Here is a 72,089-nt window from a genome sequence, read left to right on the forward strand (position 1 = left end):
ATGTGAGCTTAAGGTTCTTCGCCATGAGGGTGTGGAACTGTCACTGTATCCGAACATCACACAACAGGTGCTTAAATGAAGTTCATACCGGCCAAGCGTAATTTGGAAGAGCTGCAAATGGAGTACAGTATGCTCTGCCCCACACAGCTGTGGGTAATGGTGGACAAAAAAACCCTTATCTTTGTTGATCCACAACAGTTGCAGCAGTTTCTTAAGTGGCAAGGGTCAGCAGGAGCATGAAGTCGCTCCTCAAGATCAGAAGATGGTGATGCTCAAGCATTGCAGGACATGGAGGAGCAGGACTAGCACCTACCAGGCTGTATGTTGTTGCTTCACATATGTGCTGGATACAATATGTCTTTCAGTTTAGGGGGCTTTTACCTTTACTCTGGTACTGTGGGGAGGATGCTAAGTCATGTGTATCAACGGGTTAATGATGCCCCAGAGGTCGCTAATGATACCCACGCAGATTTACAGTGGACTGCCAGGGGTGGTGAACGAACAGGGAATGGCACTGTGACTCCTGCTGCTGGTCTTTCGGACTGTGTTCCCTGCTGGTATCCTGTGGGACTCTGAGTCAGTCTAATAATGTGTGTGGGACGGCAGTGGTGGTGGCTGGGATCTTTGGACATGCATTGTTATCTGTTGTCTTAAGCACATGCCATGTTGGGTGTATGGCCTCCTGCAGTTTTATGTTGAGGGGGTGACTGGCCAGGTAATATCTGTCCCAAGGTGTGTACCACCAATCTATAGGAGCACTAGGGGGAATTTGAGTAAGGCTGCCCCCCACTCAACCAAGTATCAACAAGAAAGGCCTAACCCAACTAAAACCTACGTTAAGGAACCCAATGTTGGGATTTGATAACAAATTTTTCTAAATCCCCTAGATGTATTTATTTAACACTAGTCTTGTGGGTCACACTGTATTTTTTCTTTTAAAAAGATGTCAAACCCGGTCTAGTCTCACTCTTACAAAATAAAGTGAGCACAGAGAGAGTACCTCACGGTACCAGCACCCGAGGGGGATCCTGGCAGGCAATTGCCAGTTCTTCATCGGCCACGCTCTCTTTTGTTGTGTGCAAAGAAAAAAAAAAAGAAACCATGTGCCAATTCTCCCAAATAATAATCGTGTGGTGAAGGAATAGTGAACTGAACGAAAATGTCCACTATTCACGAACTGTGTGTATGCACCCAGAACCCCTGTGAAAACCAAAAAAGTTGGTTCTCACTGTTAAAATGTGGTAAGGCTTGCTGGCTGTTCAACTTTATTCTAATGCTGCAAGACCTCCCAATTAAAAATGGTTACCAATATACCATGATTACTTTCTTGTTGCCAACATGTTTCATTGCTACTTGTTCCAGCAACTTCATCAGGGCAGTGTGGGGTTCTGTATTCTCAATCTTCACTCTTATGAATTTACAAGACCTGTAGTGACATTTAAAAACAAGAACAGTGGTGAATATACATTAGCCCTCTGCAAAGGGTGTAATTGGAACCGTGATATAAAACCACACAGACTAAATGAACAATGTTTTCACTATTACCTGATGGTTGCCAGTTACTGCATACCTACAACCATCAAAACGCTGGACCCTGTGTCACTAGATCATGTGTCCTCAAGTGGCTCATTTAATATCTGGCCCCCTGTAGAACAGATCAAATACACAGCAAAAGGCAGACCCCAACGTGAGGGATACACACTCACCAATGTCCACAGCACCCTTGTGACATGGTTCCCGCCCCCAATACAAATGCACTCTCTGACTGGTGTGAATTCGGCATCTTACATAAATCTTAGTTCTACACACCCATACTTCTTTCAGAATATCAGGCAATTGTTTAAAAACATACCCAGCTCATCAAACAAGCTGGATTTCCCTTCCAGCTGTTCTAAGCCGTCATAGCATGCTCACGACCCCCACCGACCACCTCCGTTCCGGTGCCGAGTCCCTCCGGTGCGAATGGAGCTCCCTTTCCATACTAGCGCAGCCACGGGATTAAACAGAGGCTCAAGCCACCCCCCCCCCTCCCCCATGGCTGACGCGACGCATGTAGCGTCACCACGGCGTGTGGTGGCCATTTTGGATCGGGTAGTTCTTCGTAGGCTATCCGTGTTCAATAAAGTTTGTTTAATCACTATAACCCTGGCATGTCTCTTATATAAAACCAATGCTAGTGCCCGGGAGGACATTTTGCCGTATTCAGTAATAATTATTGGCGGCCCCTTGAAAAACCGAACCAAATCGGGAGCAGCTTGCGCATATTTTATGGCCCGCTCATTCCTAAGCAACTCATTTCTAAGGAGACGTGTTTAATGAAAAAGAGGCCCTATCCAATGCTACAACAGGAATAAACACAACTAATATATATATATATATATATATATATATATAGATATATATATATATATATATATATATATATATATATATATATATATATATATCTATATATATATATATATATATATATATATATATACAATCAGCCAACCTTGTGCCCCCATCACTGCCGATTGTTGAAGTGTGCATCTATTTCCAGTCACTGCTGGCTCAATCGCACACAACTCTCACTCCAGGAACACCATGATTCATTAGAAACAGTCGAATATACATGCCCAGTGTCCAGCACTCTCAACACTTCTAAAGAGCATGCATATGTATAACCAAGAGGACGAGCCTTACCCCAATTGTATGCCAGGCAAAGTTCAAGTAAACAAGGGGGGAAAAAGAACAGGACAAATGACTAACCATCCCTCTCATAAGTGTGGGACCTCACAGAGCAGTTCGCACCCTTAAAGGTATACTGCATACCTCGGTTATTATAATGATGGTGCCCCAACGGCCATGTTGGCTGACAAGGTCAAGAAGGAATTCTTGAATCCAGTCGATCAAACCCAAGGGGTGAATAAGGGACCATCAGTCCCAATATCCCTGTACTGGGTCCCAGTCCTCTTAACGTCTGCTCACTTTATTCCATTCAATGCACTTGTTGAGTCCCTCCTGATCCGCTTTTTCAGAAAAAATCCATTTGGCCTCTTTTTGTGCTAGAATTGATTTAGCATTATGTGTCTCGCCCACCACTTTCTCTAGGACTGTCCATTTCAGGTCTCTGTGATCATGTCCCTTCTCAGCGAAGTATTGCACTAGGCGGGTAGTGAGTTTTTTAACCTTAATTGTACTAAGGTGCTCTTGTATGCAGATTTTAACCTTACAAGAGGTTAGTCCAATGTAGTACAGACCACAACTGCACGTCAACCTATAGATCACGTGTGACGTGTTGCAGTTACTAAAACGATTTAGAAACCACGTTCTTCCATCAAGTAGTACAACACTTTTGGTGGCACTTGTCAAACCACAGACCGAACAACTTCCACACGGAATGTTGTATAGCGTTTTAGGTATCGAGTGTAATTTTCCCTATTCATGCTCTTATATAGGTATAAAAGATTGTATCCTAATATAGGCATAGAAATCACAACCATATTAAGACATAGCTCAAGAAGTCCTAATACGGCTTGGCTACTTCCATTAGTTCAGAAAATCTACAACGATTTCTTGCAAAAACCCGCCTTCAGCAGTCAGGGACTTCCCCTGCATGAATATTAATTTATTCAAGAAATCATGGAGTTTTTAGAGAATCAAGTCTCTAATGACGTTATTATGTCCAATCTTACCTCAAACTAGGCACCTTCAAAGTATCAATATGCCCACACTTGTCAAAAACAAACACACTGTGGTTTGGAGTCGTTTGACTATCTACTTGCCCGTCGCCCTGCTGCAGCAAGTAACGAAGGAAGCCGACCCTCCAGCTGACGCACTGAGAGAGACGCTGTCTTTTCTCTTGCCGAGAAATCCAGCTCCAGTGTTTCCAGACTACCCTTGCGGGTTGCTGGGAAATCGAGTCCTGAGAGAGAGATACAAGACCTCCTGTATTCTAAACCAAGGTACGGAGCTGATTAGACCCTTAGAGAATTCTTGGAATAGATTCTTGGCAAAGAATACTTAAACTAAGCTACACCTCACCTACTTCTTCCCTTGTACTAGACCTAGGTTAGGTACACCGGGGTAGGCGTATTTTAGAAGCACCAGTTGAGTACTTTTAGTCAATATTTGTCACTGTATGTATTTTAGGCATCTTAGGTATTTTATGGCTTGGAAACCATATCATGCTTTAACAATATTATTTTATAATACTCGTTGTACTGTACGCTTTGTACTTTACCACAAGTATTACGATTGCAGCAGTTCATTTCTTATGCTTGAGAAAGAAGACTGTTCAATAAAAACCTTTTTATTGAAAACGCCTTTCTCTCTATTTCTCTGCACATCTGGTGAAATGAAGCATGCATGATTGACTGAGTGAAATAACTATCTATTGTTTCTGTGACTCTAGAGACTGATTTCTTATTCTTGGGAAACAAAGTTGTCATGTTTATGCGGTTATCAGAAACTAATCCCTTCTTGTGTATTCGAGAAAGTTTCTAGTGATCTCTGAGCTAGCTGGCACACACACAATTAAGTCTAGAATATTCGGTAGAGACCTAGTCGACTTCAGTCCTACGTCTAAACTAGTGGATACACTATTCCAATGCGCAGAGCCTATTGGGAATATAGGAACTACACTACATGGCGCCCAATGTTTGGTAAGGCGATAATTTACAGCTAGATACTAGAGTAACTCAGTCGTGCATTTCACACACACCGCTTTTTCCAGTAAAATACTCCAATAGACGTCTGGAGTGGGTTAAAGGATAAAATATCCACTTTAAACTGAGTAGGACGGAAAAATCCTATGTATCAGTTTTAAGTTTATTCAACGTTGAAGGATACAGTGTTCCAAAATATTGTGCACCTAATCTTTGTTTCCTTGAAACTTGTTCTGCAAACTTTCAGTCAACAAAATAATGAATAGTGACGAAGAATTAGCTAGAGCTGCTCAAGCAGTTTTAGATTACACAAATCCCCAACAAAACGACGATGATGCTATAATCATCCCGGCAAATGTAAGAAAAACTATAAATTTCAAATTCATAAATAATGGGGTATCATCGAGAGGTGGTAAAGTAATCTTTGTTATAGAGGCACATGAGTATTGGCAGACAGAGGTATTCTATTCATGGATTCAGTTTCCTGCAGCAAATGCAGTAACACATGAGTTCCACTACTAAAAAGTAGAGGAACCTCCAGCGGAATAAGTTCCTTTCGAGGACGTTGACATTCCACTAACTTACCAAGAGCATCAGCTCTGGTTTAATCACTCCCTACAACATCAAAATCACATTACCAGGCTCGGTCCACTAGGTAGACCAGGAGCAACATGGCCGGTATTAGCCAGCTATACACCATATCCTGACATTGAAACAATGACAGGTCCTGAACTGTTAGCTCAGCTAAAACAACTGATTAAAATACACAGCCAGTTGGTTCAATATGTCATGAGGACTTTAACAGTGCAACCAGCTGTAAGAATTCCACAGCACATCCCTCATCAAGGGAACACACACAAAATTACACCACATACTATACAGTCAGTCATTGGTAAATTGCCCACAAAATGGGAACAAATTCCGTTCTGGTTAGCTCAAAGAATAACTCAAATAGAGGCAGTATTCCATGAGAATAGACCTCATGAGAAACAGAGGATTCAGACAATCTGTTTACCGATGGGGATTGCACCACACGTAGAGGACTGTGACACTTGGGGTACAGTCTTTGCTTCATTCTACACAAAAAAACATGGTGTTCCACCCATGACGGTAATACCAGACGTCCTAAGACAGTTTCAAAATGAATATGGACCAGAACCTGCCTTAAATCTTGGTATGAAGTTACTGAAATATTTCAAACAGGTCTCGGCTATACTATTAGCCAACATTAAAGGTGAAGCAGTATCTGTGGCAATCCGCCAAAAACTAAAGGAAACAGATATTACTGAGCAAACTAGGTAGAGATAGTTTGGGTGGGAAACCAGTAAAACCCCAACTAACTGAAAATCCTGAAAAGGTTTTTATTAAAAATAATCTCACTACTCCTAAGAAGAAGTTGGAAAACACCAAACAGATACTTCCTAGAGAGAAGCGTTCCCAGACCAGAGGAAGGTCGCCTCTCTGAAAAGAGATATAACCTTAGAAATAGGGATCATTTGAGAAAACCTGATAGATATCAAGATATTGATACACGTTCCTCTTGTACCTTTCAGACTTCCTTGCAGAAATCCGACAGAAGAGGACGATCAGAACAAAAAGAAGAATGCGTAAAATCCAAAGACGAACAGCACGTTCCAAAAATAGGAAAACTCAATTCACCAAGAAGAAGGTAGCAAGTCTAAAGATCAAACATGCCGAGGATCTTGAGGACACAACTCAAGAACGGGGAGTGGGCCCAGACAATGATAGACAGCGCAGTAGAGGTCATCATAGCTCGCAAGGTCCTGAAGGATCATCTGGAGACAGTGGACTTGAATGAATGCATTCAAGTTGAAAATGCTGACACCAGGGTTAGTGTGTCCCTTAAGTTATATGAAGTAACACTCCGGATGGAGGGGGACATAACTAGGAAAATAAAGGCACTCTTTTGGGAGAACCTATCTAAGGGTTATGACATTCTTCTAGCTGAACAAGACTGGCCACCTGAATTTGTCAGGGAGTGCCCAAATGGCGGAGAGATAATTATGCCAGCCTTCTCTAATCACATTCCAATTCATAAAAAATACACCTATGCCAGAAAATGGGCTGTAGCCCAGGCTTCAGCATTATACACAAATCACGTAGGATGGGATGAGGACTCGCCTCATCATAAAATCCAGTAAAAAAATCAACCTACTGCACAAAGGCAGTATCCAGTTAACTAAGAAGCTAAAAAACAAGTCAGGGAGATCTTAGATCAATTTGAATACCAAGGGGCGATTGAAACATGCACCTCATCTATGAACAATCCTTTGTTTCCTGTCTCCAAATCAGACAATTCATATCATCTAGTATTGGATTACAGGCATCTAAACTCATGTTGCAAAACTTTTGCAGTCCAAAATGCACATAGTGCAGCACTGATGAATAACATTGTGCGCAAAAATTTTAAAAAAAATTAGATATCTCAAATGGTTTCTTTTGTCAAAACATTGCACCAGAAAGCAGGTATTTGACCACTTTTTCCTTAATGGGGTCACAGAGACGATTTTGCCGTCTCCCCCAGGGATTCAAGAATAGTCCGGGGTTATTTTCAGCCAGAGTAACGGAGTTACTACAAATGTACGACGATGAGGCATTATCGTATGTCCATGACATCTATCTTACAGATGATGATTTGGACGTACACTTGAAAAGAGTGAACACCATAATACTTGGGTTCGCCTCAGAAGGGTACAAATTCAATTTTAAGAAATCAGAAATTGCCCATCTCACCGTCCTATTTTTGGGATATGAATTATCAAGTGAAGGCAAGAGCCTGGCAGCAAACTTCTTAGAGAAATGTGCGCTGCTCCAACCTCCAAAAACGCTGAAAAACTTAGTCAATTCTAGGTTTCTTGAATATTGGAAGAACTTGTGTTCTAAACTACACAGAAAGGGTTAAACCTCTCTACGAACTAATCAAACCTGATTTCAAACCTACTAATTGGACACAAAAACAAACAGAAATTTTGCGTTCAGTGCAAACAGACATGTTAACAAAAACACAGTTACAAACTGGCGACAACAAGCGCAATCTCGTAATACGAATCATCCCAGGAAGATGCGGATTCACATACCTAACCTTTATTGAAGGTGAGACGGTACCTATAGCATACAAATCACACTTGTACACACAAGCTGAAATGAAATTCACTTCAACAGAAATAATACTGACAGCGGTTCAGACTGCTGTAGCAAAAGAAAGAGCACTCTCACAGGGTAGACTCATTAAAATCGTTACAACTGTACCTGCCTTAGAGGTAGTGACAAAAGCACGCATTCCAAATGCAAAAGCTCTACATCTGAGATGGATACAATGGGTTAAATCTCTTGCTCCAACGGATGTTGAATACGTTTTTGACCCGTATTTAAAAACACAAGCATTCCTACAATCCAAATTAGAATATACCTACTGAAATTCTGCCACTTGAACATTACGGCTGTATAATATATACAGACGGATCAGCACAACCCACAATTGGGGGTAAACAAGCTTACAGTGCTGCGTGCGCTATTGTTAAAGGTCGCTGACGCAAAGGTAAATTTAGGCCCTTGGTCACTAAAACTCAATCACTGGGAGACTGTACAGCTAGGTGAGCTGAACTACAGGCTTTCAAGATGGCGCTTGAAAATACCGATCGCGAATTCTCCACACTCATAGTGTGCGATTCGTTTACTGCGTCCAGTCTTACAACGAATACTTGCAGAATTGGGTTCAGAATGGCTTCAAAGATGCAAAAGGTGGCACAATTAAGCATAAACTGCTATGGGAACAAGTAGTTATTTTGCAAAAAGAAATACAAAAGACTCACATGATCCATACACTGAGTCATCAGCGTGATGGCATTCACATTGAAGGGAATTCATTGGCTGATGAGGCCGCGAAGGCAGCTGTGCAAACGCCTTCCGTAGCTGCAATCACTCATTCAAAAACGAAAATAGACAGCAAAATAATGCAAGCTATCACTGCTTCAGTAAAAAGACAGTGGTAAGACACTCCCGAAAGGATTTCCAGTTATACTCATATATAACTGATGCAAACAATGTTCCTTTTGCTCGAATCCCTGGAGTGGGGGGTAGGGCAATCCCAAACATGGAACATAGGTTAGGACTAATCTTAGCAGCACATGAAGGGCTTGCCTCTGCATACGCAGGAGTTTCAGCCACAGTATCGCTGTTAAAACAGAGATACTGGTGGCCGCACATGAGAAAACAAACTAGAAACTATGTTCTAGAATGTGAGATCTGCCAAAAAATTAAAGTTTCTACGGTGACGCCCCTTCTGATTTCAGATAAACCATTAGCATGTGTTTACCTGGACCACTGTGGTCCCTTACAGAGGGATGGTAACTATAAATATATCATGGTCGCAGTGGATTCCTGCACAAGATTCATTTGGATGTGTCCCCTGAGCTTGGCTGACTCCAGAACTGTTATAAAAGATTTGCGAGTCTTTATCGGCACATACGCGATTGGCGCGCTACATTCTGACCAGGTTCCTGAGTTTAGCTCCAAAGCTTACAAAGAGGCGATGGCCAGCTTGGGCGTTCATTGCAGTTTTTGAGTCCCTTCCATCCTGAAATGCGGTAGTGGAAAGAAAAAAACTTGACATAAAGCAATCTATAACAGCTAGGGTATTAGGTTCGGGTGACGGGTGGGGTAGACATCTAAATAATGTCCAACGTAGTCTTAACAATCTGCCAAGATATTCTCTGGGGGGAATCAATCCATATGAACTATTATTTGGTACTAGAATGATAATCGAAGACCTCGATTGTCAAACTTCAGTGGTGGAACAGAAATCGTTTGATATCAAAGACCGGTTGGCTGTTTTACAGGACTTAAACGAAACAAGAAGAAGTCTGAGTAACACAACACAAAGCCCAACGACCACTGAAGAAAAAACAACTTTCCCAGCAAGACCTGTCTGGATTCCAAAGATTGGGGATCTAGTCAGGGAGAAGATTGCGGTAAAGAAAAGCTGTACCTGTCTTAGCAATTCTTGGAACAAGATCAGTGTTACTTCCGCTGCTTGCTGAAATAAGGGAGAACAGAACAGCATCAATTGACCTAGTAAAACCACATCAATCAGGTGCTCGATAATAAGTAGTAGGCCGAGTGGACTCCCAAGAAGTGGCAGACGACCAAATCTAGCTACTTTTCAAGAGGTTCAAACTGAAAGACTTATCACCTTTGATAAACCTGCAGTGAGAAAAGAAGGACTTTGCAACACAGCCGTGGAACTCGTCCCTCTTGATACCCAAATATTAGTTCGTCAAGAAACTCCTGTCTACAATGATGTAGAATCTGACTATACAAACATGTCAAAGGAAGAAGCTACTCCAGTGATCTCAAAAAATCCGGATGCAATACCAACTATTGACAGGACTGCCTCTGGCTATTTTATCAACTTCGATAATTTTTCTGAGGATCCCAGTGAAACTGAAGAAACGCCAGTAAATAAAACTTTCAAAGACAAAATAACAGAACTCTTTCAACAACTTGAAAAAACATATCTGGTTTCACCATGGATTGAATTTTGGATTGTGTTAGGTGTACTTTTTCTGCTAATATGGCTCATTCTTGTTTTGAGTTTTGGACAAATGATAGATGGAAAATACAGTACAATGGACACAGCAAGTAAGAACATCAACTTGCTACTGCAACCTTACAAGTCATCACATTGTGAGCGAAGAGACCTGTCATCAGTGAACATCACAGCCATTCCTATACCTGGTGGTATAGCATGGGACACAACTGATTATGACATTTATGGCCCGGTAGAACTGCTGAAAATTCCACACCAGTTCAATGTCTCTTTAAGTGATTTTGTTTCATCAAATACCTTTTCAGATGATTGGGACTTTGAAACTGTTAATATTATGATGTCAGACTTTGAAATATCAGCAAAATTTCAAAAACATGAACACCTAGAAGGTTCAACAGGTTATGAAGAGCTGTATTGTTATAATCATTTTTGTCATCATTATTTGCACAAATCTGTAAATCCTAGAAATGTTTTTTTCTTACAATCAATGGGAACATTTTCCTCTGCCACCAAAAGGCAGTTCTAAGACATTTTATAACAAATTCCCATACTTTGCAGGTTTTAATGTCACAAACCCAGAAAAATTTTATTTTAAAAATGTGAATAAGACAGGGATGAAAACCATGTTGACCAACACTAAACAAATGTATTCTGCAAACTTTTATGCTCAACTGTCTACATTAAGGTACAGCTTTTGGAAAGACAACATTGAGACAAAAACTGTCTGGGTCACATAAGAATGGCAGGTGCAGGGTTTAGAAGCCTTGTTCAGAGCCTGCATTATACCAGAACAAATTATATTTATGAAACAAACCGTTCAACAAACATCCTGTCTTGGCTTAGCTAAGATAAAAGATTTAAACAAACTGTCCATACCTAAACCCACACCTGACAGTATTAACACTTCAATGAGGAGGCAGACGTAAACCAGATTTTAAAATACAACAGAACAAATCCTGAATGGAATTAATGGTTAATCTGGCCCATAGACACGAATAACTATCAAGATAGATTCATGAACAAAACAGAAGGGTTCAAATTGAATAGGCCAGATCCAAGATTCTACCAGAGACAACATCCAGGGATAGTCACCACATACAGTGTAGGAAAACTATGCCTTCCACACTTCCAGAAATTAAACAACACTTGACTTTACTTAAAGAAGGCATTGACTCACGAGACTTTTTACTTGGGCCTCGCAAACAACGTCAAAAACGTTTCATATACTCCGGTATATACGCTGTGTACAACAAAGCTTGGAAAATAACGCAAATGAAACTGCAGAAAAAGTACGAGAAATTGATCGGATTCATTTAGAGAAAGCACTCTCTGTAGTGGACAATGGGTTAACGACTCTGTCCATCAGAATTTATTCTTTGGACAGCATTGTATCATCTGCCATTGACATAATAGAGCAGGACTTGCTAATGTTACAGCATGGCCAGTCTCAATTACACTCTATAATGCTGCTAGGCTGGATGTTACAAAATCTGCATTCAGGCTACGTGCCATGGCGTCAAATCAATATCGCGTCATTGTTTACTGTCTTTAACCTTACAGATAAACAAATCTCGTTGGCACAAAGGGGAGATGACTATACGGTGCTGACCATTGAAAAACTGGAAAGATTACCATTAACTGTTTCCAAGAAACCTGTTGTTGCATGGATAGTACATGGCACCATAACGATACCAGTGACGATTTTCCAATTTCAGTATTGTCTACAGTATATACCAGCAAGCCTGTATGAAGGATACATTAAGTCAACCTGGTCTTTACCATACACACACAAATGTTGGAGTGGGGGAAAGGTGGTATTTCTTTTTTAAAAAATTTTAAAACTCACTAAGCGGTACACTCTTATGTGAAGGTATTAATTTACATGGAGCCTGCAAAGGTTCTTTAAAGAACCTTTCTTGTCTCTTTGAAACTGTTAATATTATGATGTCAGACTTTGAAATATCAGCAAAATTTCAAAAACATGAACACCTAGAAGGTTCAACAGGTTATGAAGAGCTGTATTGTTATAATCATTTTTGTCATCATTATTTGCACAAATCTGTAAATCCTAGAAATGTTTTTTCTCACAATCAATGGGAACATTTTCCTCTGCCACCAAAAGGCAGTTCTAAGACATTTTATAACAAATTCCCATACTTTGCAGGTTTTAATGTCACAAACCCAGAAAAATTTTATTTTAAAAATGTGAATAAGACAGGGATGAAAACCATGTTGACCAACACTAAACAAATGTATTCTGCAAACTTTTATGCTCAACTGTCTACATTAAGGTACAGCTTTTGGAAAGACAACATTGAGACAAAAACTGTCTGGGTCACATAAGAATGGCAGGTGCAGGGTTTAGAAGCCTTGTTCAGAGCCTGCATTATACCAGAACAAATTATATTTATGAAACAAACCGTTCAACAAACATCCTGTCTTGGCTTAGCTAAGATAAAAGATTTAAACAAACTGTCCATACCTAAACCCACACCTGACAGTATTAACACTTCAATGAGGAGGCAGACGTAAACCAGATTTTAAAATACAACAGAACAAATCCTGAATGGAATTAATGGTTAATCTGGCCCATAGACACGAATAACTATCAAGATAGATTCATGAACAAAACAGAAGGGTTCAAATTGAATAGGCCAGATCCAAGATTCTACCAGAGACAACATCCAGGGATAGTCACCACATACAGTGTAGGAAAACTATGCCTTCCACACTTCCAGAAATTAAACAACACTTGACTTTACTTAAAGAAGGCATTGACTCACGAGACTTTTTACTTGGGCCTCGCAAACAACGTCAAAAACGTTTCATATACTCCGGTATATACGCTGTGTACAACAAAGCTTGGAAAATAACGCAAATGAAACTGCAGAAAAAGTACGAGAAATTGATCGGATTCATTTAGAGAAAGCACTCTCTGTAGTGGACAATGGGTTAACGACTCTGTCCATCAGAATTTATTCTTTGGACAGCATTGTATCATCTGCCATTGACATAATAGAGCAGGACTTGCTAATGTTACAGCATGGCCAGTCTCAATTACACTCTATAGTGCTGCTAGGCTGGATGTTACAAAATCTGCATTCAGGCTACGTGCCATGGCGTCAAATCAATATCGCGTCATTGTTTACTGTCTTTAACCTTACAGATAAACAAATCTCGTTGGCACAAAGGGGAGATGACTATACGGTGCTGACCATTGAAAAACTGGAAAGATTACCATTAACTGTTTCCAAGAAACCTGTTGTTGCATGGATAATACATGGCACCATAACGATACCAGTGACGATTTTCCAATTTCAGTATTGTCTACAGTATATACCAGCAAGCCTGTATGAAGGATACATTAAGTCAACCTGGTCTTTACCATACACACACAAATGTTGGAGTGGGGGAAAGGTGGTATTTCTTTTTTAAAATTTTTTAAAACTCACTAAGCGGTACACTCTTATGTGAAGGTATTAATTTACATGGAGCCTGCAAAGGTTCTTTAAAGAACCTTTCTTGTCACAAGCACAGTACTCCAGCGGCCGTGATAAATTCGATCTTTAGGCAGCTTTCCAATGGGAGCTATGTTATGCTCAATGATCACAGCTGTTGTGGCATGAGATCTATGAAGAGTGGCTTCCCGAAAGACCCAGCACCTATTAAATATCTTAAACAGGTGTCATCTACTATCGTTGGCCCTGCTACAGACTTGATAAACCTGTCTCTCGCCCATGGGGTGGTCCCCCCCAGTTGGAAAGGGGCGGTGGTTAAGGCTCTTTTGAAAAAGCCTAACCTCGATCCCGCCGATCTCGCCAACTTTCGGCCTATCTCTTTGCTGCCGGGTATCAGTAAGGTGGCTGAGAAGTTGGTGAATAGCCGCCTCTCCAACTTCTTGGAAGCCAATTCCCTCCTGGGCGACTCCCAAACGGGTTTTCGGCCCGGTCAGGGGACCGACACCGCCCTGCTGGCGGTCGTGGAGAATGCGAGGAGCATGCTGGATTCGGGGGGATCAGTGGCAGTGATCCTCCTGGACCTCAGCGCTGCTTTTGGCACCGTGGACCATCAGGTGCTTCTCCAACGGCTGTCAGGGGTGGGGGTCACGGGTTTGGCCCTCAAATGATTCGCCTCCTTCCTGGAAGGTCGTACATTTGAGGTGTGGGAAGGCCAGGAAAAATCATCTTCTACCCCTCTCCAGTGTGGTGTGCCACAGGGCTCTTCATTGAGCCCTACCCTATTCAACGTTTACATGGCCCCCCTGGAGAATGTGGTACGGCCGCTGGGTATCAAAATCATCAGTTACGCTGATGATACCCAGCTGGTGGTAGGCCTCTCCCAGTCGGCGTACCATCCCGACCGGCTGCACACGTGTCTTGAAAAGATCTACACGTGGATGTGCAGCTCAGCCCTAAAGTTAAATGGCTCCAAAACGGAACTGATGCTGCTGGGGAACTCCTCTCCATCTTTGCCCCCCAGCAGCTGGCCAGACTGTTTGGGACCGATGCCCCCCCCCCAAGCAGGAGATCAAGAGCTTGGGGGTATGGCTGGAGCAGGACCTATCATTTAAAACCCATGCCAAAAAGACTGCTGGCGTGTGCTTTGGCCTGCTCCGTTCAGCCCAGAAGATTCTGCCCCTGCTCCCAGTGGCCACTCGAAGGCTTCTCATCCAGGGACTTATCATCTCGCGGCTGGATTTCAGCAATGCGCTTTTCCTGGGCGCACCTGAATCTACCCTGAACAGACTGCAGCAAGTGCAGAACGCGGCTGCCAGGCTTTTGACGGGTCTCCCTAGGCGGCAATCTGCCCGCCCGGCGTTGAGGGCACTGCACTGGCTCCCTGTGAAGGACCGGGTGAAATTCAAGTCACTCTGCATCGCCCACAAAGTCCTGCACGGGGTGGGTCCACCTATTCTTGAGGAGATGGTCCAGCCCTATAAGGCCTCTCGTTCCCTCCGCTCTGACCACCAACATCTCCTTCAGGTTGGCAGGGTGAAAAAGGCAAGAACTGGGGGCAGAAGGTTTTCAATAAATGTGGCCTGCTTGTGGAACTCACTGCCCTTACAACTGCGCTCCGAAGCCAGTCTCTTCAGGTTTCGTAAACTTTTAAAAACTTTTTTGTTCTCTGTTTAATCCTTGCATTCTTGTAGCTGTGTTATTTTCTGATAAGCGCGGGGATGCCTATGTAACCAGGCGCTATACAAAACTCGGAATAATAATAATAATAATAATGTTGCCAGGAAAAGCCTATCTGGTTAGTGTGTTGGCCAGGGTCACTTGTTATATGCAAGTATTGTATCCAAAAAGTAATACAGACAGGGAGTCTGTGTTATGGCCTTCACTGAATATCTCTTCTATACAAATTGATACTTTAAGCAGAATGAAAGCCATTCTTTACAAAAAACTGTGCCACTGACCTCGTCTAGAGAAACGTATGATCTGCAAGTTGCAAGGACTTCTGCAGAGATACATGCATTATTAGCAACAAACTGGCCAGTACATTTCGCGGAAATGTTAGGTCAAATCTTAAACATGTCTGATACCAATGGCATTGCACATGTATTTAAGACGATTCTTTCAGCACTGTTAACACCATTTGAAGCAGTCCTCGGCATTTTTCCTAGTTTCGTGCACTCTGTGTTCGGTGGTCTGCCTCTACTTGGCTTGGCTCGTTTAAGAGATCTGAATACCACTTGGTTTCTTTCATTCAGACCAATCTGGCAAGATTGCATCTTACCTGTTCCACGAGGCCTGCTTTGCGGAGAAGAATGCGTGTTGAACATCTGTCTTACACTTCCATCAGTACTGCCATCGGATGTTGACGCATTGCTAGGTCCAGTAACGACTCATTCATTGTGTTGCCCCCAAGGACTGCCAATCCTGATGACGGCATTCATTGAGATCTCACCAGCAAATTCAGCTATTGGTGAGGTACCTGGAACAACGGGCACACAGGTACCATCTACATCGAACATTGCTAATGCGAATGACGCTGACAGCAATGCTTCACATCTATGCACATTTGATCTACTTGAAGAAGTAGTTAAACGTTCACCAACTGTGGTAGACGGCTTCTTTGCCAGCTTAGATGATTTGATGTTTTCTCCCGACACCGAGAATAACTTTTGAAAGTGCACACAGCGTTCCATGAACTCTGAAATTCGGCCTCCGGTTTTTCAAAACAAACCCTCTAACTTGGGAGCTGTATGTTTCGGCAAGCTACATTTGAATTTTTTTTTCTTTTTCTTTCTTCAGAATATAACCTTTTTCCTTGGCACAGAGTAATCTGCTTAAAGTAGAACTATTCTTAGAGAACAAGAAATTCATTTGATACTTCCTATAGACAAATATTTGGAATGATCTCATGAGAGCGATAACAGTTTGTATATCATACTATGGAATGGTTTTGACATTTTTCTTCTGTAAAATTAGAGCCATTTCATAACTGTCATTTTATGTTTTATTTAGATAGCATTTTTAATGACAATTATTGCTTGTAAAATGCGTGCAGAACAAATACTTGTGTATGTGTATAAACCACGTTTAATGCATTTCATGTATTTTGGGTGAGATTATGACACATGCTTTAGTTATGTTTTGTATGCTTATAGATTTAGTAATATTAGACTTAATACGTGGAGTAGGTGTTGTATAGCGTTTTAGGGCCCGAGTGTAATTTTCCCGATTCATGCCCTTATATAGGTATAAAATATCGTATTCTAATATAGGCATAGAAATCACAACCATATTAAGACATAGCTCAAGTAGTCCTAATAAGGCTTGGCTACTTCCACTAGTTCCGAACATCTACAACGATTTCTTGGAAAAACCCGCCTTCAGCAGTCAGGGACTTCCCCCTGCATGAATATTAATTTATCCAAGAAATCATGGAGTTTTCAGAGAATCAAGTCTCTAATGACGTTATTATGTCCAATCTTACGTCAAACTCAGCACCTTTAAGGTATAAATATGCCCACACTTGTCCAAACAAACACACGGTGGTTTGGAGCAGTTCGACTATCTACTTGCCAGACGCCCTGCTGCAGCAAGTGCCGAAGGAAGCCAACCCTCCTGCTGACACACTGAGAGAGACGCTGTCTTTTCTCTTGCCGAGAAATCCAGCTCCAGTGTTTCCAGGCTACCCTTGCGGGTTGCTGGGAAATCGAGTCCTGAGAGAGAGATTCAAGACCTCCTGCATTCTAAACTAAGGTACGGAGCTGATTAGACCCTTAGAGTATTCTTGGAATAGATTCTTGGCAAAGAATACTTAAAGTAAGCTACACCTCACCGACTTCTTCCCTTGTACTAGACCTAGGTTAGGTACACCGGGGTAGGCGTATTTTAGAAGCACCAGTTGAGTACTTTTAGTCATTATTTGTCACTGTATGTATTTTATGCATCTTAGGTACTTTATGGCTTAGAAACCCCATCATACTTTTACAATATTATTTTATAATACTCTTCGTACTCTACGCTTTGTACTTTACCACAAGTATTATGATTGCAGCAGTTAATTTCTTATGCTTGAGAAAGAAGACTATTCAATAAAAACCTTTTTATTGAAAACGCCTGTCTCTCTATTTCCCTGCACCTCTGGTGAAATGAAGCATGCACGATTGACTGAGTGAAATAACTATCTATTGTTTTCGCGACTCTAGAGATTGATTTCTTATTCTTGGGAAACAAAGTTGTCATGTTTATGCGGTTATCAGAAACTAATCCCGTCTTGTGTATTCATGAAAGTTTCTAGTGATCTCTGAGCTAGCTGGCACACACACAATTAAGTGTAGTATATTCTGTAGAGTCCTAGTCGACTTCAGTCCTACGTCTAAACTACTGGATACATAATTCCAATGCGCAGAGCCTATTGGGAATATAGGAACTACACTACAGAATAGTGTCCTGTGGGAAGAGTTCCTGGTTTTTGTCATAGCTGGAGTGCGGTGTGAACCAGTTTATCTCTTAAATTCGGTGCCCTTTTAAAGGCAAAGCGTGGAACTGGCATCTTACTTGTTGCTGTGTCCAAAATGGACCAATGTTTCCTGATGACCTGTCTCATTTTGGTGGATAAGCGGTCAAAGGTAGTGACTATGGGAAGTATAGCCTGTCTCTCCCTAACATTTCTCTCCAATAGGGCTTCCCACAGGGGGTTAAGTGCTCGTTTACAGGCTGGTTTAATGACCTTCATGGGGTAATCTCTTTCTCTGAGTTTTATCACCAGCCCCTCAGACTGTTCCAAATAAAGCATCCGTGGTGGAACAGGTCCGCCTATACCGCAAAACCTGGCCCACCGGGAGGTTATACCTTAGTGCCCTCAGATGGAATGAGCGGTAGTGGAGGAGCTCATTTCTATTGGTATTCTTATGGTGGACATTGGTGGCCAGTTTATGGTCCACAACAGAGATGCCAACATTGAGATATACTGCTGATGTCTTACTGATGGTCCATGTGAACCGCAAGCTGTCATCTGCCTGGTTCAGCCACTGCAAGAATGTCCTCAAAAGATCCTCTGTACCTGTTCAGATGCAAAGGACATCATCTATATACCTCCTCCATAAAGAGATGTTTCTCAGATACGGGTTGGTGGGGTGATAGATCACATTCTCCTCAAACTGGCCTACATAAATGCAGGCCAGACTTGGGGTGAATGTGGCCCCCATTGAAGTCCCCTACGTCTGTAAATATAGTTGGCCTTTGTACTCCAAAAACTTTTTTGTAAGTGCCAACTCAATGCATTGCATCACAAAAGTCTGGGGCCTATCATAAAACCATTCAAGACCCCCCAGGGCGCGCTGCTGCCACCAGCGTGTCATCCTGGAAATACTAGTGTACAATGACTCGATGTCAATAGTCACCAGTAGTTGGTTTTCAGAGTCAAAGTCAATGTCCTTCAAAACATTCAGTATGTCAGTGGTATCCTGTACATATGAGCTTTGAGAAATCACTGCCTCCCTTAAAAAGAAATCTGCGAACTGCGAAAGCGGTTCCAGAACCGATTGGATACCCAAAACAATCGGGGGTCCCGGGGAGGATGCTGTGGCTTATTAATTTTGGGCAAGATGTAAAATGCCGGGACCCATGGTTTCGTATTAATAATGAAATCCGCCTCTTTAGATGTTATAAATTTTTTTGCCACAGCGTCAGCCATCATTCCTTTGATAATGTCAAGGAGTTCTGGTGTGGGGTCTCGCATAAGAGGATGGTAATTAGTGCGGACCTCCAACAATCTCTTTATCTCATTTTCATAATCACAGGTGTTAAGCACGACAACGGCACCGCCTTTGTCGGCTTGTTTTATAGTAATGACAGTGTTCTCTTGTAAATATCTCACAGCAAGCCTTACTCATATTATGTGCAAAACGTTGCTCATAGGTTTGTTCAAGAGTCTCAATCTCATGTAGGACCCGTTGTTTGAACACTGCCACTTCAGGGCCAAGAGAGGATGTGGGGGGACAAAAGCTCGAAGGGCGATGAAGATTAGTGTCAAAGATGGACAGGCACATCTTCTCTTTGTCCGCAAAGAATTTTTGTAGCTTGATCTTCCTCATCATTTGTGCCAACTCAATTCTGCACAGAAAGGAATCGTGTTTCGGGGTGGGAACAAAACTGAGTCCTTTATTGAGAACACTCCGTTCAGTAGATGTTAATTCGTAAGAGGAAAGGTTAACCATGATATCACTGTTATTCGTGGGTTGTAATGTGGTCCCATCACTTAGCTCTGAAAGGTTCTGCCTCTGCTCCCTGTAATGCAGGGAGAATGTGTCTTCCATGTTGTTTCGGCCCTGCCCCTGCCTTGTCCCCTCTGGGCCTGGCCTCCTCCCCCTCGAGCCCCTCTCTGGGTTTGCCCTAAAAAAGCCCTGAGGAGAACCCCCAGGTCTTCGTCAGATCTATTCTCAGGTGCAAAGTTAACCCTGCTCTGATTAGATACTGATGGGCGGTCAGAAACCTCCTCCTCTTCACTGCTTGTATTATCAATTTGCCAGTTGTTGGGTGTCCGCCTGTTTCCTCTTTGACCACCTCTCTGGAAATTCTGCCCCCTTCTCCGAACATTCTGGGCACGTGACTGTTCTACAGGAGCATCATAATATTCATCCTCAGTGTAAGGGAACGCCCAAGCATGTGAGTAACGATCTAAATTTTTCTTTAAACCTTTGATCTTCTGGTTAACCATATACGTCTTATATTGAAAAAGGTCTCCCTGAATCCGTGCTAGTTGTTCCTTAGCATCTCTTAGTGCAGTGTTATTCTTTAGGGTATCTTCTAACTCAAGGATCTCCCTTGATACTTCTTCACTAAATCTTTTGGCGGTATTATTGATTAAGATCAACCAATCTCTGGTGCACTTATTTGCTATCAAGCTCCAATCCACCCGAAATTGTTTGTCTTCTAGAAAAATCTTGGGTTCTAATCTCACTAATAGACTTGGGGGAGAGGCTCCCGCACGTAAATACTCTGTCATGAGCGCCCCATGAAGGGCAACCCGTATCTGTTGTTTTTTTAAGGTTGGTAAATTTTTTCCATTCCTCCCTGGCCGTGCCATCATTCAGTTGTCAAAGGAGCATCTGGCAACAGTGACGGAGCAGAGAGGATTAAAGCTATCTGTTCATCCGAAAATGCAAGGCAGTTCATCACAATTCAGCTGTGGGCCGATCAACCCGTGAACTGCTGTTCACGTTAATCTGTGTGTTTACAATACAACCAGTTTCCAATTGCCAATCACCACTAATTCTGTGGAATAAAAGGTGTGTACCACCAAGTCTTGTTTAGGGTTCTTTTGGAATGCTTTTGGGTGGGTTCTAGGTCGGATATGTATTGCTGTGTATGTTGTTGGAGTGTGCAGCATGAGCAGGCGGTGGGTATTGTTTATTACAACTGTTTGCACTGGCATTGGTTGCAAGCCAAACATGAATTGTTCACTGGGCTGATTGAGCAGGTCGAGTTGCATGACGATGGTGGATGATGCGCAAGGTGAAGCGTTAGGGGCTCAATGCCCTGCACTTTTGAAACCCCTTACTTGAAATGTCAGGGAACTGAATAATTGCAGGAAGACCTGCAAGGTTGTTGCATACTCACTTCAGCATAAAGTAGATGTAGCTATATTAAAGCAAGCATATGTGGCTCCTTGGAGCGGTGTATTGTTACAGTGCCATATGCAGAGACTGTGCTCTGCTGCTGGATTTACATCACATGCCCAGGGTGTACTCATCTGGGCACAGGGGGGCTCGGGTGTTAAGTTGCAAAAGGTGTGCATGGACTCAGGAGGCAGGTATGTGATGGAGCGCTGGACGACTTGGCGGTCTTGCTGGTGGGAGTCGATAGACCTAATTACTATGGCCCACTGTTTTATCATGCGCTGAGTGCCCAGTTGATCCAGTGGGGTGACCGGCCTCAGATATGGGGCATTATGTCCAGGGCTGGATTGCTCCAGGGGACTGCCGCTGTGGGCCTCTGCTGCGTCCTGAGCCCTCAGTTTGCTTCCCAGTGTAGCTTGATAGATATGTGGCAACATAGGTCTCCTGCAGGAGTGGGATACACTCACTACTTTACTGTGCTTGGAATCCACACTTGTATTGATTTTTGGGTATTCTCCTGAAGTTTGGTGGTGTGTGTGTGGCTCTGTGAGCCATTGCCACGCACATACTCTGACATTCCCCGGTGGTGTTGGAGTTAGAACTTTGCAACCTGAGACCACCTGTGTTTACATGGCACTTCCATCCATATTTGCTTTTAGACACTGCGTTTAAAGAGGAGTTTGCGCAAGCATAGACGACTACTATCAAACTAACATCAGCTCTGTTGAAAAGTTTGCCACGGCGTGGGAAGGCTTTGAGGTTTCCATCCGGGGGTCACTCTCTCTTAGCCCGCTGGGGTACTAAGTGTGTTGCGTGGTTGATAGCGCGGCTGGAGGCGTAGATTGCAGACATGAGTGGGGGCATAGGGAGACAGTGGAGCGAAGCCTGCTTGGCGATATATGGGTCAAGCTAGAAGAGTGGCACAACATTGCACAAAGCTGTCACAACTTTCCCATCATGAACACGTAGCAACTGATTATCTTGCACATATCTCCATGAAATGAGTCACGTTAGAACACAGGGAGCACCTTCTGACCCAATTAAGTTCAGTGGAAATATGGGCCAAAAGGGAAAGCACTTGGCTTTGAAGGGATGACAGTAGCCTTTTACAAGGCTTATCAAGATCAGCTTATCCTGCATATGGTCACTTTGTATGAGGAGGTGGTTAAAGAGCGCTGCATGCCACCAACAATGAGTGGGGCCTTACTTGGCACTTTGTTGAAACCTGTCAAACCGGCAGACTGCTGCTCATCTTTTAGACCGTTGTTGCTATTAAATGTCAACACCAAAATTTTCGCAAAGATATTGACTAACCGGCTAGCACCATTTCTTCCAGGATTGGTGGGCCCTGAGCAGTCCGGGTTAGTTCCCAGTGGTCCTTGTCATTTACTCTTAGAATGCTCTTCAGTGCGATCCAGCATCTTGACCCGGCAGTAGGTGTCAAGCAGTTTATTTACCCTACACTCTCAGGGGCTAGGGCTCCGACAAATACCCTTCTCAGTGTCAACTGCTGATCCCTGACTAAACACCACGCTGAGGTGTTCAACCTCCTTCAGGATCGGTCACCTGAGGTCCTCTTTTTAACTGAAACCTGACTTTCAAAGGCCTCTGTGACTATAACGACACCATCCCTCCCCGCAGGTTTTGTAATATGCAGTCTAAATAGAACAGGGGGGAGAGGGGTGGTATTGCAATTATCTATAAAACAGTACAATTGTGTAGCCTTATCCCCCAAGACTTACAGGACTGTGAGAGTCCGCTCTTCAAAACCACACTGAGTGCAAATTTCACTTTCTCTGGCCTACTCATTTATCAAAAGGAGTGAATGGGACTTGCACCGCTCGGTTTAATCTGTTATATTCTGTGGTTTTGTTATCTGTGGCGTACTACAGTGGAATCGCTGTCTGATCCACACAGCGTAAAAATACAACAAGGACTATTACAAAGCTGCCCCAGAACTTTATTAAACTTACAAAAGTCAATAAGACTATCCAGTCTCCAAGAGCAGTGCACAGAGGAGCCTTCCCCCTGGCTGGGGCAGCTTTGTAATAGTCCTACTCATTTATCACCCACCTGGTCCATCTAAAACTTTTAGAGAAGTTCTGGCGAATACTATCACGGTACTAGCACTCCAGACTGCCAAGTTTAATAGTATTGGTGACCTGAACCTCCAACTAGAGATGCTGGAATCCCTGGACATTTTAAGTTTCCTTGGGGATTTGGCAGCTTGCCAATTGACTCAATTGGTCCAGGGCTCTATGCATTTCGCTGGGCATCTCCTCGACCCGATTTTTTCAAACCTCGTGTCACTGGAAGTCCAAGCACCCCTCCCTATGATCTGGACAAATCACTTTCTCATCTTAATGCCGCTAACGCTAGCCTGTCCTAAGTCCCAGTCAAACCAGCACCCTTCACTGAAACTGCCCTGGCACAAACTAACCAAGAGTCTTTCCTCACAGCCTTCATGACACAGCCACTGGATAAAGCCGTAAATATGGAAGAGGCGATGCTCTCTTTCAAAGGTGGGTAACCCAAGCACTGGACACTTGTATCCCACTCAAACTCACCCACTTTAAATGTGCTCGGGCTACACCTGGTTCAATGAGGACCTGACCCTAACCAAGAAGAATTGCAAGGTTCTAGAAAGAGTATGGAGGCATTCATATGATTCCCAGGCTAAATTACAGTAAAATTAGCAATCAAGTCTTACCATAAATTGGTGCTTAAAACTAGGGCAGCTCACTATTGCAGCATGATCACTACAAGTAATAGTCGTAGAAAAACCATATTCTCCCTTTTAAAGGATTTGGTTACCTCTCCCTCGGCATCAGGCAGCACTATATCTTTCAGCCGACAATGTGAAGAGCTGGTGAATTTCTTTCTGGAGAAGGTGGAACGTATCTACCATCATTTTAACCACGGCGTACCCCTCAACGTCACCGGGCGGAACATGTACTTAGGCCCTGAGATTGTCCCTCTCACGTCACTCCCCACTATTCTTCTTAAAGACCTGGAAGCACTGGTGGTCAAAATAAATCAGGATCGCCAGACGACCCCTTAAGACCTGACGCCTTTCGAAAAGAGTGTCTGGAGCTGCTCAATCTATCCCTTGCTTCGGCGGTGGTTCCAAAATCCTGGAAGCATGAAAAAGTGGTCCCCTTACTTAAAAAAACAACACTGGACGCATCTAAGTTGAAAAACTATCGTCCGATCTCGTTGCTTCCATTTTAATCCAAAATCTTGGAAGCTCATGTGAGTTTGACTTTAACTCAATTCCTGGAAGCTAATTGCATATTGGATAGCTCCCAGAATGGTTTCCGATCACAATATAGTATGGAGTCTGCACTGCTGACGGTTGTGGAACAACTGCAGTCTGCCTTGGAGGCCGGCAGAACCTCGGCTATGGTTCTGTTGGATCTGAGTGCAGGATTTCATGTCAAAAGCCGCACTCAGATCCAACAGAACCATAGCTGAGGTTCTCCGTCTGGAGGAGATGGGGGTCAGCAACAAATCCTTATTTTGGTTCTCCTCCTTTTTGGCCGATCGGACTTTCCAAGTAATAGCTCCCCCTTTTGCCTCCCGTGTTCACCCACTCCGTTGCGGGGTTCCTCAGGGATCAGCATTGAGCCCCCCGTTTTTTAATGTCTATATGAGCCCACTGGTGCAGATGGCCAAAGCGCGGGGAATCTCCTTGGAGTCATATGCAGATGACACCCAATTGGTGATCACCCTGTCAAACAAACCAAGCCAATATAGAGCGAAATTTAAAGAAGACATATCGGACATTGCAGAGTGGATGACAGCTAACTTCCTGCAGCTGAACTCAGCTAAATCAGAGATTCTTCTGGTTGTCAAAGACTCCCCCCTCTGGGACAATGAATAGTGGCCTCCAAAATCCTTGGAGCCTCTCCTGCCCCTAAATCCAAGGTGAAAAATCTGGGAATTATGTTTGACAAAGATCTTAACTTGGAGACGCATGCCAAATCAGTGGCTGGGAAATGTTTCTGGCTACTTCGTGGCCTTAAGCCGATACTTGGTCTGTTTGAAGCCCAAACACGTCAGCTGATCATTCAAGCCTCCATACTGGCCCGATTAGACTATTGCAATGTGCTTCTTCTGGGCTCCAATAAGTCAGTAATGAACCGATTGCAGCAGTTCCAAAACGCTGCAGCACGTGCCATCTTTACCCTCTCCAAGTACAGCCATGCCTCCAACCTCCTCCATCGCCTGCATTGGCTGCCCCTCGAACATCGAGTTTGGTCCAAGGCGCTCTGTACTACGCACAAGATTCTGACAGGTATTAGCCCAGAAATCCTGAACGATCTGTGCGCCCAATATTCTGCCTCACGAGCGCTGCGCTCGCCGAATTTGCTTCTTGCAAGAATTCCATGTATACGAAGGTCTAGATCTGGTGGTCGCTCCTTCAGGCGACTGGCCCCCGCCTTATGGAATTCTCTCCCTCTACACATCTGTTGCAATTCTGACCACCAGGTCTTCAGAAGGCTTGTGAAGACTTGGCTCTTCTCTTAATGATAACTCCTCGCCTTCTCCCCACTTCGTCTTGCTTCAGGGCTGGGACGCTTCATTGCTGAGGCAGCCATGCGCTCTACAAGTATTCCAATCTAATCTAATCTTTAGATGCAAAAAAAGCATTTGATTCTGTGTAGTGGGAGTTCATGCTGGCTGTACTGTGGTGCATTTAAGTTGAAGATGTCTTTCTCCAACTGATCTGAGTGCTTTACAAGCAGCACAACATGCATCTAGGTTATTGCCTCTATAACAGATGCCATAGACAGCATGAGGTGTACTAGACAGGGCCCTTTCACCCTATTTATACACCCTGGTGGTCGAGTCGTTGACTTGTGCACTCCGGGAATATCATGCACGTCATGGGCTACGGTTCTTGCACTACAATTTGATTGTTTTGGTATACGAGTGCGATACTCTCCTTTATGTGTGAAATCCCGAACATAATCTGGCTCCGGCCCTGTGGGAGGTGGTGGTGTTTGTGGGGCATTCCGGTTCATTCATCAAATGGGATAAGTCCCTGATATATCCTCCTACCGCTGCTATGGCCCTGGGGCAGCTAGACTTCAACTTGGAATGGACGACAGATTTGGTGCGATATTTGGAAATACAAGTTCACACAGATCTGGCGGTAGTTGTGTCAGATAATTATGGTAGGACAGTGCAGAAATTCTTGGATGCAGTAGACCATAGAATTAGGTTATCTCTGTCGCTCGTTGGGCACATAGGCATAATGAAAATTGGGGTGTTGTCTTGTTTCCTATTTCTGTTCTGGAATATTCCAATTCTTCTTCCTCGCGGAGTGTTTGACAACTTACGGGACCTTATGCTTCTTCTGGCCAGGGTGTGGAAGCAGCTGCGGATTGTTGGGATACGCTTGCTCTACGCTATGACCATGCCATGTTGAACTCCCTGGATGTGGAAACTTAATATAGGGCTTCACAGTTCATGTTTGCCCACCATTGGCTATATGGACCATGGTAGTTACTGCATCTGTGGCTGAAAGGCAATGCTGCTTCGCCACTCATGCTTCCACAGATGCTGTTCGCAAAGCCAGTGCGGTGCCGTAACGTCTTTGATTCCTTGAACACAACGGTTTATTCTTCACGGTGTCTTTTTGGAGTGCTAGGCTGGATCCATGCTTTATGAGCTGCACGTGCCCTTGGATTGGAGTCTGTGGTTTGCTTTGGGATAAGAATGACGGGTGGTGATGGCGCTCCGGGGTTTGGGCTTGCAGACTATGGCTGGCTTTTTTAGTGATGGGTTTATATATGACTCAAATCAGGTCCATGAGCTGAGTGACAAACCCACTGTCTTAGCCAAGTTTAATTATTACAGGGTGTGTCATTTGATGCATGACCTACCAAATTAGGACTTGCTTGAAACCCTGGAGTTACCGCATTGAACTCTCGCTTCAAGTATCTGCGCCTTGCAGCATCGCAGTGAAACTCTATGCATTTGCTCAGGAAGCACGGAGGGCGGAAATTACAAAAGCTTGGTTCTATTGGCAGAGGGATATGGGAATTACCATTGATGACAAGCAATATTCCCGATTTATGCCCTTATGTGGTTATACCAAATCATATCCTTATAAAGGCATAAGAATCATATCCATATTTAGTAATAGCCAATGCAGTCCAAATACGGCAAGGCTACTTCCTTAGACTCCTAGAAAGTACAACGAGTTCTTTAAACAAACCAAACCTCCAGCAACCCGGGAATTCCCCCTGCTTTTGTTTTGATTTGTCCTAGAACTCCTGCGAGTCTTGAAAGAACTTCCAGTTCTTAGTGACAGTTCTTATTGACGTCTTATGTCCAACCTTACGTCAAACATGGCACCTTCCAGGTATAAATATACCAGCATTTGCCTTAAGCAACACACAGTGGTTTGGAGCAGAGCGGCTATCTACTTACCCGAAGCCCAGCTGATGCGAGTGCCGAAGGAAGCCGTCCCTCCCATTTGACGCACTGAGAAAGACACTGTCTTTTCTCCTGCCGAGAAAATCCAGCTCCAGTGTTTCCAGTCACCCATGCGGGTTACTGGGAGATCGAGTCCTGAGAACGAGATACAAGACCTCCTTCATTCTAAAACCAAGGTACGGAGCTGATTAGACCCTTAGAGAATTCTTGATTCAGATTCTTGGCAAACTAACTTAACTTAAACTGCAACTCCCTTACTCCTTCCCACGTACTAGGCTTAGGTTAGGTACACTGGGGTAGGCGTATCTTAGAAGCACCAGTTGAGTACGTTTAGTCAATTTTTATCATTGTATATAATTATATATATTTTATCCGTTTTAAGTATCATATGGCTCAGAAACCATATTAATGCTTTTACAGTATTATTTACTCCTTTTACTGTACGCGCTTTACTTTATGACAAGAATTGCAATTGTGGCAATTCACTTCTCTTGCATGAGAAAGAAGACTGCTCAATAAATAACACCTTTTATTGAAAACGCCCGTCTTTCCATTTCTCTGCACTCTGGTGAAACTAAGCATGCACGATTGACTGAGTGAAATAGCTATCTATTGTTTTCACACGACTCTGGAGATATACTCCTTATTCTGGAGGGAGCAAAGTTGTCATTTTCATGCGGTTGTCAGAAGCTAATCCCTTCTTGTCTAATCAGGGAAGTTAACTCCTCCCTGTTCATTCGAGAAAGTTTCTAGTGGCCTCTGAGCTAGCTGGCATACCTAATTAAGTCTAACATATTCAGTAGAGACCTAGTCGACCTCAGTCCTACATCTAAACTACAGTTTATGTTATTCCAATGCGCAGAGCCTATTGGGAATATAGAAACTACACTACAAAGCAGTGGTCCTATTGCTTCTCGATTGTAAAGTCAATTTCTCTAAATAACATGCATAGGTTACTGCATTTCAAACATGTTAACAGGGCGTATTACACACCAGCCCTTTTGTTCAAATGTGGCGACAGTTCCTGTTGTCCTCGGTGTGGTGAGAAGGAGGTGAGGTCTGCTCATGTTGCCTGGTTTGTCCAAGGGTGCAGAGGTTTTGCCAGGCAGTGCTGTTGGAGGTTGGGGAGATCAATGGTGAATAATGGGGTTGACATCCTTACTGGTGCTGCTGGTGTGCGATAGAGAGATTACAGGATCCATCAAGTTTCTGGTGGCTGTCAATCTGTGTCTCGCGAGGAGTAGGATAGCTGTAGGAAAGTAGAAATCTGCTTTCATGGTTACCCCCACTTATTTCTGGTGTTATACTGGTGTTATACAGTTTTTCTGACTAGTCCGACTGGGATCCTGCTAATCAGGACCCCAGTCACTGAGCTTCTTCCCTAAATTGAATACGGTGCGTAACTTGGTACATTACTAAATGGCTGCTGGTGTACCGTAGTAAGTCCCTAGTACATGGTACTAAGGTACCTTTGGCCTAAGTACACCAGGGGTCCCCCATGGGCTACAGCATGTATTGTGCCACGCGTAGGGGACTCTCCAAACTCTGACTACAGGCCTGTCATTGCAGCCTGTGTTAGGTGGTGCTTGCATCTCCCATGAAAGATGTTAAGTTTCTTATATCTAACATCACTGCACTTAAAACTTCTAAGTCACCCCCCTAATAGGCATTTCAGTCCCAAAGGCAGGGTGCTCTGTTTTAAGTGTGAGGGTGTCCCTGCATGAGCAGGACACCCTTACAAAGTTTGGAGTCCATTCTCCAAGGTTGTAAGTGTAATCAGCCATTACGATACATAGATGGGGCATAAACTGTCTGTAATGAACCCTGTCATGTTTGGTATCAAACATGTTGGAATCATACCCCCACACCGTAGACGGTTTGGGAGGTATGATTTCAAGCAAATCATACCCCCACACTGTAGACGGTGTGGGAGCTATGATTCCATGCACTGTGAATCTCCTTTGGGAGGCCCTCAGTGCTCCCGGTGCCAGTCTGCCAGAACTGGACAGCAAGCTCGGGCTGCTGCCGACCTGAGACACGATTCTGCCCTACTGCTGATGAGCCAAGCTCTAGCACAGGAAGGCAGAACAATAGGCATCCTGTCACAGGGAGATGTGACCGCCTCCAAGACAGGGGGTAGTTTATTGGGACAGGGTGGGGGCGCAGGCCAGCACTACTCAGACTGCTTGAGGGGCACATTTGGTGCCCTCCTTGCATACTCCAGCTCAAACCAGATCGAGGAGCTGTTGACTCCCGCTCTGGTGTGAAACCAGACAAAGGAAAAGGGAGTATCCTTCCCACTGTCCAGCCTCTCCTTTGGGAGGTACCCCTGAATACAATATTTTCTAGCTATCGCAACAAGAATTTTAGATTCTATTAAGGACACGGAGGCGAGGATTATGCTTTCTCATTTCTTTATTGCACAAGCAGCAGCCAATGATAGTAAAACTACAATGGTAAAAAACAACATTTCCCATGAGGCTTTGAACCACGCCTCCAATAACAGTAACCAATCACAGTAGTAACAAGCATATAAAGTATAGAGACACTAATCTGGCCTCCTCTTTCTTTGCACGAACAGTCTTGTCATAGTGAAACAAAGTCTTTAACTCTCAACGGAGAGAACAGTTCCTTAAAAATTCTCAACGGAGAAAAGATCCATAACCACGAAGAATCATCTTCCACCGGGAAGGTACAGCAGCACAATCCACAGGAGGCAATTAACTCTTGTTGGAGTCATTTCCTGAAACAGAAAAAGAAGCTTTGAGAAAAGAAACCCACAAACTACATTTCTCAGAGGGTGGGTACAAAGTTGTTAAACAACATAATTTCAAACAACTTTACAGTTATATAACTGTCCCAACAGGTGGGATAATCCTCGCCTCCGTGTCCTTAATAGAATCTAAAATTCTTGTTGCGATAGCTAGAAAATGTTGTATTCTATGGCAGGACTGGAGGCTTCTGATTATGCTGGTTCAAAGCTCATCAATCAAAGCTCATCAATCACAGCATCAGAAACAGGAGGAATGGGTTTATAATAAAAACACTTTAAACATTGAATCCGAAGACCAATCAGCCGCTTTTAGGATATCCTCCAAGCGGGAACCCAATAAATAGGCTTTAGAAGCCATCGCACCTCTAGCTGAGTGAGCACCATAAGCAGATATATCAATGCCCGCCTCCGACATGATCCATCTAACCCATCTGGCTAAAGTAGCCGCAGCGACCGGTTTGAAGGGTTTTTGAACACTGATCAACAGCTGACCTAAAGGATCAACCCTTCATAACATTTGAGACACTGCAACACACATAGCTTGCTGTTATGTGGAAAGGCGGGATACTCAACTGAGCGTGACATGGTCTTAGTTCGTCATGTGATAACAAAGGAGACACCCTGAGGAGAAAACATCCTACCAGCTAAATCTAAGGCTCTAACATCTGAAACTCTGCGACATGAAATGAGACACAATAGCATAGTGAGCTTGGCAGAGAGCTGTTTTAAAAACATATCACCATAATTGGGCCAGGTTTCCAAAAAATTAAGCACCTTTGTAACATCCCACATTGCGGAATACCTGGGCCGAGGAGGGTTGGCCACACGCACACCTTTAAGCAACTTACAAACCAAGGGGTGCATCCCCACAGGCTTACCCTCGATGTGATCATGACCAGCAGAAATTGCAGACCTGAAATTTTTAAACCGACCTGTAAGCCAGGCCTGAAGCTGCACGTTCAGACAAAAAATTCAGTACCTCAGGCACATTTGATCCCACGGGATCCACCTGTTTTGAAACGCACCAACCCACCCACTTCTTCCAAGATGCAGAGTAATGTTTTCGGGTGGAAGAAGCCCACGCTTGGTGCATAAAGCCGGAAGCTTCTCGTGAAAGACCTGCAAGGCATTCATGTCTCCGGAGAGCGTCCACACCATTAAGGTCAATTGGTTCTGCAGGATTAGTGGATGGAAAGCTCCTACTGGGTCCTGCAGAAGCGTTGGGTAGACTGGGAGCCGGAAGGGAAGATCCACAGACAACTCCAACAGCAACAGAATGGAGTCACCAACACAATTGTCGCCCATCTGTTGGCGCACCAACGAAGCTACTCTCGGGATCAGCGCAAACGGGGGAAAGGCATAATTCCTCCGTTGCCCCCAATGGCGAAGGAACGCGTCCGTTCCCATCGCCATCGGATCCAGTCTCCAACTGTAAAACTGGGGGAGATGGGCATTGAGGCGAGAAGCAAACAGGTCTACTTGACAGGGGCCTCGCATAGTCATGATCTGAGAAAACAGTGATGGGTGAAGTCTCCAATCGCTGAAATCTCGGAGAAATCGGGAATTCCAATCCGCCACCTGATTGAATTTCCCCGGAAGGTATTCCGCCACCACAGAGATCTTGCGATCCAGGCAGAAGTGCCAAAATTCTTTTGCAATGTGGACCAGCATTCTGGACTTCGTCCCTCCCAATCGGTTGATATATCTCACAGCTGAGACATTGTTCATTCGAAGGAGAATACAACAATTGCTCTTCAGTGGTGAGACAGACCTGATGGCAAAGGACCCTGCCAACAACTCTAGACAGTTTATGTGTAGTGTGAGTTCGTCTGATGACCACCGTCCTCCTGTGGTATAATCTCCACAGCGAGCGCCCCAGCCCCATTGACTGGCGTCCGATTCGACTACCACATCCGGGGCTGCGCCGAAGATGGCTCGGCCATTCCAGGCAGACATGTGTTCTAGCCACCACTGGAGCTCCTCCCGGGCCTCGGGGGAAAGAGGAATTAGGTGATCGTAGTGAAATTTCCTCTGCAGATAAAAGATTTTCAGTCTCTGAAGGGCCCTGTAGTGTAAAGGGCCGGGGAAAATGGCTTGGATTGACGAGGCCAGAAGGCCCACAATCCTCGCTAGCACACGCAAGGAAATCTTCTCCCTGGTCAATGTGGAAGTTATTTCCCTTTTAATGGACCTGATCTTGTGAAGGGGAAGGAGCAGTTGAGCTGCAACCGAGTCTATCAGGAAACCTAGGAATTTCATCTGCTGATTGGGTATCATCACCGATTTCTTGGTGTTGATGACGAACCCCAGATCCTGCAACAGGGACGTCGTCCACTCCAAGTGAGTGAGAAAGAGGGACCGATCTTGGGCTAGGATGAGCATGTCGTCCAGGTAGACAATGAGACGCACTCCCATCTCTCGCAGACGAGAGATCACAGGTTTGAGAAGCTTGGTGAATACCCAAGGGGCTGAAGACAGGCCGAAGGGAAGCACCTTGTAACGATACCATCGCCCTTTCCAAGGAAACTGCAAGAAGTTTTGATGAGAGGGGCAGATGGGGACTGTCAGATAGGCATCCTTTAAGTCTAAGCGGATCATCCAGTCATTCTCCAACAGAAGATCTCGCAAAAGATGGATACCCTCCATCTTGAAGTGGCGATAAGTGACATTGGGATTGAAGTCTCTTAAGTTTAAAACCAAGCGTTGGCCGCCACCCTTCTTCTGTACCAGGAAGACGTGACTGCAGAAACCTGCTGGAATGAAGAGTCCGACAGCAATAGCCCTTTTTTGTAACAATTCTTCCAGTTCTGAGTCGATAAAACTCTGTTCTAGGCGGGAAAAAAGGAGAGGTTGAGGGGGAAAGGTTTGAAGGGGACATTCCAACATCTATATGTAGTAGCCCTGGACAGTCTGCAGTAGCCAAGCATCTGAAGTGAGACACGTCCAATTCCTTACAAAATAACGCAATATGCCCCCTAAAGGGACCAAGGGGCACATTTGACTTACCAGAGGACTGATTGTCGAAATTTTTGTAGCCTCTGTTGACCCCTCGATTATAGCGACCTCTGAAGCCGCGGGATCTCGACGGGTAGAAACCAGCCTAGTCCGGTTCCTGTGTATACCCTCTGCCCCGTCTAGAGGCGTAACCTCGTTGAGGACTGATATTCGAGTTGCGGCCGGTCGAGCGTCCTCTGGCACGGCCGGCCCTATTAGAGACCTGGTGCAAGACCCTCTTCAAGGAGGTTTGAGACTTATCCAAAGATGCAAAGGTATTTACAAATTTAGCAATGTCTTTTACAAAGTTGTCTCCAAACAACTGTCCTTCGGCCAAAGGACCCGGCTCCGACAAAGCCAATTCAACCAATTGGGGATCAATCCGGAGTAAGACTGACTTCCGTATCTCAGAAGCTAGAGCACAGTTGGCGTTACCCAACATGCAAATGGCCCGCTGCGCCCAACCCGCAAGGACTTCAGGGTGGATGGCATCACCTGTCTCTTGAGCCCGGAGGGCCAGCTCCAGTATCATGGCCAAAGGTCCCGAAAGGTCAAGGACCTTATCCTGGCACGCTCTGAGCGCGCGATCAATCCCTTTTTTGGGGTCTTTCTTTTGTTTTTTGAGGAAAGTAGTCATGGAATGGTCAATGTCGGGAGTGACGGCCACTTTGTGGGCCAAGTCGGGACGGGGGCACTTGGACTTAAGGCGAGCTCTCACCTCTTTATCAAAACCTTTACAGAGATGAGACTCCAGGTACTCCGCCAGAGCTGGGGGGGGGGAACCCAATCAGGGGACCTAGGATGTACAATGTCCGCTGGGTCAAAGGAGAAGGGTGAAGGAGTGACGGAGGGAGAGGCATGCTTATGCTTTTTAGTGTGCTTGCGTGGGGCTGCATCCGAGGAATCTGTATCGGTGCCAGTGTCAGTAGTAGTATCATTAGGGGGTGGGGGAGGGGAGGGCACGGGCCTTGCCACCAGAGGAAGACTCTTTGACAATATAAAGTTTATCATAGGACTGGGCGTGGGGCCAGGCTGGGTCAGTGGCAACCTTCTTATGGGGGGGTGGCGGGAAGGGTCTTGGCCGGGAAGGGGGAGAGGCTTACCAGGGACTAACAATGCGAGTTTCTTGGCTAACGGAAGCAGGGCCGAATAAAGGGCTTTATCCAACTTAGCGTCTAGCTTTTTGTCAATGAGATCCTCCATGAACTCTTCTTCATAGTAGTCATCATTGCCCTGGTAGCCACACGCAGTACCCTCCTCATCGCAGTGTTCCGTATCTGCCATAATCAATGGGAATTAGTCAATCCCACTCCAAGTCCCCAGAGGGAAGCACAATTACCAACCCAAAAAGGGTGTCGATCAGGGGAAGTGCCAGGCGCAGGAGCCGGAAATATCAAATATCAAATATCAAATATCAAATATCCAATCAAGGTAATGAAGTCCAATGCTAGGACTAATGGAGGGAAAAAACCCTTATCCAGCTCAGGTAAGGGTCTCCAAAAATTACCACACTTCCTCTATCACTGGGAAGTAAGGGATTAATGTATCAGACCTCCGATAATAATTGAGGGGAAAAACGCTGTTATTCTGTGTCCAAAAATGGCCCCTCAGCTCCTGGCCAAACTGCATGATTCCCCACTTCAGCTGGGGGCAGAGCGTCTCAATCGGCACTAGAGACGAGCTGCGCGCGCATGACGGTGCGCGCGAGCTGCCGAAGACGCACGTCGGGCCGTAGCCGGCTCCGCAGAGCGCCTCCTTCCCCGAGGGGGGGGGCGAAGTCCCTCCTAGTCGAGGACCGCGGAGAAAGGCATCCGAGGCCGCAAGCAACAGCAGGACACAGCGGGGCCTACGGGCGCAACACGCGCTCCGAAAAGGGAAAGCTAAAGACGCGAAGCGGGTCAAGGAAGCCCCGCTCCGAAGTCGGGAAAAGCAGAACGCCGTCAGAGGCGTATGGCAAGAGAAGCACAGCGCGAGCTTAAACAGTAAGATAACAAGGCAACAACAATAAGTTGTACAGTACAATCAATAGAAAAACGCCAAAGGCGATATAGGCAATACAAGGCCTACAATGCAAAACTCAAGCATATAAAGTAAGGAGCACTTATCTGGGCTTCGAAGCAGCAAAGAAAGAGGAGGCCAGATTAGTGTCTCTATACATTATATGCTTGTTACTACTGTGATTGGTTACTGTTATTGGAGGCGTGGTTCAAAGCCTCATGGGAAATGTTGTTTTTTACCATTGTAGTTTTACTTTCATTGGCTGCTGTTTGTGCAATAAAGAAATGAGAAAGCATAATCCTCGCCTCCGGTCCTGCCATAGAATCATCCCAACCCTTTCCTTAGGGTACTTAAGGGCTTACTTGAGGGTGGGTCCCTAGATTTGTCGTGGGATTGGTTCAGCACTAACTGTGCGTCCTTGTTACGTGTATTTCTTCTCTAACATGTATTTCTCTCCTTTCTATCCTATTGACACTTATATGATGTAATTACATTATGGTATGTTCCTCCTTCCCACCCCTGTTCCCAGTTGGTACATCCCTTTATCCCTGGAGGCTTCCTTAGAATGTTGAGTGATGAGCTCTTCCTACGGGAGCGACTAACTACTTGTGGAGAGAGGAGTGGTGAATAAAGAAGAGTCTTTACCTTATGAAGTTTCCTTCTTTTTACCACCAGATCCTCCTGAAGATGGCAGTACTCCGAGTTGATGTCCTGTTGTGTTGGTGAAGTTCGGGCTATTCTTCTCTTCGTGTTAAGCTCCTGGTGAGGTGTATTTTCCACCGTTTGGGGAACTGTTCCACTTTCTTTGGTGCGACTTTGGTCTTCGGTGCCTTTGTCTCCTGGGATTGCGGCATTTCATTTGGCCGTTTTTATTGCCTTTTCCGTTCTACCATTTTCTCGGAATTGTTGTGTACTATAGCAGCCATCTATTCCTACTGCGGGGGCAACACAGCAGTGTAGTCTGCAGCAGCATAGTTATTTGCTTCTTGCCCTACTTCTGCCCTGCTCTGAACTGCCTCAAGACTTCTCCCAGGGTGAACTGGAATCGGGGTGCTTGGTTTCCATCCACCCAGGTCCCTTGTTTCCAACCGATGGATCCTGCCTCCATTCACAGGTTCCGTCATTGCATCACTGTACCTGCTATGCTTCCACCCCTGAGGCACTGCTGGTGAGCCTGTCAGCGTGGCTGTGGAGAGAATTTGACTTTCCTTGTTCTTGTCTGAGGGAAGTTGCGAGGCAGTGTATTGGTGAACTGTACTCCTGACCTGCATGCCCTCACCCTGTCGGGTCTGTCAGAGGGGCCTGTCTTCGCATTCAGGTATCGGTAGCCTACGATCCGGAACTGAACGCTCCACCCCGTCATTGCGGCTGCAGTGTCTATCTCCATACTTCCGAGAGGCGGACTTTGGTGCTTTTCTGCCTGGGAATGCGCTTGGAAATCCAGCCTCCTCACGACAAGACCTGACAGCGGAAACCTGCAACTGCGGACTTCGGTCCACGCAGAGAATGCCTCCGGCGCCCCAGCCTCCTCATAGCCGGTTGTTCGTCAGTTTCTTTTCTCGATCCCGGGCCGGAATTTCTAGCGCTTGTCATTGGAGAGCATTTTGTTCATCTTACACCATGGGTGACACGCACTCCTCAGCGTGTCGGTATATTTAGTTGGCTTTACGGTGACACGCACATCAAATGGAATTTAGCACACCAGATTCATACCAATAAGGGCATTTGTAGGTCAGTTCCATCTTAGAAGGTTTTTCTTCAGGCAAAGCCCTGTGGAGACACGCACTCCTCAGCGTGTCAATGTAATCATTATTAGCTTTACGGTGATACGCACACCGATTTATTTCAGCACAGTAGGCAGTAACTTTCGGAGACACGCACTCCTCGGCGTGTCAATAATTATTATTAACTTAACGGTGACACACACCGGTTTGGTTTGTTTACTGATATATTGTGTGTCATCGTTTCAATACAGTTGCATTCATGTACTGGTATATTGTGTATCATCATTTTATGAATATTTACACCAAGACATGCATTTCTTGTTCATCTAAACACACCTCTACGGATTCAATTTGCATGCAATGTTCAGATAATTTACTCAATTTGGAACATTCTTGTTAACTATTCTTCTTCTACTTAGTGTGTCATTCCACTCACGGTGACAAACGCACCTTGGAACTTCTTTATCTTACGCACTTATATATTATATGATATTTAGTACTTAATTATATGCATTCTATTGATATTGTATACATATTTTTAGATGTTCCTTGGGTGCACAATTCTCTGCCAGTGTACCCCTGATCCAACCATCGTACACAGTGATAGAAACACCTGTTTTTTCATATTCAGATTTCTTATTTGCTTTCGGCTTGTGCTATATAGCATCATGGCGGCTGCAGGCATGTCACAACCAGCACCATTTTTAAATGAGTTCAGTGAACCCAGCATTCCATGGGAAGATTTGGAGAAAATCTTCTAATCATATCTTGTAGCCATCGGAGGACAAAAATTCAGTGCCTTCAGGAAACAGCATATACTGCTACACAACTTAGGCCCTAATGGAAGAAAGATATTTGAATCACTCCCAGAATCGGAAGTTGAGGAGGATGATGAGGATATTTACAATACCACACTAATAAAACTCCGTATCCATTTTGGGGACAAAGTAAATATAGTGTTAGAAAGACACAAATTCTTCAGCCGTGCCCAAGACAAACAAGAAAGTGTCTCTGCTTACATTGCTATTCTTAGGGGTCTCCACAAACTGTGTGATTTTCAAGATCTTGATGACTCATTAATCAGAGACCAATTGGTACGTTGTACGAATAGCAAAGAAATTCAAAGAAAATTATTGGGAAAAAAACAACCTGATCTCCAAGAAGCAGTCAAAATTGCCAAATACATCGAGCACACAGCGATTTGCATAAAATAAATAAATTCTTCAGACTCTAATAATAAAGTGGCAGAAATAACCAATTTAGAAGAAGAATCAGAAGTCTGCAAAATCAAGAACGAGCCACCCAAACATAAGAATGGGAATGGGCGCAATTATACAGGAGATTTGGAGAATTCCAAATTAAAATGCTTTCGGCGTGGAAGCAATAATCAATTGGCCAACAATCCAAATTGTCAAGCCAAATCATCTTGGTGCAGGAAGTGTAACAAAAAAGGACACCTAGCAAGAGTTTGTGGATGCTTCCCAAGGAAAACTGGGGGCAGTAAGTTCAGTGAGGATAAAGCTCAAGTCAAGAAGATTATTCTACAAATGAATGAAATTGGAGTTAATGACCAGCAAAAGTATCCTGAATGTGATGTTCGCATTGATGGAAAGAATGTTAAAATGTTTGCAGACTCTTGTTCTCCCTTCACCCTTGTGAATTTTGCAGATTTCAAATCCATTTTAGGGAAAGGACATGATAAACTGTATAAGGCAGCCATAACTTCCAGTGATTACAATAGAGATCCCATACCTATGAAAGGAATGTTCAAATCTATTATTTCTTTCAAAGACTGTTATACTGTAGGAAAAGTATATGTAGTGGAGAACAGTTACAACTAATTGGGTTGGCAACATGAAAGGGAACTGGGGATTAAGCAGGACCCCAATAATCTAGAACAGGTTTTGGCTGTAAATCTTTCAAACAATAGTGAGCATATTACCAGATGTATTCTCAGAAAATTTAGGATTACTTAAAAACTATCAACACAAAATCCAGTTAAAACATACTGCAAATCCAGTAATTCACAAAGCCAGACCTATTCCCCACCTTATGTGGGAGCCCTTAAGAAAAGAACTGTCCAGATTGGAAAAGTTAGACATCATACAACCCATAGATTTCTCTGAATGGGTGGCCCCCATTGTCATCGCTAAAAAAAACATAGCCAAGACATCAGGATGTGCATCCACTTACGGGACTTAAATAACAGCATATTAGTGGAAAGGCACCCTCTACCCCGCATCCATGAAATGCTGAGCACTATGGGGGAGGCCACTCATTTCAGTGTTCTGGATCCCTCCATGGCGTACCATCAGGTAGAGCTACACCCTGAATCTAGAAGACTCACTACATTCACTACGCCTATGGGAACTTTCATTCCTATGGGAACATTGAGGCCCATAGGAATGAATGTGAATTACCGAATCGGTAAATACCGATTCGGTAAAATAGGGAAACATTCAAGGGTGGCAGGGTGTCACATTGACACCCTGCTGCACCCCTGAATAGTGCTTGTGTGCACATGTGACACACATGCATGCCCTAAGGGCATGTATGTTTTGCCACATGGCACTGTTGAAAATGCACAGATTTCCATTTTCAAAGGTATTCAGTATTTACCACCAACTAATAGTTAGTGGTAAATAACGAATCCTTACAGCACATAAGCACTCTTAAAAGTGCTTCCTACATGCCATTTACCGATTCGTTAAATACAGAATCGGTAAATAATGATTCGGTAAATACCGAATCGGTAAACACCGATTCGGTATTTACCGAATCATCCCCTACATCAGAAATGGCTCAATACCGGTCCGTAAGCCTGAAAGTTACCGAATTTTGGGTTTACCGACCGGTTGTGGGCCACCTTCATCGGGCCCTTATGTACATCACCTGTTTTTCACGGACAGTCTCTGCCCTTGTTGGCAGTGTATAAAGTTGCTAAAATACACGATTTGCAACTTCAAGTGTTTCCAGTCTTTAACCAGATTCACAAAGCTGAGTGACTTGGTGGACAATTATTTCCTGTAGCCTCAAGTCCCGCTGACAGAACGAGGCTACATCGATAGGACTTGTGGTGTGCTATAAATCATGACGGTAGATAGAAACTGGTAGATAGAAGCTGGTAAGAAAAAAGTGGAGAAAGAAAGTAGGAAGAAATAGTGGACGGAAACATGGAAGAGAGGAAGGGTGGAAGAAAGTGAGGTTTAAAAGAACAAACTAAAGATTGGGATCATGGATGAAGGAAGAAAGGATGGATGGACAGCAAGCTCCATGGATGCTTGAAAGGATGAATGGCTGGGTGAAAAGAAGAATGGATAAAAGAGTGAAAGGAAGGATATGGTTGGATGAATGGATTGATGTGAGAACAGAATGAACATTGGATGGATGGATGGAATTGCAAAAGAATTAATGGACAGAATAATGAGTCAAGGACGGATGGAAATGAAATAGTGGCTGGTGGGTGAAAGGATGAATGTATGAACAGATGGAGGAATGGAATGTAAAAGGATAGACTGAAGGATGGAAATATGGATGAATGGATGGGTGGAGGGAATGGGTGGGAGGATGAATGGATAGAAAAATGGATGCAAGGATGAACAAAACTATTCTAGTAAGGGTCGGACTTTCTTGTTTCTCCCACATTGTATAATTAGAGGTGCGGTTTAAACTGGGGGGCAATTTAATTTTCTGGCTTCTCCTTTAGGGATCGCCATAAGGACGGAGGTACTAAGATTCATGCAATGAAGCTGTCATATCTACCATGCGTTGTGCACCAATAACGAGAGAAACAAAAGCAAATAATGCCTCACTCGTGTGCACCATTGTGCAAGGATATTGAGCGGTTTCTTGTGTGACTTTTATGCCAGAGGCATAACTTTAAGAAAAATTATTTTCGCACCGACAAAGGGCCAAGGATGTATTTTATAATATGTTTACCTTTCTTGACTTATGCTATTTGTTTCACACCAATTACAATAAATGAAAAGAGGGACAAACGATGGGCAGGAGTTTCCTGCCCATTGTTTGTCCCTCTTTTCATTTATTGTTAGTATTCCTTAGAATGTTAGATCTCACTGCTTAGCGTAATTATAGTAGGCTTGAGTTTGTGTTGGCTCCTGTGGGCGTTCAAAAGCCAATTTTTACAGACATTGTCAATGGTTTATGCTTTGTGACACAATGCCTATTCGAGCTGCACTTGCTAAGACTTCCTGTGCAAGAAAACTTCTGCATGGGGAAGTTTATTAGCGCTCCAGTTCTAGCTGCATTGCATCACACAAACATTAGTACAACTAGGCCATACTGTCATTGTTAGAACCGGCTGTCTCTAGTTGGCAGAGGTATACACTCCTGACAAATAGGGACACTCCTTTTCTAGTCAGGGCAAGGGGATCACACCCTTCGATAACCCCTGCTCACCCCCTTGGTAGCTTGGCAGAGCAGAACAGGCTTATCTCAGAGGCTGTGTGTTAAGCAATTATGACCACGTACAGTAATAACGTGAATACACTACAAATGGACACGACACCGTAGTATTATAAAAATAAGTATTTTTATATAAGACTTAGCACAAGACCAAATAACGGCAAAACTGTACACAATCGGAATAAATACGTTCGGGAAGGAAAAAGAATAGTTCAAAGGTAGTTTCTTCTTTAGCACAAAAGTCTTTTAGTATCAAGCAAATCTTCTTCTTGGAAACACAGTTCTTAGCAACAGGGTAACTCACACGGGAGCTACACAACGCTGGGGCAAAGATAATCCACAGGTTCGGCGTCGACCGCGAGGAGCGCTGCGCCGGGCCTGGAGTCACACGGACCCCCAACAACACAGTACCTTAGGAAAATGAAGCACACGATGATCAACGGCGTCGAGCAATCCGGCGTCGCGTCTCGGTGTCGATCAGGCCTCAGCAGGCGTTGTCGATGATGCAGTTGCACAGAGTGAGCAGCGCTCACGGCGTCGAAGGGCACACGGTTGATGCGATCAGCAGCGGGGCAGACACGAGGTCCTCTGGAGTTAGAGCCGTACTCCTACTCACTGGCGTTGCTGCTGGCGTCGGTCGGGCCCAGCGTCCGATCGTCGTGGTTGCTGGTTCTTTCAGAGGTGCTGGATTCACACTTCCAGCGGATAGCACTTTTTAGCAGGTGAAGTCCTTTAGCCCTGTGACTTCAGCAGGAGACTGGCACTCTTCCAGTCCTTGGAGATTTTCTTAGCAAGCGTGAGAGTACACACACAGTTCCTCTCTCCTGGTTCCTTGGCAAAAATAAAGAAGCACTGCAGGATTCCCCCAACAACAGCACACTGGCAGAAGGGGTAGGCAGTCCTTTAGATCAGCAGGCTTCTTGTCCTTGGTTACAGGGTTCCTTGTCAGAAGTGATCTGATTTCCTAGTTCAGGGGTCCTCCTCTTATACCCCTTTTCGTCTTTGATCCCTTTGTCTATGCCGGGGATTTCCCAACATCCTGGGTCTGTGGTGGGTGGAGCTAGGCAGTAGCACCTGGCCTATTCATTGAGCCGGGCCGGGTCCTCAGACGCCCCGCAGGAGGTGGAGCCAGCATTGATACTGGCAGGAGCAGAGCTATCGCCCTCCTGGCAGGAGGTGGGGCTAGGATCGTCCATGGCAGGTACAGAGCCATCAGTCGCTTGGCAGGAGGTGGAGCCAGCATTGTATCAGGCAAGGCAGGCTATCAACAGCTACTCTCCCCCTACTCTCAACGTAAATGTCCCACTCATCCCACACTGACTCATCCAGACCTCTTGGAGCCACCCAGCTCCTGTCACACACACGCAAGACCAGCAGAGACCAGATATGGTTAGACAAGAAAATAGACACTTTCTAAAAGTACTATTTTCGAACCCAGAGTCCAAAAACCATCCACACCAACGTATGCGTAATTAAACCCCGAATTCAGGGATACCAAACTCGACATTGCACCGTACTCTCCGAGCCAGCTAGGATCATAGCATTAATAATCCCGGCGGCCCATTCTAAGCAATGGAGAGCAGGCTACCTTGCAATAGTGAAGCACGAAGATGGCGGTACTTCACTATCAGGACATGCCAACTTGGTCAGGCGTGTCCTTCCTTATCCTTACAATGCACCCTGCCCACCATTCTTCATCCCAAAGGGCATCACCCGGAACTGGTATAGCCCATCTGGTGTGGAGAATGCTGACCTCTCCTTTGCCCCATCAGTCAAGGCGATCTGCCAGTACCCAGACGTTAAGTCAAACGTACTAAGGTACCGGGCAGCCCCTAACCGATCGATGAGCTCATCAGCTCTGGGGATGGGGTGCGCGTCAGTCTTCGTGACTGAATTGAGCCCTCGGTAGTCCACGCAGAACCGGAGTTCTGGTGAAGCACCAGGCGCTGCAGCCTTCGGGACCAAGACCACTGGGCTGGCCCAAGGACTGCTAGAGGACTCAATCACCCCTAACACGAACATTTTGGAGACCTCCTCCTTAATGTACGCTCGGACCTTGTCAGTCACCCTGTAAGCCTTGTGCTTCACAGGAGGGCTGTCTCAGGTGTCAACGTCATGGACACACCAATGCGTGACACCCGGAACCAAGGAAAACAGATCCGGGAATTGTCCCAACAGGTGGCGACAATCCTGTTTCTGCTCAAGGGTCAGTGTGTCAGAGAGGACCACACCATCCACTGACCCATCTTGCTCTTTAGCATACAGGAGGTCAGGAAGAGGCTCACTCTCCTCCTCCGTTCCATCATCTGTAGCTAGGAGCATGCCCACTTCGGACCTTTCTAAGTGGGGCTTCAAACGGTTGACATGCAGGACCCGCAAGGGGTTCCTGGGAGATTTCAAGTCCACCAGGTAGGTGACATCGCTCTTCTTCTCCACAACCTTAAACGGTCCAGTCCACCTGTCCTTGAGCGCACAAGGTTCCACAGGGGACATGACCCACACTTCCTGACCAGGTTGAAGCTCTACCAGAGTGGCATTCCGGTCGTACCATCGCTTCATCTCCTCCTGGCTGGCCTCCAGATTTGCCTGAGCAAGTTCTCTGAAGCGCCGAGTCTGGTTCCGAAAGGCCAGCATGTAGCTGTATACATCCTGGGGAGGTTTCCTGGGAGATTGCTCCCAGCCTTCCTTGACCAGACTCAAAGGTCCTCTTACCGGGTGACCGTATAAGAGCTCAAAGGGGCTGAACCCTAGAGCCTTCTGCGGCACCTCACGGTAAGCAAACAACAGGCATGGCAAGAGGACGTCCCATTTCCGCCTCATTGGTTCTTCAAGACCCATAATCATGCCTTTTAGGGTCCGATTGAATCTCTCAACCAGCCCGTTTCCTTGCGGGTGGTAAGGAGTGGTGAACTTGTAGGTTACCCCACACTCCTTCCACAGAGACTTCATGTAGTTCGAAATGAAGTTGGTGCCTCGGTCGGACACCACCTCTCTGGGGAACCCCATCCGGGAGAAAACACCCATCAGTGCCCGTCCCACCACGGGGGCCGTCACTGTCCTGAGAGGGATGGCTTCCGGGTACCTTGTGGCATGGTCCACCAAGACCAGGATGAACCTGTTGCCTAGGGCTGTCTTGGGGTCCAGGGGCCCAACGATGTCAATACCCACCCGGTCAAAGGGGGTGCTGACCACTGGAAAAGGTTGGAGGGGAGCCTTCTGCTTCCTTCCGCTTTTCCCACTTGCCTGGCAAGTGCGACAAGTCTTGCAATGGCTGTCTACATCCCTACGCATCTGAGGCCAATAAAAATGGGTGACAAGCCTGTCATAGGTCTTGTCCTGTCCCAGATGTCCAGCTAACGGTACGTCATGAGCCAAACCCAGTAGGAAGGCTCTGAAGCGCTGGGGTACCACCAGCACACGGGCTGACCCAGGCTCAGCAGCCTTAGGCTCGCTATACAGGAGGTCATTCTCCCAGTACACAAAATGTGACCCTGACTGATCACCTGAGGATTGGGCTGAGGCCTGCTGCCTCATGCCCACAAGAGAAGGGCACTCCTTCTGTTCCGCACAGAATTCCTCCCTGGAGGGACCACCATCCTGCTGCCAGTGGGTCAGCTCGGGCAGATCTCCCAGTTCGGCAATTTGTTCCCCTGTGGGCTCCAGGGCATCCCCCTCAGGGTCTACCTCCTCCTGGACCACGGGAACAACGGGGGCCGGTTTCCCGCGCCTCCTGCCTCTTCTCCTCACAGCTGGGTCCTGGGCCGTACTTTCAGGCTCCGGGACCCCATCAACACCCTTACTTGCTGTCATGGATCGAGTGGTTGCACACACCCACTCTGGTACACCCAACATTTTCAAGTGCGCCGCTCGCTCCACCTTAGCCCAAGGGGAGTCTTCCAAATCATTGCCCAGGAGACAGTCGACAGGCATGGCGGGCCTCAAAGCAACCTGAAGAGTACCTGAAACTCCCCCCCATTCAAAGGAAACCTGAGCTACCTCACACTCTTTCTGGGAGTTGTCGGCAGCTATCACGGGGTAGAATGCGTGGGGAACCACCTGCTCTCTGGACACCAAGTGACACTTGACAGCTGTCACACTCGCTCCGGTGTCTCTGAGAGCTTCCACTCTATGGCCATTAATGGTCACCCACTGCCTGTATTTACTAGTGTTACTAGGCAGAGGGGGTGGAGGGACCATTTGCATGTCTCCTAGCGAGACCAGGGACATTTCTGCGGGACCCCTCCCACCATGGACAACCATCTCCTCCCCTCCCAAGGCTACACTTGCCAACTGACGAGGGGGTGCACGCGGCGGTGCATTCGAATCCTTCTTGGGACACTGGGGGTCATAAAACCGGTGTCCCACCTGCCCACAACCGTAGCAGGTTAGGGGGCCCCTATGAACAGGTTTACCCGTCGGGGCCCCTGGCTTCTTCTCAGGGGGAGGCTGGGAACCTTTCCCTTGGTTCCCTTGGGGATTACTTTGGGGCCCTTTCTGAGACTCCTTCTGTTTACCCTTGTCCCCCCCACTCTTCTGCTGGGGACCCTGCCCACCTTTGGCGGAGTCTCCCACTGGACCCTTGTGGACCCTGGTACTGACCCAGCGGTCCGCCTCCTCAGCAAGTTTTCTAGGGTTAGATATCTTGCTATCAATCAGGTGCTGGCGCAGCTCTGGAAAACAGTTATTAGACAAGTGCTCCCACGCAAACAAATCATAAAGAGCTTCATAACTTTCCACTTTGCTGCCCTTTACCCAACCATCCATGGCTCTGCAAAAATAAGACACATATTCAACCCACGTCGTACCAGGCAACTTCTTACATTCTCTAAAAGCTTGTCTGTACTGCTCGGGGGTTAAACCATATCGCAACATCAAAGCATCTTTCATATGAGCATACGACATCCTATCTGCAACAGGCATGTCTAACAGGGTATCTCTTCCCTCATTCACAAAGCGACCCCACAACCCCGCTCCCCAATTCTTCTCAGGGACCTGGTGGGCCAACAATGCTAACTCATATGCTTTAAACCATTGACCAATATCTTCATTCTTATTGTAATCTTTGATCACATCTTTCGGGAAGTAAAACTTACTTTCTGCAGGCTCGGATGGAATGCTGCCACCAGAGGGATTCAACTCTAACTTTTTAGCTTGGATATCCAGTTCCCTCAACCTGGCTTCACGCTCCAAAGCTAACTTTTCTCGTTCAAACTCTAACTTTTTGATCTCCAAATCAGCTTCTCTCCTACCTCTTGCATTTTCTAACTCCAACTGCCCATTTATCTTTAGCCTTGCCATCTCCATGTTGTAAGCTCGCTCTTTCGCCCTTTCTTCTCTTTCTTCAGGGGAAAGACCTTTGGAGGAAACACTGCTTCCGGGAGAGGGCACAGGTCCATTGACTGGCACCTCCTCATCCCCTTCCTCTGTGGGTACCACCACCACATCAGAGGGCTTTCTGGACTCCCACCAGGCCTGTAATGCTTTATAAAAATCATCTTTTCTCGAGAGGCCGGTGGTAGGAACTTCAAACTGGTTGCAAAAGTGTTTCAGCTCATCTTTCTTGTATCTCTTTAGCTTACTCCTCTCGAACTCTTCAACAACAACGATAGCAGGGGCAGTGACTCCGTTGTCACTCATGATGAAACTGGCAGTGTTCAGAAAATCAAGTTTCAGGAAAGCGGAGAACAAAAATAGGATCCTTCCGAATTAGATTGTGACTGCGTTATGGTCTGCTTTCACTACGTAGCGCACACTAATCACTGTACATGGGTCATAAATGCAAGGTCCAAATCCTCACCGCTGACCCACCAATGTTAGAACCGGCTGTCTCTAGTTGGCAGAGGTATACACTCCTGACAAATAGGGACACTCCTTTTCTAGTCAGGGCAAGGGGATCACACCCTTCGATAACCCCTGCTCACCCCCTTGGTAGCTTGGCAGAGCAGAACAGGCTTATCTCAGAGGCTGTGTGTTAAGCAATTATGACCACGTACAGTAATAAAGTGAATACACTACAAATGGACACGACACCGTAGTATTATAAAAATAAGTATTTTTATATAAGACTTAGCACAAGACCAAATAACGGCAAAACTGTAAACAATCGGAATAAATACGTTCGGGAAGGAAAAAGGATAGTTCAAAGGTAGTTTCTTCTTTAGCACAAAAGTCTTTTAGTATCAAGCAAATCTTCTTCTTGGAAACACAGTTCTTAGCAACAGGGTAACTCACACGGGAGCTACACAACGCTGGGGCAAAGATAATCCACAGGTTCGGCGTCGACCGCGAGGAGCGCTGCGCCGGGCCTGGAGTCACACGGACCCCCAACAACACAGTACCTTAGGAAAATGAAGCACACGATGATCAGCGGCGTCGAGCAATCCGGCGTCGCGTCTCGGTGTCGATCAGGCCTCAGCAGGCGTTGTCGATGATGCAGTTGCACAGAGTGAGCAGCGCTCACGGCGTCGAAGGGCACACGGTTGATGCGATCAGCAGCGGGGCAGACACGAGGTCCTCTGGAGTTAGAGCCGTACTCCTACTCACTGGCGTTGCTGCTGGCGTCGGTCGGGCCCAGCGTCCGATCGTCGTGGTTGCTGGTTCTTTCAGAGGTGCTGGATTCACACTTCCAGCGGATAGCACTTTTTAGCAGGTGAAGTCCTTTAGCCCTGTGACTTCAGCAGGAGACTGGCACTCTTCCAGTCCTTGGAGATTTTCTTAGCAAGCGTGAGAGTACACACACAGTTCCTCTCTCCTGGTTCCTTGGCAAAAATAAAGAAGCACTGCAGGATTCCCCCAACAACAGCACACTGGCAGAAGGGGTAGGCAGTCCTTTAGATCAGCAGGCTTCTTGTCCTTGGTTACAGGGTTCCTTGTCAGAAGTGATCTGATTTCCTAGTTCAGGGGTCCTCCTCTTATACCCCTTTTCGTCTTTGATCCCTTTGTCTATGCCGGGGATTTCCCAACATCCTGGGTCTGTGGTGGGTGGAGCTAGGCAGTAGCACCTGGCCTATTCATTGAGCCGGGCCGGGTCCTCAGACGCCCCGCAGGAGGTTGAGCCAGCATTGATACTGGCAGGAGCAGAGCTATCGCCCTCCTGGCAGGAGGTGGGGCTAGGATCGTCCATGGCAGGTACAGAGCCATCAGTCGCTTGGCAGGAGGTGGAGCCAGCATTGTATCAGGCAAGGCAGGCTATCAACAGCTACTCTCCCCCTACTCTCAACGTAAATGTCCCACTCATCCCACACTGACTCATCCAGACCTCTTGGAGCCACCCAGCTCCTGTCACACACACGCAAGACCAGCAGAGACCAGATATGGTTAGACAAGAAAATAGACACTTTCTAAAAGTACTATTTTCGAACCCAGAGTCCAAAAACCATCCACACCAACGGATGCGTAATTAAACCCCGAATTCAGGGATACCAAACTCGACATTGCACCGTACTCTCCGAGCCAGCTAGGATCATAGCATTAATAATCCCGGCGGCCCATTCTAAGCAATGGAGAGCAGGCTACCTTGCAATAGTGAAGCACGAAGATGGCGGTACTTCACTATCAGGACATGCCAACTTGGTCAGGCGTGTCCTTCCTTATCCTTACAATGCACCCTGCCCACCATTCTTCATCCCAAAGGGCATCACCCGGAACTGGTATAGCCCATCTGGTGTGGAGAATGCTGACCTCTCCTTTGCCCCATCAGTCAAGGCGATCTGCCAGTACCCAGACGTTAAGTCAAACGTACTAAGGTACCGGGCAGCCCCTAACCGATCGATGAGCTCATCAGCTCTGGGGATGGGGTGCGCGTCAGTCTTCGTGACTGAATTGAGCCCTCGGTAGTCCACGCAGAACCGGAGTTCCGGTGAAGCACCAGGCGCTGCAGCCTTCGGGACCAAGACCACTGGGCTGGCCCAAGGACTGCTAGAGGACTCAATCACCCCTAACGCGAACATTTTGGAGACCTCCTCCTTAATGTACGCTCGGACCTTGTCAGTCACCCTGTAAGCCTTGTGCTTCACAGGAGGGCTGTCTCAGGTGTCAACGTCATGGACACACCAATGCGTGACACCCGGAACCAAGGAAAACAGATCCGGGAATTGTCCCAACAGGTGGCGACAATCCTGTTTCTGCTCAAGGGTCAGTGTGTCAGAGAGGACCACACCATCCACTGACCCGTCTTGCTCTTTAGCATACAGGAGGTCAGGAAGAGGCTCACTCTCCTCCTCCGTTCCATCATCTGTAGCTAGGAGCATGCCCACTTCGGACCTTTCTAAGTGGGGCTTCAAACGGTTGACATGCAGGACCCGCAAGGGGTTCCTGGGAGATTTCAAGTCCACCAGGTAGGTGACATCGCTCTTCTTCTCCACAACCTTAAACGGTCCAGTCCACCTGTCCTTGAGCGCACAAGGTTCCACAGGGGACATGACCCACACTTCCTGACCAGGTTGAAGCTCTACCAGAGTGGCATTCCGGTCGTACCATCGCTTCATCTCCTCCTGGCTGGCCTCCAGATTTGCCTGAGCAAGTTCTCTGAAGCGCCGAGTCTGGTTCCGAAAGGCCAGCATGTAGCTGTATACATCCTGGGGAGGTTTCCTGGGAGATTGCTCCCAGCCTTCCTTGACCAGACTCAAAGGTCCTCTTACCGGGTGACCGTATAAGAGCTCAAAGGGGCTGAACCCTAGAGCCTTCTGCGGCACCTCACGGTAAGCAAACAACAGGCATGGCAAGAGGACGTCCCATTTCCGCCTCATTGGTTCTTCAAGACCCATAATCATGCCTTTTAGGGTCCGATTGAATCTCTCAACCAGCCCGTTTCCTTGCGGGTGGTAAGGAGTGGTGAACTTGTAGGTTACCCCACACTCCTTCCACAGAGACTTCATGTAGTTCGAAATGAAGTTGGTGCCTCGGTCGGACACCACCTCTCTGGGGAACCCCATCCGGGAGAAAACACCCATCAGTGCCCGTCCCACCACGGGGGCCGTCACTGTCCTGAGAGGGATGGCTTCCGGGTACCTTGTGGCATGGTCCACCAAGACCAGGATGAACCTGTTGCCTAGGGCTGTCTTGGGGTCCAGGGGCCCAACGATGTCAATACCCACCCGGTCAAAGGGGGTGCTGACCACTGGAAAAGGTTGGAGGGGAGCCTTCTGCTTCCTTCCGCTTTTCCCACTTGCCTGGCAAGTGCGACAAGTCTTGCAATGGATGTCTACATCCCTACGCATCTGAGGCCAATAAAAATGGGTGACAAGCCTGTCATAGGTCTTGTCCTGTCCCAGATGTCCAGCTAACGGTACGTCATGAGCCAAACCCAGTAGGAAGGCTCTGAAGCGCTGGGGTACCACCAGCACACGGGCTGACCCAGGCTCAGCAGCCTTAGGCTCGCTATACAGGAGGTCATTCTCCCAGTACACAAAATGTGACCCTGACTGATCACCTGAGGATTGGGCTGAGGCCTGCTGCCTCATGCCCACAAGAGAAGGGCACTCCTTCTGTTCCGCACAGAATTCCTCCCTGGAGGGACCACCATCCTGCTGCCAGTGGGTCAGCTCGGGCAGATCTCCCAGTTCGGCAATTTGTTCCCCTGTGGGCTCCAGGGCATCCCCCTCAGGGTCTACCTCCTCCTGGACCACGGGAACAACGGGGGCCGGTTTCCCGCGCCTCCTGCCTCTTCTCTTCACAGCTGGGTCCTGGGCCGTACTTTCAGGCTCCGGGACCCCATCAACACCCTTACTTGCTGTCATGGATCGAGTGGTTGCACACACCCACTCTGGTACACCCAACATTTTCAAGTGCGCCGCTCGCTCCACCTTAGCCCAAGGGGAGTCTTCCAAATCATTGCCCAGGAGACAGTCGACAGGCATGGCGGGCCTCACAGCAACCTGAAGAGTACCTGAAACTCCCCCCCATTCAAAGGAAACCTGAGCTACCTCACACTCTTTCTGGGAGTTGTCGGCAGCTATCACGGGGTAGAATGCGTGGGGAACAACCTGCTCTCTGGACACCAAGTGACACTTGACAGCTGTCACACTCGCTCCGGTGTCTCTGAGAGCTTCCACTCTATGGCCATTAATGGTCACCCACTGCCTGTATTTACTAGTGTTACTAGGCAGAGGGGGTGGAGGGACCATTTGCATGTCTCCTAGCGAGACCAGGGACATTTCTGCGGGACCCCTCCCACCATGGACAACCATCTCCTCCCCTCCCAAGGCTACACTTGCCAACTGACGAGGGGGTGCACGCGGCGGTGCATTCGAATCCTTCTTGGGACACTGGGGGTCATAAAACCGGTGTCCCACCTGCCCACAACCGTAGCAGGTTAGGGGGCCCCTATGAACAGGTTTACCCGTCGGGGCCCCTGGCTTCTTCTCAGGGGGAGGCTGGGAACCTTTCCCTTGGTTCCCTTGGGGATTACTTTGGGGCCCTTTCTGAGACTCCTTCTGTTTACCCTTGTCCCCCCCACTCTTCTGCTGGGGACCCTGCCCACCTTTGGCGGAGTCTCCCACTGGACCCTTGTGGACCCTGGTACTGACCCAGCGGTCCGCCTCCTCAGCAAGTTTTCTAGGGTTAGATATCTTGCTATCAATCAGGTGCTGGCGCAGCTCTGGAAAACAGTTATTAGACAAGTGCTCCCACGCAAACAAATCATAAAGAGCTTCATAACTTTCCACTTTGCTGCCCTTTACCCAACCATCCATGGCTCTGCAAAAATAAGACACATATTCAACCCACGTCGTACCAGGCAACTTCTTACATTCTCTAAAAGCTTGTCTGTACTGCTCGGGGGTTAAACCATATCGCAACATCAAAGCATCTTTCATATGAGCATACGACATCCTATCTGCAACAGGCATGTCTAACAGGGTATCTCTTCCCTCATTCACAAAGCGACCCCACAACCCCGCTCCCCAATTCTTCTCAGGGACCTGGTGGGCCAACAATGCTAACTCATATGCTTTAAACCATTGACCAATATCTTCATTCTTATTGTAATCTTTGATCACATCTTTCGGGAAGTAAAACTTACTTTCTGCAGGCTCGGATGGAATGCTGCCACCAGAGGGATTCAACTCTAACTTTTTAGCTTGGATATCCAGTTCCCTCAACCTGGCTTCACGCTCCAAAGCTAACTTTTCTCGTTCAAACTCTAACTTTTTGATCTCCAAATCAGCTTCTCTCCTACCTCTTGCATTTTCTAACTCCAACTGCCCATTTATCTTTAGCCTTGCCATCTCCATGTTGTAAGCTCGCTCTTTCGCCCTTTCTTCTCTTTCTTCAGGGGAAAGACCTTTGGAGGAAACACTGCTTCCGGGAGAGGGCACAGGTCCATTGACTGGCACCTCCTCATCCCCTTCCTCTGTGGGTACCACCACCACATCAGAGGGCTTTCTGGACTCCCACCAGGCCTGTAATGCTTTATAAAAATCATCTTTTCTCGAGAGGCCGGTGGTAGGAACTTCAAACTGGTTGCAAAAGTGTTTCAGCTCATCTTTCTTGTATCTCTTTAGCTTACTCCTCTCGAACTCTTCAACAACAACGATAGCAGGGGCAGTGACTCCATTGTCACTCATGATGAAACTGGCAGTGTTCAGAAAATCAAGTTTCAGGAAAGCGGAGAACAAAAATAGGATCCTTCCGAATTAGATTGTGACTGCGTTATGGTCTGCTTTCACTACGTAGCGCACACTAATCACTGTACATGGGTCATAAATGCAAGGTCCAAATCCTCACCGCTGACCCACCAATGTTAGAACCGGCTGTCTCTAGTTGGCAGAGGTATACACTCCTGACAAATAGGGACACTCCTTTTCTAGTCAGGGCAAGGGGATCACACCCTTCGATAACCCCTGCTCACCCCCTTGGTAGCTTGGCAGAGCAGAACAGGCTTATCTCAGAGGCTGTGTGTTAAGCAATTATGACCACGTACAGTAATAAAGTGAATACACTACAAATGGACACGACACCGTAGTATTATAAAAATAAGTATTTTTATATAAGACTTAGCACAAGACCAAATAACGGCAAAACTGTAAACAATCGGAATAAATACGTTCGGGAAGGAAAAAGGATAGTTCAAAGGTAGTTTCTTCTTTAGCACAAAAGTCTTTTAGTATCAAGCAAATCTTCTTCTTGGAAACACAGTTCTTAGCAACAGGGTAACTCACACGGGAGCTACACAACGCTGGGGCAAAGATAATCCACAGGTTCGGCGTCGACCGCGAGGAGCGCTGCGCCGGGCCTGGAGTCACACGGACCCCCAACAACACAGTACCTTAGGAAAATGAAGCACACGATGATCAGCGGCGTCGAGCAATCCGACGTCGCGTCTCGGTGTCGATCAGGCCTCAGCAGGCGTCGTCGATGATGCAGTTGCACAGAGTGAGCAGCGCTCACGGCGTCGAAGGGCACACGGTTGATGCGATCAGCAGCGGGGCAGACACGAGGTCCTCTGGAGTTAGAGCCGTACTCCTACTCACTGGCATTGCTGCTGGCGTCGGTCGGGCCCAGCGTCCGATCGTCGTGGTTGCTGGTTCTTTCAGAGGTGCTGGATTCACACTTCCAGCGGATAGCACTTTTTAGCAGGTGAAGTCCTTTAGCCCTGTGACTTCAGCAGGAGACTGGCACTCTTCCAGTCCTTGGAGATTTTCTTAGCAAGCGTGAGAGTACGCACACAGTTCCTCTCTCCTGGTTCCTTGGCAAAAATAAAGAAGCACTGCAGGATTCCCCCAACAACAGCACACTGGCAGAAGGGGTAGGCAGTCCTTTAGATCAGCAGGCTTCTTGTCCTTGGTTACAGGGTTCCTTGTCAGAAGTGATCTGATTTCCTAGTTCAGGGGTCCTCCTCTTATACCCCTTTTCGTCTTTGATCCCTTTGTCTATGCCGGGGATTTCCCAACATCCTGGGTCTGTGGTGGGTGGAGCTAGGCAGTAGCACCTGGCCTATTCATTGAGCCGGGCCGGGTCCTCAGACGCCCCGCAGGAGGTGGAGCCAGCATTGATACTGGCAGGAGCAGAGCTATCGCCCTCCTGGCAGGAGGTGGGGCTAGGATCGTCCATGGCAGGTACAGAGCCATCAGTCGCTTGGCAGGAGGTGGAGCCAGCATTGTATCAGGCAAGGCAGGCTATCAACAGCTACTCTCCCCCTACTCTCAACGTAAATGTCCCACTCATCCCACACTGACTCATCCAGACCTCTTGGAGCCACCCAGCTCCTGTCACACACACGCAAGACCAGCAGAGACCAGATATGGTTAGACAAGAAAATAGACACTTTCTAAAAGTACTATTTTCGAACCCAGAGTCCAAAAACCATCCACACCAACGGATGCGTAATTAAACCCCGAATTCAGGGATACCAAACTCGACATTGCACCGTACTCTCTGAGCCAGCTAGGATCATAGCATTAATAATCCCGGCGGCCCATTCTAAGCAATGGAGAGCAGGCTACCTTGCAATAGTGAAGCACGAAGATGGCGGTACTTCACTATCAGGACATGCCAACTTGGTCAGGCGTGTCCTTCCTTATCCTTACAATGCACCCTGCCCACGGGCCTACCATAGGGGTGACTAACATGAAGTTAAGGGAAGGTTGGGGGGCTGGCAAGTAGGTATACTTGCGCAGCCTGCGTGACAGTACAAGACTGTACGTGGGTCTCGCAATGACCGACCCGTAGACATTCTTTTACAAGGCCGCTCCTGTGGGTGGCACAACACGTGCTGCAAGCCCACGAGCGGTATTTGCATTTACAAGCCCCGGCACTCCTGGTGCACTCGACTAGGGACTGACAGTAAACCAAATAAGCCAAACATGGATACAATAGACACATCATTTTAACATAGGGAGCACTTGCGCTATGGCACTGATCAGCAGTGACACGGCACCCAAATCATATACCAGCAAAACATCGTAAAACAGTAGAGGCAAACAGAAAGATGGAGGAGAGACTCAAGCCAATGATGTCAGGTCTAACACGTGTCCCCTCCAGCTGAAATGTGGGGAGAACTACCCTTGACCTAGGGAGTCCTCAGCACTAAGGCGGAAAAATCTGGACAGACCATCAGCATTGGCGTGATCTGTACCAGGGCGGTGTTCCACCGTAAAGTCCATCCCCTGTAGAGCAATGGACCACCTCAACAGTTTTGGATTCTCACCCCTCATTTGCATCAACCATCTGAGGGGCCTGTGGTCTGTCTGAACCCGGAAGTGAGTCCCAAACAGGTAGGGTCTTAGCTTCTTCAGCGCCCAGACCACAGCAAATGCTTCTCTCTCTATCGCACTCCACCTCGTTTCCCTGGGAAGTAACCTCCTACTGATGAAGGCTACAGGCAAGTCTCGGCCCTCTTCATTCACCTGAGCTAGAACAGCCCCCACGCCATGCTCTGAAGCGTCCGTCTGAACAATGAATTCTTTTGAAAAGTCGGGTGCCTGGAGTATAGGTGCTGTGCACATTGCAGTTTTCAGGGTGTCAAAGGCCGTTTGACAGGCATCAGTCCAGATCACGTTTCGTGGCTGCTTCCTGGAAGTCAGCGAAGTCAAGGGGTGCACAATGTTGCCGTAATCCTTGACAAACCTCCTGTAATAACCCGTGAGTCCTAAGAAGGCTCTCACCTGTGTTTGGGTTTTGGGCGGGGCCCAAGCCAGGATGGTATCAATCTTGGGTTGCAGGGGGGCCACCTTACCGCTCCCTACTTGGTGCCCCAAGTACACCACAGAACCCTGCCCAATCTGGCACTTACTGGCTTTGATTGTGAGGCCTGCTCCGCGCAGGGCCAACAACACTTCCTGGAGGTGGCGCAGTGTTCCTCCCAGCTGGCGCTGAACACTGCGATGTCGTCCAGGTAGGCGGCACTGAAATCCTCCAGTCCAGCCAAGACCTGGTTGACCAACCTCTGGAAGGTGGCAGGGGCATTCTTCATCCCAAAGGGCATCACCCGGAACTGGTATAGCCCATCTGGTGTGGAGAATGCTGACCTCTCCTTTGCCCCATCAGTCAAGGCGATCTGCCAGTACCCAGACGTTAAGTCAAACGTACTAAGGTACCGGGCAGCCCCTAACCGATCGATGAGCTCATCAGCTCTGGGGATGGGGTGCGCGTCAGTCTTCGTGACTGAATTGAGCCCTCGGTAGTCCACGCAGAACCGGAGTTCCGGTGAAGCACCAGGCGCTGCAGCCTTCGGGACCAAGACCACTGGGCTGGCCCAAGGACTGCTAGAGGACTCAATCACCCCTAACGCGAACATTTTGGAGACCTCCTCCTTAATGTACGCTCGGACCTTGTCAGTCACCCTGTAAGCCTTGTGCTTCACAGGAGGGCTGTCTCAGGTGTCAACGTCATGGACACACCAATGCGTGACACCCGGAACCAAGGAAAACAGATCCGGGAATTGTCCCAACAGGTGGCGACAATCCTGTTTCTGCTCAAGGGTCAGTGTGTCAGAGAGGACCACACCATCCACTGACCCGTCTTGCTCTTTAGCATACAGGAGGTCAGGAAGAGGCTCACTCTCCTCCTCCGTTCCATCATCTGTAGCTAGGAGCATGCCCACTTCGGACCTTTCTAAGTGGGGCTTCAAACGGTTGACATGCAGGACCCGCAAGGGGTTCCTGGGAGATTTCAAGTCCACCAGGTAGGTGACATCGCTCTTCTTCTCCACAACCTTAAACGGTCCAGTCCACCTGTCCTTGAGCGCACAAGGTTCCACAGGGGACATGACCCACACTTCCTGACCAGGTTGAAGCTCTACCAGAGTGGCATTCCGGTCGTACCATCGCTTCATCTCCTCCTGGCTGGCCTCCAGATTTGCCTGAGCAAGTTCTCTGAAGCGCCGAGTCTGGTTCCGAAAGGCCAGCATGTAGCTGTATACATCCTGGGGAGGTTTCCTGGGAGATTGCTCCCAGCCTTCCTTGACCAGACTCAAAGGCCCTCTTACCGGGTGACCGTATAAGAGCTCAAAGGGGCTGAACCCTAGAGCCTTCTGCGGCACCTCACGGTAAGCAAACAACAGGCATGGCAAGAGGACGTCCCATTTCCGCCTCATTGGTTCTTCAAGACCCATAATCATGCCTTTTAGGGTCCGGTTGAATCTCTCAACCAGCCCGTTTCCTTGCGGGTGGTAAGGAGTGGTGAACTTGTAGGTTACCCCACACTCCTTCCACAGAGACTTCATGTAGTTCGAAATGAAGTTGGTGCCTCGGTCGGACACCACCTCTCTGGGGAACCCCATCCGGGAGAAAACACCCATCAGTGCCCGTCCCACCACGGGGGCCGTCACTGTCCTGAGAGGGATGGCTTCCGGGTACCTTGTGGCATGGTCCACCAAGACCAGGATGAACCTGTTGCCTAGGGCTGTCTTGGGGTCCAGGGGCCCAACGATGTCAATACCCACCCGGTCAAAGGGGGTGCTGACCACTGGAAAAGGTTGGAGGGGAGCCTTCTGCTTCCTTCCGCTTTTCCCACTTGCCTGGCAAGTGCGACAAGTCTTGCAATGGATGTCTACATCCCTACGCATCTGAGGCCAATAAAAATGGGTGACAAGCCTGTCATAGGTCTTGTCCTGCCCCAGATGTCCAGCTAACGGTACGTCATGAGCCAAACCCAGTAGGAAGGCTCTGAAGCGCTGGGGTACCACCAGCACACGGGCTGACCCAGGCTCAGCAGCCTTAGGCTCGCTATACAGGAGGTCATTCTCCCAGTACACAAAATGTGACCCTGACTGATCACCTGAGGATTGGGCTGAGGCCTGCTGCCTCATGCCCACAAGAGAAGGGCACTCCTTCTGTTCCGCACAGAATTCCTCCCTGGAGGGACCACCATCCTGCTGCCAGTGGGTCAGCTCGGGCAGATCTCCCAGTTCGGCAATTTGTTCCCCTGTGGGCTCCAGGGCATCCCCCTCAGGGTCTACCTCCTCCTGGACCACGGGAACAACGGGGGCCGGTTTCCCGCGCATCCTGCCTCTTCTCTTCACAGCTGGGTCCTGGGCCGTACTTTCAGGCTCCGGGACCCCATCAACACCCTTACTTGCTGTCATGGATCGAGTGGTTGCACACACCCACTCTGGTACACCCAACATTTTCAAGTGCGCCGCTCGCTCCACCTTAGCCCAAGGGGAGTCTTCCAAATCATTGCCCAGGAGACAGTCGACAGGCATGGCGGGCCTCACAGCAACCTGAAGAGTACCTGAAACTCCCCCCCATTCAAAGGAAACCTGAGCTACCTCACACTCTTTCTGGGAGTTGTCGGCAGCTATCACGGGGTAGAATGCGTGGGGAACCACCTGCTCTCTGGACACCAAGTGACACTTGACAGCTGTCACACTCGCTCCGGTGTCTCTGAGAGCTTCCACTCTATGGCCATTAATGGTCACCCACTGCCTGTATTTACTAGTGTTACTAGGCAGAGGGGGTGGAGGGACCATTTGCATGTCTCCTAGCGAGACCAGGGACATTTCTGCGGGACCCCTCCCACCATGGACAACCATCTCCTCCCCTCCCAAGGCTACACTTGCCAACTGACGAGGGGGTGCACGCGGCGGTGCATTCGAATCCTTCTTGGGACACTGGGGGTCATAAAACCGGTGTCCCACCTGCCCACAACCGTAGCAGGTTAGGGGGCCCCTATGAACAGGTTTACCCGTCGGGGCCCCTGGCTTCTTCTCAGGGGGAGGCTGGGAACCTTTCCCTTGGTTCCCTTGGGGATTACTTTGGGGCCCTTTCTGAGACTCCTTCTGTTTACCCTTGTCCCCCCCACTCTTCTGCTGGGGACCCTGCCCACCTTTGGCGGAGTCTCCCACTGGACCCTTGTGGACCCTGGTACTGACCCAGCGGTCCGCCTCCTCAGCAAGTTTTCTAGGGTTAGATATCTTGCTATCAATCAGGTGCTGGCGCAGCTCTGGAAAACAGTTATTAGACAAGTGCTCCCACGCAAACAAATCATAAAGAGCTTCATAACTTTCCACTTTGCTGCCCTTTACCCAACCATCCATGGCTCTGCAAAAATAAGACACATATTCAACCCACGTCGTACCAGGCAACTTCTTACATTCTCTAAAAGCTTGTCTGTACTGCTCGGGGGTTAAACCATATCGCAACATCAAAGCATCTTTCATATGAGCATACGACATCCTATCTGCAACAGGCGTGTCTAACAGGGTATCTCTTCCCTCATTCACAAAGCGACCCCACAACCCCGCTCCCCAATTCTTCTCAGGGACCTGGTGGGCCAACAATGCTAACTCATATGCTTTAAACCATTGACCAATATCTTCATTCTTATTGTAATCTTTGATCACATCTTTCGGGAAGTAAAACTTACTTTCTGCAGGCTCGGATGGAATGCTGCCACCAGAGGGATTCAACTCTAACTTTTTAGCTTGGATATCCAGTTCCCTCAACCTGGCTTCACGCTCCAAAGCTAACTTTTCTCGTTCAAACTCTAACTTTTTGATCTCCAAATCAGCTTCTCTCCTACCTCTTGCATTTTCTAACTCCAACTGCCCATTTATCTTTAGCTTTGCCATCTCCATGTTGTAAGCTCGCTCTTTCGCCCTTTCTTCTCTTTCTTCAGGGGAAAGACCTTTGGAGGAAACACTGCTTCCGGGAGAGGGCACAGGTCCATTGACTGGCACCTCCTCATCCCCTTCCTCTGTGGGTACCACCACCACATCAGAGGGATTTCTGGACTCCCACCAGGCCTGTAATGCTTTATAAAAATCATCTTTTCTCGAGAGGCCGGTGGTAGGAACTTCAAACTGGTTGCAAAAGTGTTTCAGCTCATCTTTCTTGTATCTCTTTAGCTTACTCCTCTCGAACTCTTCAACAACAACGATAGCAGGGGCAGTGACTCCGTTGTCACTCATGATGAAACTGGCAGTGTTCAGAAAATCAAGTTTCAGGAAAGCGGAGAACAAAAATAGGATCCTTCCGAATTAGATTGTGACTGCGTTATGGTCTGCTTTCACTACGTAGCGCACACTAATCACTGTACATGGGTCATAAATGCAAGGTCCAAATCCTCACCGCTGACCCACCAATGTTAGAACCGGCTGTCTCTAGTTGGCAGAGGTATACACTCCTGACAAATAGGGACACTCCTTTTCTAGTCAGGGCAAGGGGATCACACCCTTCGATAACCCCTGCTCACCCCCTTGGTAGCTTGGCAGAGCAGAACAGGCTTATCTCAGAGGCTGTGTGTTAAGCAATTATGACCACGTACAGTAATAAAGTGAATACACTACAAATGGACACGACACCGTAGTATTATAAAAATAAGTATTTTTATATAAGACTTAGCACAAGACCAAATAACGGCAAAACTGTACACAATCGGAATAAATACGTTCGGGAAGGAAAAAGGATAGTTCAAAGGTAGTTTCTTCTTTAGCACAAAAGTCTTTTAGTATCAAGCAAATCTTCTTCTAGGAAACACAGTTCTTAGCAACAGGGTAACTCACACGGGAGCTACACAACGCTGGGGCAAAGATAATCCACAGGTTCGGCGTCGACCGCGAGGAGCGCTGCGCCGGGCCTGGAGTCACACGGACCCCCAACAACACAGTACCTTAGGAAAATGAAGCACACGATGATCAGCGGCGTCGAGCAATCCGGCGTCGCGTCTCGGTGTCGATCAGGCCTCAGCAGGCGTTGTCGATGATGCAGTTGCACAGAGTGAGCAGCGCTCACGGCGTCGAAGGGCACACGGTTGATGCGATCAGCAGCGGGGCAGACACGAGGTCCTCTGGAGTTAGAGCCGTACTCCTACTCACTGGCGTTGCTGCTGGCGTCGGTCAGGCCCAGCGTCCGATCGTCGTGGTTGCTGGTTCTTTCAGAGGTGCTGGATTCACACTTCCAGCGGATAGCACTTTTTAGCAGGTGAAGTCCTTTAGCCCTGTGACTTCAGCAGGAGACTGGCACTCTTCCAATCCTTGGAGATTTTCTTAGCAAGCGTGAGAGTACACACACAGTTCCTCTCTCCTGGTTCCTTGGCAAAAATAAAGAAGCACTGCAGGATTCCCCCAACAACAGCACACTGGCAGAAGGGGTAGGCAGTCCTTTAGATCAGCAGGCTTCTTGTCCTTGGTTACAGGGTTCCTTGTCAGAAGTGATCTGATTTCCTAGTTCAGGGGTCCTCCTCTTATACTCCTTTTCGTCTTTGATCCCTTTGTCTATGCCGGGGATTTCCCAACATCCTGGGTCTGTGGTGGGTGGAGCTAGGCAGTAGCACCTGGCCTATTCATTGAGCCGGGCCGGGTCCTCAGACGCCCCGCAGGAGGTGGAGCCAGCATTGATACTGGCAGGAGCAGAGCTATCGCCCTCCTGGCAGGAGGTGGGGCTAGGATCGTCCATGGCAGGTACAGAGCCATCAGTCGCTTGGCAGGAGGTGGAGCCAGCATTGTATCAGGCAAGGCAGGCTATCAACAGCTACTCTCCCCCTACTCTCAACGTAAATGTCCCACTCATCCCACACTGACTCATCCAGACCTCTTGGAGCCACCCAGCTCCTGTCACACACACGCAAGACCAGCAGAGACCAGATATGGTTAGACAAGAAAATAGACACTTTCTAAAAGTACTATTTTCGAACCCAGAGTCCAAAAACCATCCACACCAACGGATGCGTAATTAAACCCCGAATTCAGGGATACCAAACTCGACATTGCACCGTACTCTCCGAGCCAGCTAGGATCATAGCATTAATAATCCCGGCGGCCCATTCTAAGCAATGGAGAGCAGGCTGCCTTGCAATAGTGAAGCACGAAGATGGCGGTACTTCACTATCAGGACATGCCAACTTGGTCAGGCGTGTCCTTCCTTATCCTTACAATGCACCCTGCCCACGGGCCTACCATAGGGGTGACTAACATGAAGTTAAGGGAAGGTTGGGGGGCTGGCAAGTAGGTATACTTGCGCAGCCTGCGTGACAGTACAAGACTGTACGTGGGTCTCGCAATGACCGACCCGTAGACATTCTTTTACAAGGCCGCTCCTGTGGGTGGCACAACACGTGCTGCAAGCCCACGAGCGGTATTTGCATTTACAAGCCCCGGCACTCCTGGTGCACTCGACTAGGGACTGACAGTAAACCAAATAAGCCAAACATGGATACAATAGACACATCATTTTAACATAGGGAGCACTTGCGCTATGGCACTAATCAGCAGTGACACGGCGCCCAAAGCATATACCAGCAAAACATCGTAAAACAGTAGAGGCAAACAGAAAGATGGAGGAGAGACTCAAGCCAATGATGTCAGGTCTAACAGTCATAGTCTACACTTGTTCTATTTTTACATTACGCCTCTGTCATTGCAATTGTGAAGCCAGGTGCGTCTCAACTTTAGATTTTTTTTTTATGTAGGGGCATATTAACAAGGGCTTTATCTCCGCTTTTTTGGCTTTAAAAGCCAAAAAAGAGGAGATAATCTTTTCGCCCTATTTACAAGTGGGTGCTAACATGCATCACCACATGTTAGCACCCTTTTACCCGACGCCTCCCTTTACATCTCTAATGAGATGCAAAGTGGGCGTCACTGGACAGTACAACCGTGCAAATATCGCTGATGTGCACATTGCGATATTTACAAGACTGCCCCAGCATTTAAGCAGACGTTAGTTTTTGGAGAAAACCGCTGTTTTCGCCAAAAACTGACATCTAATAAAATGTAGACTTTCCTATCCCTGACATTGGGGGTGGATTATGCTGAAACGACCACGGGGTCATATCAGCAATGTTATCGCTGTTTTGCAGGGAACATCTCTGAAAAACCAGCGATGTTCCCTGCAAAACGGCGATTTCACCGCTATCACTGGAAATCCTATCACCCTGGAGAAACGCGTTGTTAATAACGCAGTACCAGGGCGATACATTCCAGAGATAGACAGCAATAAATAAAAAAGCGTTAAGCGCACTTTGCGTTATTTATCGCCGTCCCTTGATGATATACCCCCTAAATATTTTGCCAGGTCAATGCAGTTGCTCCGCTGATTTATTTTAAAAACATTAAAAAAAGACTTCAGCTGGGTTGAGTGAGGGTTACAGTGTCTGTATTCCTGCTTCTAGTCGGGGCCGCGAAACCCCTGCTCTACCGTCACAGATCTCAGTTCTACAGAGGAGAACCTGCCCAATGAGTCATGTACCTGCAATTCCCTGGCATCCAAAGAAAGTCTGGAAGAAGGGGGTGGAATTGCAGATATTCTGCTCACCAGACCCTCTTGTTGGTGCCAAATGTATTTCCCTGCTGCCACTGAGGAGGGTAAGGGCAGACGTGAGTGACAGTTGGGAAAACAATGCCCTGCATCTCCATATATATCAGCAATATTTCAGCTACAGTGGCATATGTAGGTTCATATATATGTTGCTTGCAGCGTGCACACTACATATCTTTATTGCTTCTAGGTGCTACAGTAGACCAAAGTGAGACCAATGTGGAGAAATGAATAACAGTATGTGAAAGGGGCACTAGGCTGTTTGTGCCCTTTCTGTAACATACATGTGGTGTGTTGAACTAAAACAACTGAACACAAAACACTACATTTCTAAACAGGGCTGTCACAGATCTTAGGCAAAGAAACTATGTCTGGCCTTCGGAAGCCTCCAATGTTTATGCATTTTTTTTGGCAAGCCAGCACACTAGATATTAAGTGTAATAAAATTGTAATTAAAAGTAAACATGTAAAATTGTCTACAAATCATGTGCATATATTCAAATAAAAAAGTAAGAAAAATAACCCTTTCCCAAATTTTTTTTTTTTAAAACATGAAATTAAAGGAGTAATTAAAGCAGAAATTGGCAATGGAAGTAGACCATTTTTTAGGCTGATCTACAGTGTGCAAGAGCAAAATGGTTTGGATAACTCTTCCTAGCAGTGCAATTTAAAACAATGCTAGCATAATCCTACATAGTGCTGCCATAACAACAGTGAAAAAATAACTCAGGCTTGGAACCTTCGATTGTGGTGAAGTGGCTTCACCAATTACTAGAAACCACTCTCCTGTTACCACAGTAAATAGGGGAAAGTGAATGCCAACATTTTAACCAGCTTTCCATTGGACTGGAGGATCATTGTGTGATTTACTTTGTACTTAGTTTCTTAATTGTGCCTGAAGAGAGCCTTGATAAACTGTCCTTTTTGCTGGAAACACACAAGACTTCAAAGATGTTTCACTGACTGGCTGCAAATTATATGGTCTGACATGTTCCCTATGCTAGATAGTAGTTGAAGATGGAGACACTGTAGGGACTGTAGGCTTAGTGTTTTCCTGAGATTTGAATTGGAAATTGATTGACCTAATGGAGCATCATCAGCTCCTTCTTGCACAGTTTGTTGTGAAACAGAAGCAGCAGCCACCTTTGCTCCTGGCCTTTAAAAAAAAGGCTCCCCGGTGTCGTGTTCTCCGAATGACCCACACCGAGAATGGTAGGAGATAAGTTTGTTCTTTATTGTCTTAGTATCTCCGTGACCACATGCACGTCTGTTCCCACTGCCTTCGACCAGTAAAGTTTCCCGTCCCACTCCCAGACCAGAAGTGGTGTCCGGTCTCTGTCCCCTCCCCTAGGTCCGAGTTCAGGGTCCTAGTACCCTTGAGCCCAGGTCACTACACCAGGACGGACCAGGGATTTGGCTGCTATATTTTCTATGCAGAGGGGGCACTTGGCTCTCCTCTCTGAGCCATTTTAAGGTCCTGTTGAACCCATCCCCAGGGTTGAAGCAGCATAAAAATTGCTGTGGGTTCCCTGGACCCACCCTGTTGCCATTGGTCCTTAGGGGATGGGGTCCCAGTGGTCAATGGACTGCTAGGAGAGGGGTCCCCAAGCTCCCCTCTGCACAAAAACGAATTCAGCCACAGCGGGGTATGGCGTTCCCCAGGGGTCTATTCTCAGCCCATTATTATTTAACATCTATGTTAGACCCCTGACCACCATTGTGGAGGAAGCCGGCCTGACTTTATTTTCTTACGCCGATGACACACAAATCATTTTCTCCCTCTCTAACAGGGAAGGTAATAATACTTCGGCTCTTAAGCAGGACCTGTCCCAGGTGGCAAGGTGGATGCAGGAAAATTTCCTTAAGTTAAATGGAGACAAGACCGAGATTGTGATCCTGGGCAAGGATAAAGATCTCTGGGGCCCTCAACACTGGCCCGAGAGTATGGGTTCTACCCCGCAACCCGTGACCCAGGTTCGCAATCTCGGATTCTTAATTGATGAAAAGCTGACAATGCGACAACAGGCCGTCAAGGTGGCTTCTATCTGTTTTGCAACCTTAAGATGGCTTCAAAAAATTCTGTGGATGCTTCCTGCCTCTACACAAAGGACGGTAGTCCAGGCTTTGGTAATATCTCGCCTGGACTACGGGAACGTCCTTTATCTTGGTGCCGATTTGACAACTTTGAACAAACTTCAGGTTGTTCAAAACGCTGCCGCACGGCTGTTACGCAATTTTCCTCGGAAAACATCTGCTTCTCAAGCCCTTCGTGATCTACACTGGCTGAGAATAACGAATAGAATCAAATTCAAGGCCTTATGCTACATCTTCAAAATAAAACAGGGCTCTGCCCCGAAATATCTACAGAATCTTATCAATGCTTACATACCTAGTCGCAGTCTGAGATCCTCAGGAAAAGGAGACTTCACCGTCCCTAGATTTAGGTTAGTGAAGATGGGTGGCCGCTCGTTTTCTTATTTGGGCACCAAATCCTAGAATGCCCTGCCCGTGAGGCTGAAGTTGGAAAGTGATCTCCTTCGGTTTTGCAAGGGCTTAAAAACTTGGCTTTTCCAGCAATAATCTTGAACAGTCTTTTGGTAGCTTCACTTTACTTATTGATGCCTGGTAGTTCTTTCTTCTTTAGTCTATCCCTTGGCGCCGGGAAACCCATTGCGGGTAGCCGTGCACTTTATAAGTTTAAATAAATAAAATAAATAAATAAAGTGGGTGGCTCTCTGGGGATCTTTCAAGGCTCAGGGAGAAATTCTGCCTCATGAGATGGGGATCCTGGGGCCCTTCAGAGACTTGGGGAATAGGGCCACATCCCCCTCCCGTTAAAAAAGTAATCGCCCCTGGGGATGGGTCCCCAGGGCTTTAGAAGGCTTGTTGCGAGCCCATTTATGGAACTTGAGAAGGTTAATGGCAACTTCCTGGCTGGTGTGTAATATTTTGGTATGTGCTTTGCCCTAATATGCATTGTGTTCAATGGTAACTTTTTTTATTTATTTTATTTATGTTGGTCGCAACTCAATGCAAGCAAGAAAAGTGCTGATTTGGCAGAAATAAAAATATACTTTTTAAGGGGAGGAAGGAGTTTGATATTTCAAACACACTTTCTCCATATCTAGAAAGGGTTGGTTTGCTGGCTGGAACGGTTGGATGTGATTTGACCACTTGCCAAGATTGTTTTTCCCCTCCTCTTATTTGCAGGAGACTACGAACTAATGGAACCCTTTTCTGTGCATCCAATCACCAATATATGCCATTTGGTGCAACGTACCTAATTAAAAATGACGCAATTCATTCAAAATATTGTCATCAACATCATGCCATGGTTTAAGGATAGCTAGAGCTCGCTGGGTGTCATTATAAGAAAGCTTTTTCAACCCTGCTTCCACATATTAGAGGATTTAAGGGATATAACTTAAGGTCAGGATGTCAGTCAGCAGCAAAACGAGATTTCATGTTGTAATTGGCACAGTAGGATTTTAGCTGTGGCCATAGTCAGAATTGGTGAATAATGCCATAATAATGATGTCTGAATCTAGAAAGTTTCTAATTTATAGGCCTCTCTATGTTTTAAGGCTATTTCCAAAAAGATGCGTAAAAAGAAAAAAAATATGGATGTCAATTAATTAAATGTTCTTACCTCCCTTCCATGTAACATGAGTTTTATTCAGGTAGATTTTTAGGGGCGTGCGTTTGTTGATGGGTCTGCCGCCAATCAAGTTTGATCAATCTTTCCACGTCGGGGTTTAGCAATTAAATGAGAAAAAGACTCTTAAAATGTTAAGCAGCGCCAAGGTTCAGACGAGCCTTGTGAAATAGCGCGCGCACTCGTGTAATGTTTGAGGGCGTGCTTATGTTTAAGCAGGAAGAAAGCGAAGCATGTCAAGACTCCATCAGAAGTGTCTTTGATCGCGAGATCAGTCACAAACTGCTGCTACCTTGGTGCCCTGACGCCATTGTGTCCTGCCGGGTGCCCCCATGTGCCATCTGGAGCACCTGGTGCAGTGCAGAGGCGGGAGTCGCGTGGCTAGGCCGCCTCTGACTTTGAAGAATGCTGAAGCGCGAGGCTGTCTACCCAGCAGGCACGGCGTTGCTGAGGCAGGGACAACACTTGCCGATTAGTGCCCCAGATACCACTTATTCATCAAATGAGGCGGAATAACTCCTGCACACTAAGGTCCCGGTAGGCCTAAAAAGGGTCAACAGTTGACAAACTAGCAGGTGGAAATAAAATGCTGCGAGCCATAAAAACAAAGTGGTCCATTCAGGCATTGAAGAGTTCGTTCATTTGTAAGGTGTAAAACACAAGCTATGATGTTCTGCTTTTTGGAGGAATCAGGCTTTTTCCCAGTTCTTTTCATTGCAGAATCAAACAATAACACACACGCATATTTCAATAACATTCACATGTTTTTCTGCCAAGTAGGAGTGTATTTCTAGTATTATTTTTCAGTAGAACCTTTGCACATTATTATTAAAGAACTGGATACAACTTTGATTTTAATTACCAGATACGAAATATCGTACTCTTCCATGTGCAATGAAATGCACCTTCCACACGCTCCTCCCCTAAAAAAATGCATCTGCCATTCTGCTACTTAAGCCTATGGATTGCAGTTTGTAAGTGGCGCTCTTTCTGACTTAGCTATATAGGCTACGTATGTGGACACTTCCTCTTAGGGGTTGCGGGCTTGTGTTTCTACAGCTCCATTGGTTCCTGCACCTGCCACACACCTTTTATTCCTGCTTTACTTCAAGTGATTCACATGCAGCTCTTAACTCCAATGCAGTCACAACTGGGAATTTGAGTTTATGAATATAGCTTCCACTGACACCTCCCATCAACGTCAACTTACCAGTTAAATTATGGTTGCTTTCCAGGCATTGCTCAATTTGTACCTGGAGTTGCAGGTGGTGGGCGCCGGCACTTATTTATGGGCAGTGGGACTTATTTTTCATCATGACTTTGACCCACAGAAAGGGAGAGAAAATCTGAAAAGGGAGAAATAAATAGTACGAGAAAGACAGAAACAGTGACAAAGGGAGAAAGTACTGATTAAAAATAAAAGCAACCTGCATGAGTGAGTTATAGGGACAAAAGTGTGGAAGAAAGAGGCATGAGGTGAAATCGAGGCTAGACAGCATTGGTATTCCACATTCCGGCATTCGGCAGGACTAGTGGTGCGCTCCTAAGAAAAATGTTGATCTGCTGCACTCTGTTTTATTGTTACAGAGCAAGTACTGCTTCCTAGCTTGATTCAGTCACTTGGGGCCATATGTATGAAGGTACCGATTTGCGACTCTGAAATAGCGATTTTTAAGAAATATGTATGTACAAATTCGCTTTTTTTTAGCAAATTCTTAGTATTCCTTAATTGCGATTAGCAAATTGCGAATCGCAATTAAGGAATACTTTCCAATTCATTCCTATGGGCCAAGAGGCCCATAGGAATGAATGGGAAGGTATTCTCAATTTTGCGATTCATAATTTTAAAATCGCAAATTGAGAATAATTTCAAGGGTGCAGGGGTGTCCAAAGGACACACTGTTGCACCCCTGAAATATGCATGGGTGCACATGTGACGCACATGTGCGTCACAGGGCACTTTGAAAAATGCTGAAATGTGCATTTTTCAAGGAAATCGCAACTTACCACCAACTAGAAGTTGGTGGTAATTTGCGATTCCTTAAGGGCATTTTGGATTTTTTTGGGCTGCATACATTGCATTTAAGGAATCGCAAATTTTGCGATTCCTTATTTTGGACCAGATTTTACTTCATACATTTCATTTTGCTAATTCGCATTCGCAAAGGCCGAAATTCAGCGAATTTCGGCCTTTGCGAATGCAAATTTGCTTCATACATATGGCCCCTGGAGACATGAGGGCAGATTTGCAAAGATGTCACGTAGTGCATCAACCAAAGTTGCTTTACTCCATTGCGTGAGAGGGAGAGAACAGTATCGTCTCATATCTACTAAGACATCACTGTCCTGCTCGCTCCCTGGTGCTGGCACACAAGCATGTACGTAAAGTAATGCGAAAGACCTGAAACTTGTGTTACTTTCAGATGACTTTCCAGTTGAAAACACATTTTGCCCTTTAAAGTAAATTCCAAATATATACTGGTGAGGCAAATCCGGAACAAAATATTAGCAAATATGCCCCACAGTTTATTGAAAGTCCTACCAAAGCCATAGGGTAGTTTGTGAACATTAATCCTTTCTTTTGAGGTAGTTTATTTCCTGTAATTCCAAAGAAACTGAGTATTTTCTTCAAAACCACTTCGAGAACGGCCAGCATGGCAATGCAGCTGACAGTGAAACACTGTTCACACCTTAAGCAGGAGCCGAGCCAGAGCTAGAAAACAGAATCCTGTGAGTAATATACAGAAATAGACAGGCACAGGCTTGTGTCTGAACCATCAAAACGGATAAAGTTCGCAAAAAGGTCAGTCACGTACTGGGCAACCACCGCCGCTTTATCTGTCCAGAAGCAAAGGCGTTTGAAGCGGGAAAAGTTTCTGTTTCATTTCAGACATCTTGGGACCATCTGAGGATCCCGGCGTCGCGGAGCGGCGAAGATGCCGGATGCGCAGCCGGCGTTAATGTTGTCCACATATCTTTCATGGTGACTTCAATTTCTGAAATGCTCGCTATCCAGCTGTTTCCCGCCAGTTCTCGGCGAAGGCTGCCATTCCGTGCGCTGCCGCGACGTTATTATCTATCCTTTTTAAGCACTTATCGCGCAGTAGCACAAAGCAGCCCTTCGTGCCTAAACACTCAAAGCGTGTGTGAGCCGGAACAGCACTTTCAAATACCAGCCGACATGAAGACAAATTCAATTCCAAGAGATAGCCCGAATCAAAGGTCTGCGCGCGGATAGCATGACAGCAAACATTTCTTGCAGGCGCGTTCCCATTATTTGCTTGGGACGCAGTGGTACAGGCATCCAATAGACATTGCGCGTTCACTTTGGCAGTCTGCACACGCATATTTGCTCGCCTGTTATATTTGTGCCGAGAGTAATTCAATGAGTGCACTGGCTAGATTGTGGGGCTGTGGCTGGTGGTGGAGCAAGAGGTACCAGGGAGCGCATTGGGTAAATGAATCGGAGCAAGGGGGTGTTGGGTGTAGCTTCAGTGGGGGTGTTTGGGATATTACACTCTTCATAATATATGTAAATGAGTAGTTGGGTTCAGGTTCGTTCAGTCTGGTATGGTGAGGTGTCTTTTAGATTTCAACTGAGATTGTTGTATGCACACACTGACGAAAACACACACACTCGACATCTCTGCTTTGAAAGACCTAAAACCAGGGCCCAAGTCCTAAAAAAAGAAGTGGAGGGACGCTGTCCCCGGAAGTGACGTCACGACATGAAGTGACGTCACAAAAGGTGACGAGCTCCTAGTCCTAGAGAGGCCATAGAGTGAAGTTCAGCTGTTTGGCAGGTGTGACCGCGTTCCCCCGGTAAAATAAGTGGGGGGACGCTGTCCATCCGTGTGGTCCCCCAACTCGAGCCCTGCCTAAAACATGTTGATTATGTTACAAAATATTTAGTTTCTCTACTTAGTACTCATACCAGCCGCACCCCTCATCCTTTCAGAAGCAATTATGACCCTCTCTTGCACCCTGCTTGGCAAATAATGTTTTTATCATGATATGCAAGCTAGATTGTCAGGAAATCTAAAGCTCACAACCCCCCAGGTACTGACCAAGCTGCGCCCTGATTGGGCGGAGAAGAGCAGGGTGCAAGGCAGAGCAACGGTCGGACTGGGATAGAAAACAAAAGTGCCCCCCCCCCCACTCCACATTAGCTAATCGATGGCAAAAAAGGGGCCCTCATTCTTCAATTCGGGGCAAGCTTGAACTCATATAGGCACGCTGTCTAGGTGTGTTGCAAGGTGTATCAGACTGCATGCATGTGAGATTGGTGCAGGCAGATGTCTCTGGTAATATCAGGGAAATAAACAGTAAAAACCATCAACTGGACTGTTCAACATGCCAAGAACAACCAAAATAAGTCTCACACACCGACCTGTCAGACCAGATTGCCCATAGGCTTGTCTGACCATGGGTAGAGCACAGGGTATGAGCTTCCATTGCACAAATGAATAAGGTAATAAGGTACCCCATAGACAGTACTTACTTTCCCAGCACAGGCATGCACGCATGCACACACACCCACGCACGCGCACACACACCCACACACACACACACACACACACACACACAC

Source organism: Lissotriton vulgaris, chromosome 4_1, assembly GCF_964263255.1.
Source record: "Lissotriton vulgaris chromosome 4_1, aLisVul1.2, whole genome shotgun sequence".
Taxonomy (NCBI): Eukaryota; Metazoa; Chordata; class Amphibia; order Caudata; family Salamandridae; genus Lissotriton; species Lissotriton vulgaris.